This window comes from Apium graveolens, chromosome 9 (genome assembly GCF_009905375.1).
Source record: "Apium graveolens cultivar Ventura chromosome 9, ASM990537v1, whole genome shotgun sequence".
In the NCBI taxonomy this organism is placed as follows: Eukaryota; Viridiplantae; Streptophyta; class Magnoliopsida; order Apiales; family Apiaceae; genus Apium; species Apium graveolens.
This window is the reverse complement of record NC_133655.1, coordinates 94,071,006-94,143,094: the sequence shown is the minus strand read 5'-3', so window position 1 is coordinate 94,143,094 and position 72,089 is coordinate 94,071,006.

The window sequence follows — 72,089 nt, the reverse complement described above, 5'->3', positions numbered from 1 at the left end:
GAAATTGACAGGTTCTTGTTGTACTTTTTCTATCAGTTTTATAACCTGCATAATCTGTATCTGAATAATCAGTTAAATCAAAACCAGAATCTCTAGGATACCAAATGCTAAGTTTTGGAGTTCCTTTGAGATATCTGAAAATTCTCTTAATAGCTACTAAATGAGATTCTCTAGGATCAGCTTGAAATCTAGCACAAAGACAAGTAGCAAACATTATATCTGGCCTACTGGCTGTTAAATACAAAAGTGAGCCAACCATGCCTCTATAACTTGAAATGTCCACAGACTTTTCAGTAGTGTTTAATTCAAGTTTAGTTGTAGTGGCCTTGGGAGTTTTTGCAGATGTGCAATCCATTAAGTTAAACTTCTTCAAAAGATCATAAATGTATTTGGTTTGACTAATGAATATTCCATCACTAACTTGCTTAACTTGTAAACCAAGAAAGTAAGTTAGTTCTCCCATCATGTTCATTTCATATTTACTTTGCATCAATTTGGCAAACTTTTTGCAAAGTTTTTCATCTATAGAACCAAAAATAATATCATCTACATAAATTTGAACAAGTATATTAGAGCCATTAACATTCCTATAGAATAAAGTTTTATCAATAGTACCTCTTGTGAAATGATATTCTAAAAGAAACTTTGATAAAGTGTCATACCAGGCTCTAGGTGCTTGCTTCAGTCCATAAAGTGCCTTCAAAAGATAGTAGACATATTCTCGAAAATTTGGATCTTCAAAACCAGGAGGCTGAATGACATAGACTTTCTCCTCCAAATCTCCATTCAGAAAGGCACTCTTGACATCCATTTGATAATCCTTGAAATTGGCATGGGCTGCATAGGCTAAGAAAATTCTGATGGCTTGAAGTTTTACAACAGGAGCAAAAGTTTCATCAAAATCTATTCCTTCTTGTTGATAATAGCCCTTAGCAACCAATCTAGCTTTGTTGCTGACTATTATGCCATTTTCATTTATCTTATTTCTGAATACCCACTTGGTGTCAATAGGATTCTTTCCTTTAGGCTTGGGTACCAGCTTCCAAACTTTATCTCTTTCAAATTGGTTTAGTTCCTCTTGCATAGCTAAAACCCAGTCAGGATCCAATAGAGCTTCTTCTACCTTTTTAGGTTCTTCCTGAGATAGAAAGCTTCTATAAAGACATTCTTCTTGAGTTGCTTTCCTTGTTTGCACTCTTAAAGATGCATCACCAATAATTAGTTTAAAAGGGTGATCTCTAGTCCATTTTCTCTGTTGTGGTAGATTAGCTCTAGATGAAGAGGCCACATAGTTATCTTGATGTGTGACTGAGTTTTGATTAGAAGAAACTCCCCCTGAGTTTGTGGATCTTTGAATTGAAGTTGGGGTAATTTCTGCTTGTGATCTGTATTGGCTTTCAACTCTTATTGATGGATCAACGAATGTTGATCTTTGCCTTTCGACGGATGATGCAGATTGTCTTTCGACGGATGATGCACTTGGTCTTTCGACGGATGATGAGTTATGTGTTTCATTAGTTGTAAATTTTTCTGCATTATCTTTAGATATGATTTCTTGATCGCTTTCATCATCACTATCATCACAAGTTATCTCGACATTATCAAATTTGAGGCTTTCATGGAAATCTCCATCTTGCAGTCCTTCAATCCTTTTATCATCAAACACAACATGTACAGATTCCATCATAATGTTGGTTCTGAGATTGTAGACTCTCTATGCTTTTCCCACTGCATATCCAATAAAAATTCCCTCATTAGCTTTGGCATCAAACTTTTCATGTTGATCAGTTTGATTCCTTAAGATATAGCATTTACAGCAAAATATATGAAGAAAGTTTAATATTGGCTTCCTATTCTTGAACAATTGGTAGGGTGTCATTAATTTTTCTTGATTAACCAAAGAGATATTCTGAGTGTAGCATACAGTATTTACAGCTTCTGCCCAGAAGTATGTTGACAACTTTGATTCTTCTAGCATTGTTCTTGCAGCTTCAATAAGAGATCTATTCTTCCTTTTCCACCACTCCATTTTGTTGAGGAGTCCTTGCTGCTGAAAACTCATGCATGATCCTATTTTCTTCACAAAATAGTCCCATCACAGAATTCTTGAACTCAGTTCCATTATCACTCCTGATTCTTCTTACATTGAAATCAAGATGATTGTTGACTTGCCTTATGTGTTTGATAATGATTTCACTAGCTTCATATTTGGATTTGAGAAAATATGTCCAAAAGAACTTTGAGAAATCATCCACAATTACTAGGCAGTATCTTTTCCATGAGATGGACAATATATTGACTGGTTCAAATAAATCCATGTGCAGTAATTGTAAAGGTTCTTCAATTGTCGAATCAAGCTTCTTTCTGAATGATGCCTTGATCTGTTTTCCTTTTTGACAGGCATCACATAATCCATCCTTTGATAATTCCACTTTTGGAATGCCTCTTACCAAATCTTTCCTGACTAGCTCATTCATAGTCTTAAAGTTAAGGTGGGACAGCTTCTTGTGTAATATCCGGGATATATCGTGTAATTATTTTTGCTAATAAAATAATTATTATATGTGATCAGTATCCATTCTGTGAATTAACTGTTAAGTGTTATCTGTGTTTGGATATTTAAAAATAATATTAATTGAGTATTTTAATTCTTATATGTCCAAAATAAAATATAGGTAATTTTCATATCTTCCTAATTATTTTTATGTTGATTTATGAATTTATAAGAATCATATGAAATTTATAAAATCTTTTTCCGGGTATTCAAAATTTGTTTTATAAAAACGGGAACTAACCGACGTCATCTGTTCTTACGTTTTTAGAACTCGAAACTCTTCCGAGAACTCCTTCTTAACCTAATTGCAATATTTCGAGCATTTTCCATGTTTCAACATTTTCGATCCGGCGTACGGTTTGTCCTGCGCGGGTCCCGGCACAACATTTTCGATACAATATTCGTTTCGGTTAATCAATAAAACTCGTATTTTCGATAAACGGAAGCTTTTTATTAAACTATCCCAATTATCACCTCGTAGTACGTGTAACCAGGCGCTGAGACCAACCGCAGTACAAATTGTACCGATTTGGATAATTATCCCGAAAACCGATACCGTTTGGATCGGTTTTTACAAATAAACGTACTGTTTTATATCCAGAATGATCCAACGGGATACTAATCTTCCGTAATTATAAATAGTCTTTTCCCGTATTTTATTTCATATCAAAATCATTTGCAGGCAGTTAATTATATAATTTTCCAGAGAAAAACCTTATATTCATAAAATCTTCCGAGAATCAAACAGCAAAACGAAGGTGTTATTGATCTCTGTTTTCAAAGCTCGAGTACTCAATCCAAAGGTCTTGAGGTGTTCTATCTGATTCTGAGCTTCGTTTTACTGCAGAAATCAAGGTTTATTTTCTATATTTTTATTTATTTTCGAATTAATTTTATTAAAAATATGATTTTTTTGTTCGGATGATTGTTTGTATGATTTGATGCTTGCATGTTGTAGAGCTTGTTTTACTGATGATTTTCATATGTCATACGTCTGATTTGGAGTTCAATAACATGCTCAAAAGTGGGTTTAATTCTCGAATTTTAAAATTAGGGTTTACACCCCGTATGAATGTTTTTAATTGAAATTTGGGGGTTTTTGATTTAGGGGTTATTAGCTGTTGATTTATAGTGGGTTGTGTTCCTTATGAAATTTGCAATCGATTGGTATATAGCTCGTTAACAGAGGATTAGTGAATCGAAGGGAGTTGTGTTTTGAAGATTTCCGAAGCTCGCCGGAAACCGGCGATGTTCTTGGTCATTTTCCGGCCAGAACAGGGATGATTGATGTGTTTTGATTGCATGAATAAGTTCCTGGTGTTTTGTAGTTTAGATCTGGAGGTGTTGGTGGGGTGAGGACGCCGAGATCGTCTTCTCCGGCGAGACAGGACATTTTCCGGCGACCCCCTGTAAAATTACAGTTTAGTACCTTATCTTTTGGGGAAGAAACAGTTAGGTCCCTGAGGTTTCCAGAACTTGCAAATTTTGGATTCCTGTTTTAAAAATATTCGAAAATCATATTTCCTATTTATTTTTATTATAAAAATTCGTTTTAATTTCTGAAAATTCTGACAATTATTATTTTAATTCCAAAAATTATTTTTAATTCAAAAATAAATCTGAATTAATTAGTTAATTAATTTCGATTAATTTTTAATTGATTAATTGGTCAATCAATTCAAAAATTAATTGATTAATTGATTTAAATAATTATTAACTGATTTAAATTAATTATTTAATTAGATTTAATTATTTAAAAATGATTTAAAAATTACGAAAAATAGTTTCGAGCTTTAAATTATTAATCTAAATTATTTCCAAGGCTCGATAATTATTATAAAATTGTTTTGAAGCCAGAATTGGCCAACCGAACCCTATTTATTACTCCGAAATTGATCCAACGACCCGTTTTAATTCCGAAAAATGTTTTAAAATCATTTTAAGTACCCGAAAGCCTATTTATGACCCGAGACTTCTTTGCAAATAAGATATCATTGATTATGTGACGTGTATGTGTTATATGTGACTTGTTGGTTGACTGTCGGTCTGTATATTCGATGTTTACATGTTTATTGCGTAACTTTCAATCTGTTAATCGAATTTGGATAAAACGAAGGGTAGATAAGAGTATGTGTTGAATAGAATCATATGAGCTGAATATTGATAGATGCTTATGATATGTGAGCAGAAGAGGCAATACGTGGGAAAGGGAAACAGGTAGTTGAGTAGTAAGACGATTGTGATTGGAAGCGAGTGCAGTGTAGTAAGCTAATACCAGGCAAGTGTTCGGAACTTTCTCGAGATATTATAGTGATTGATAGGCCTGTTTTATATAACAAGTGCTTTGAAGCACTGAACCCTAACCATGAATCCAGTTATTGATCTTGAGCCGTAAACCTGATTCTTTCTAGACCATTGATTGTTGAATATCCAAATATGAACCACAAATATACGATACTACTCCACAAATACATACAAACTAAATACCATACACTGAATCGAATTACCTACATACTCAAACCATTGTATCTTATGCTTTGAAAGACCAAACCCTTGAAACTCTGAAAGGTCGTTTCCCTTGTTATCCAATTATTTCCTTACCCAACATCCAAGCTTTGAAATTACCTTATTGATCCTTACGAAGATTGAAACCCTCTTATTATTGAACACTCAATGTTGTTAATGATTTTGTTTATTGTTTATTATTGTTTATTCTGTTATTATGTTAGAATTGGATTGTTTTTATAAAATTGTGGACCAGATTCGTGGTCAGACCATATAATGGTCAAGTTAGGCCAACGTGTGCCTTGGATACAGTAGTTAGAGCAGTGTTGTGTGCTTTGCTCGGGGTTAGTGCGTGACTGATCAGCAGCCTAACCTTGGTTTTTAAAATGAAACTATAATATCCAATTCTAAATCATAATCCATTGTTCACTTGATATCATAACCATGTTCACCTGATGATCATTATTCTCAGTTTTGTCATTGTGACTTGCTGAGCTAGTTAGCTCATTTATGCGATGTTGTTTATGTTCTTTTCCAGTTAAGAAGGAACAAGTTGGTAACGAGGATCCCCAGTCCAGCGCGAGAGCTAGGGGTTCAGGTTGATCGAGCTAAGCTAGTAGGCTTCTTTTGGGATAATTTGAGTTTGTAAAAGTTTGTAATAATGTTTAATACTCAGTGTTGAGTTGGAATAGTTGGGATTTGAACATTTGTAATATAAGTAGGTGTGTTTGGCTTGTGTGCATACTTTAACCTGTTGCGATCCGTGGTAGTTGGTAAGTAGGGTCACTGCATATTATTATTATCTTTATAAGCAGGATATAAATAAGGTGTGTGTGTGGACCCCAAAGTTCTGACCCGGGTTTGGAGGGCGCCACAGGTTTGGTATCAGAGCTACAGTTTATAAGTCACTGACACAAGCATAGGATAATGGGAATGGGTAGAGGGTTAGGATTAGAAGTAAGGAATAGAAAGATAGAACATCGAGAGGTTGAGTGCTTCAGTATAACAGGTATTAGTATAATTCGCGTCGTGGTTCAAGATTCTTATATTGCGATATAATTTCAGATAGCAGCGATGGCCGACTCTTTTATCCCCGTATCAGCTGATCACTCAGAGCCTTCAGTTGGAGCGCCATCATCAGATCCACGTCCTGTTGTTCCACCAGTACTGGCTATTCTACCTCCACCTGTGTTGCAGCCCGTACCACTGCAGGCTATTCCAACTCCAGGCATGAGGCCACCTATCAGAGGACCCCTACCTGCTGATTCAGGATTTACTGGCCATTCAGTTACAGGAGTACCTTTCCAGTTCTCTTCTTATCCTGTCCCATATCATCAGTTTGAGGCTTGCCTTATGGAGCAGCGATTCCTACAGGGTCAGATTCAGGAGTTACTACATATTATGCGTACTAGAGAGGTTGAGAGTGGTGAGAGATGACTTAGAGAGAGGCTCCAGGTGTTTCGTAGAGCAGTTGTTGTGAGGATTGCTGAGGCTACACATGAGGACATCACCCCTGATTTCTTAGTGGAGTGGGCTAAGTGGGTTCTAGGGGAGCTTGAGGAGATTGGAGGTCCAGACTTGCCATGAGTCAGAGATCCTGAGATAGAGATGCTGAGCACTGTTGTTATGGTTATGTATTATGTACAGTAGTGTGTAGTGTGTATCAGTAGACTTTTGAGTTATATTTATAGACTAGCTATGCTGACTAGTGAGTAGGTTGTTGTACCCTTTTGCTTTTACTTTCAAAGCGTCTTTACGCTTGTACTACCCAAAACTTTTGATCTATATATATCAGCACCTTTCCTTTCCAATATTGTCATTCATTTTACTGCACCTATTTTACTTTACCTTGTTTATTGCACCAGTTATACCCCTGTGATACCATGTACCCTGTTTTTCATAACTGTTTATATTCTGTAAAGAAGCATGCAATTTACCTAGTTACAACTGTTTTCAGAAAGAAATATTTCTGTTTTACAAAACTTTTCTTTTCTGCAAAGAATTTGGTTTAAAAGCTAAATAATTTGTTTGATTCTTTACAGAAAATGCCTCCCAGAAGAAATACCCGCACCAACACCTAGAATGAAGAAACCAACAACAACAATAACAACCAAGATGATATAAACCAGAATGTGAACCCAAGACCTATAGACCCAGCAATAGCCCAGATTCTTCAAATCTTGGCCCAACAAACAGTTCACCTGGCACAACAACAACAAAGACAGACTAATCCCCAGGTAACTTTCAAAACTTTTCAGGCAGTAAACCCACTAGAATTCAAGGGTTCATTTGCCTTAGTAAAAGTGAAAGAGGAGCAGAAGGTTGAGTTTGCAAGTTACTATCTGAAGAATGGGGCCACCTGTTGGTGGGAGATTGTGAAGATATTGGTAGGTATAGATGTTATTACTTGGGAGAGATTTAAGGAATTGTTTTTAGAAAAGTATTTTCCTCAGTTTGTCCATGATCAGATGGAGTTGAAGTTTTTAGAACTAAAGCAAGGAAACATGTCGGTGATAGATTATGAGAGCAAGTTTGAGGAATTGTCAAGGTATGTGCCGTCGTACGTGGATACTGACAGGAAGAAGGCTAAGAGATTCCAACAAGGTTTGAAACCATGGATCAGAGGGAAGGTAGCCATTTTTGAATTGGATACCTATGCAGGAGTGGTACAGAAGGCTATGATCGCGGAGACAGAGAGTGAGATGTCACAGAAGGAGAAGGAAAGCAAGAAAAGGAGATTTGAAGGGAATGAGGGTCAGTCACAACCAGGGAAGTTTCCAAATTTTAAGAAGGGCAAATTTCCGCCAGGAAGAAATTTTAATTTCAAGAGACAGAATGCAGGCGACGGAGGCCAGGGCAACCGTCCAGTTAATGTGAATCAGCCGAATCAGTTGAGACTAAGTTTTCCAGATTATCAAGTATGTGGAAAGAAGCATGGAGGAGTTTGTAATAAGTTGAATGTGGTATGTTTCAAATGCAACCAGAAAGGGCACTATTCGAGGGAGTGCCGAAATCAGCCAGCAAGAGAGCCAGCAAATAAGGATCAGCCTATCCGGAATCCAGCAGTGAAGGTTCCAGCCATTGGATTTACGTGCTTTAAATATGGAAAGCCAGGACATATAGCCATGGATTGCAAGACACTATCCCCAGTCAGTAATGCATTGAGGATTATGGGATCTACCCCAACAGTGAATGAGACTCCAAGGGCTAGAGTTTTCGACATGTCTGTGAAGGATGCTATCCAGGATACTGTGTCATGGCAGGTACGCTTAATGTGAATTCTTTATGTGCCAAAGTGTTAATAGATTCGGGAGCAACTCGATCGTTTGTTTCACAAGATTTTGTTAGTAAGTTAAATTGTCCAGTTGAGTATTTAAATGAAATAATGACTGTGGAATTAGCAAATCAAGAGCGTGTATTTGTTAACCAAGTTTGTGGAAATTGTGAGATTGAGATTTCAGGTAGTAAGTTTTATGTAGATTTGATACCATTTAAGTTTGGGAAATTGATGTTATATTAGGGATGGATTGGTTATCTAAGCACGATGCCCAGATAGATTGTCGAAATAAGAAGTTAATGGTGAAGATGCCAGACGAAAAAATAGTAACGTTCAAGGGCCAGAAGCAGGTAAAGAAGTTCTTAACAATGATTCAAGCCAAGAAGTTACTACGGCAAGGATGCGAGCATTTAGTGGCATATGTAATTGACAGAAGTCAGGAACCAACAAAACTTGAAGATATTTCAGTAGTGAATGAATTTCCAGACATTTTCCCGATGAGTTACCAGGACTTCCTCCAAACAGAGAAATTGAGTTTGCAATCGACTTAGCACCTGGAACAGAACCGGTATCCAAAGCCCCGTATATAATGGCGCCCGTTGAGATGAAAGAGCTAGCAAAGCAATTGCAAGAGTTGTTAGAAAAAGGAGTAATCAGACCCAGTGTATCCCCGTGGGGAGCCCCAGTATTATTTTTCAAGAAGAAAGATGGAAGCATGAGACTTTGCATCGACTATAGAGAACTCAATAAGCTTACAATCAAGAACAAGTATCCGTTACCCAGAATTGACGATTTGTTTGATCAATTGAAGGGAGCCAAGTTTTTCTCCAAAATTGATTTAAGATCGGGATATCATCAACTGAAGATCAAGCCAGAAGATATACCAAAGACAGCTTTCAGAACAAGGTATGGACATTACGAATTTCTAGTGATGTCTTTTGGATTGACCAATGCCCCGGCAGCGTTTATGGACCTGATGAATATAATTTTTAAGGAATATTTGGACAAGTTCGTTATTGTGTTTATAGACGATATTTTAATTTATTCAAAAACGGAAGAGGATCATGCGGAACATTTGAGAACAGCTTTGGAGATTTTAAGAAAAAAAAGGTATATGCTAAATTCTCAAAGTGTGAGTTTTGGTTACAGGAGGTTCAGTTCTTAGGACACATAGTCAGTAACGAAGGGATCAAAGTGGACCCAGCAAAGATCGAGGCAATTACAAATTGGGAAAGACCAAGAACACCCACTGAGGTAAGAAGTTTCTTGGGATTAGCAGGATATTATCGTCGATTTGTTCAAAAATTTTCAAGGATAGCAATACCATTGACAAAGCTTACATGACAGAATGAAAAGTTTATATGGAATGACAAATACAAAGAAAGTTTTCAGGAATTAAAGCGAAGATTAATCGCGGCACCTATTTTGTCACTTCCAAACGACCAAGGGAATTTCGTAATTTATAATGATGCTTCTCACAAGGGACTAGGTTGTGTTCTAATGCAGCACGATAAGGTGATTGCGTATGCGTCAAGGAAATTGAAACCACACGAACAGAAGTATCCTACTCATGATTTGGAGCTAGCAGCCATAGTTTTCGCTTTGAAGATTTGGAGACATTATCTATATGGTGAGAAGTGTGAGATTTATACGGATCACAAAAGCTTAAAGTACATATTCACACAAAAGGAACTTAATATGAGGCAAAGGAGATGGTTAGAATTGATCAAGGATTACGACTGCTCGATTAATTATCATCCCGGTAAAGCGAACGTTGTAGCAGACGCGTTAAGTCGAAAGGAAAAGTTAAATGTGTTATCAATACCTGAAGAGATATATCAGGAATTTCAGAAACTGGAATTGGAGATTAAAGTGTGCAGGCCTAATGAAGCAAAAGTGTACAGTATGACTTTTCAGCTGGAGTTGCTAGAGAAAATAAATAAATGTCAGGAAGATGTAATGGATCAAGATATAAATCATTTGGTAGGTGAAGAATTATGCACGCAAAAAGATGAGCAAGGTATTCTGAGGTTTTCTTCTAGAATTTGGATTCCACCAGTAACGGAGCTGAAGAATGAAATTTTACAAGAAGCACATAGTTCAAGATATTCAATCCATCCAGGAAGTACCAAAATGTACAGAGATTTAAAGGAAAATTATTGTTGGCCAGATATGAAGAGGGAAATTGTGGAGTGGGTAAACAGATGTTATACATGTCAGAGAGTTAAAGCCGAACATCAGAGACCAAGTGGATTGCTACAGCCATTGGAGATTCCAGGGTGGAAATGGGAACATATTGCCATGGATTTTATAGTTGGATTACCAAGGACAAGAGCTAATCATGATGCCATTTGGGTTGTAGTGGACAGACTTACCAAGTCAGCTCATTTTCTGCCTATAAATGAAAGATTTTCGCTTGATAAGTTGGTTCATATGTACCTGAAGGAAATTGTAGTTCATCATGGAGTTCCTGTGTCTATCGTATCTGATCGAGATCCAAGATTTAATTCGAAATTTTGGAAGAGTTTTCAAGAATGTTTAGGAACAAGATTGAATATGAGTACGACCTATCACCCACAGACGGATGGCCAAAGTGAAAGGATGATCCAGACAATCGAGGACATGTTACGTGTTTGTGCTATTGATTTCAAAGGAACTTGGGACGAGCATTTACCTCTGGTAGAGTTTGCTTATAACAACAGTTACCACGCCAGCATTGGGATGCCACCCTATGAAGCCCTTTATGGATGTAGATGTAGATCTCCAGTGTATTTGGACGAAGTAGGAGAACGTAAGATACTTGGACCTGAATTGGTACAGCAGACAAAGGAAGTTGTTAAAATTATCCAAAAGAGATTGACAGCAGCAGAAGACCATCAAAGAAAATATGCAGACCAGTCAAGGAAAGACATGGAATTTGAAGAAGGAAGCTTGGTATTATTGAAAGTATCACCGTGGAAAGGACTAACGAGGTTTGGAAAGAAAGGGAAGCTGAGCCCAAGATATGTTGGACCTTTTGCGATTCTAAAGCATGTTGGCAAAGTAGCTTATGAGTTAGCGTTACCTCCGCATATGGAGCACATTCACAATATTTTTCACGTATCTATGCTTAAGAAGTATAATCCAGACTCCAGGCATGTAATAGAATATGAGCCAATAGAGCTTCAGGCCGATCTGTCATATGTAGAGAGTCCGATAGAGATTCTAGAGGAAAGAGAAAAAGTATTGAGGAATAAAGTAGTAAAGCTAGTAAGAGTATTATGGAGAAACCCAAAGGTTGAAGAGTCAACCTGAGAGTTAGAAAGTGATATGAGAGAAAAGTACCCTCATTTGTTTTCTTAGGAGATTCTGAGGACAAAATCCTTTTAAGGGGGAAGAATGTAATATCCAGGATATATCGTGTAATTATTTTTGCTAATAAAATAATTATTATTTGTGATCAGTATCTATTCTGTGAATTAACTGTTAAGTGCTATCTGTGTTTAGATATTTAAAAATAATATTAATTGAGTATTTTAATTCTTATATGTCCAAAATAAAATATGGGTAATTGTCATATCTTCCTAATTATTTTTATGTTGATTTATGAATTTATAAGAATCATATAAAATTTATAAAATCTTTTTCCGGGTATCCAAAATCTATTTTATAAAAACGGGAACCAACCGATGTCATCTGTTCTTACATTTTTAGAACTCGAAACTCTTCCGAGAACTCCTTCCTAACCTAATTGCAATATTCCGAGCATTTTCCATGTTTCGACTTTTTCGATCCGGCTTACGGTTTGTCCTACGCGGGTCCCGGCACAACATTTTTGATACAATATTCATTTCGGTTAAACAATAAAACTCGTATTTTCGATAAACGGGAGCTTTTTATTAAACTATCCCAATTATCACCTCGTAGTACGTGTAACCAGGCGCTGAGACCAAGACCGCAGTACAAATTGTACTGATTTGGATAATTATCCCGAAAACCGATACCGTTTGGAACAGTTTTTACAAATAAACGTACCGTTTTATATCCGGAATGATCCAACGGGATACTAATTTTCTGTAATTATAAATAGCCTTTTCCCGTATTTTATTTCGTATCAAAATCATTTGCAGGTAGTTAATTATATAATTTTCCAGAGAAAAACCTTATATTCATATAATCTTCCGAGAATCAAACAGCAAAACGAAGGTGTTATTGATCTCTGTTTTCAAAGCTCGAGTACTCAATCTAAAGGTCTTGAGGTATTCTATCTGATTCTGAGCTTCGTTTTACTACAGAATCAAGGTTTATTTTCTATATTTTTATTTATTTTCGAATTAATTTTATTAAAAATATGAATTTTTGTTCGGATGATTGATTGTATGATTTGATGCTTGCATGTTGTAGAGCTTGTTTTCCTGATGATTTTCATATGTCATACGTCTGATTTGGAGTTCAATAACATGCTCAAAAGTGGGTTTAATTCTCGAATTTTAAAATTAAGGTTTATAACCCGTATGAATGTTTTCAATTGAAATTTGGGGGTTTTTGATTTAGGGGTTATTAGGTGTTGATTTATAGTGTGTTGTGTTCCTTATGAAATTTGCAATCGATTGGTATATAGCTCGTTAACAGAGGATTAGTGAATCGAAAGGGGTTGTGTTTTGAAGATTTCCGAAGTTCGCCGGAAACCGGCGATATTCTTGGTCATTTTCCGGCCAGAACAGGGATGATTGATGTGTTTTGATTGCATGAATAAGTTCCTGGTGTTTTGTAGTTTTGATCTGGAGGTGTTGGTGGGTTGAGGACGTCGGGATCGTCTTCCGGCGACCCCCTGTAAAATTACAGTTTAGTACCTTATCTTTTGGGGAAAAAACAGTTAGGTCCCTAAGGTTTCCAGAACTTGCAAATTTTGGATTTCTGTTTTAAAAATATTCAAAAATCATATTTCCTATTTATTTTTATTATAAAAATTCGTTTTAATTTCTGAAAATTCTGAAAATTATTATTTTAATTCCAAAAATTATTTTTAATTCAAAAATAAATCTGAATTAATTAGTTAATTAAATTTCAGTTAATTTTTAATTGATTAATTGGTCAATTAATTCAAAAATTAATTGATTAATTGATTTAATTAATTATTAATTGATTTTAATTAATTATTTAATTAGATTTAATTATTTAAAAATGATTTAAAAATTTCGAAAAATAGTTTCGAGCTTTAAAATATTAATCTAAATTATTTCCAAGGCTCGATAATTGTTATAAAATTGTTTTGAAGCCAGAATTGGCCAACCGAACCCAGTTATTACTCTGAAATTGATCCAACGACCCGTTTTAATTCCGAAAAATGTTTTAAAAATCATTTTAAGTACCCAAAAGCCTTTTTATGACCCGAGACTTCTTTATAAATAAGATATCATTGATTATGTGACGTGTATGTGTTATATGTGACTTGTTGGTTGACTGTCGGTCTGTATATTCGATGTTTACATGTTTATTGCGTAACTTTCAATCTGTTAATCGGATTTGGGTAAAACGAAGGGTAGATAGGAGTATGTGTTGAATAGAATCATATGAGTTGAATATTGATAGATGCTTATGATATGTGAGCAGAAGAGGCAAGACGTAGGAAAGGGAAATAGGTAGTTGAGGAGTAAGACGATTGTGATTGGAAGCGAGTGTAGTGTAGTAAGCTAATACCAGGCAAGTGTTCGGAACTTTCTCGAGATATTATAGTGATTGATAGTTCTGTTTTATATTACAAGTGCTTTGAAGCACTGAACCCTAACCATGAATCCAGTTATTGATCTTGAGCCGTAAACCTGTTTCTTTCTAGACCATTGATTGTTGAATACCCAAATATGAACCACAAATATACGATACTACTCCACAAATACATACAAACTAAATACCATACACTGAATCGAATTACCTACATACTCAAACCATTGTATCTTATGCTTTGAAAGACCAAATCCTTGAAACTCTGAAAGGTTGTTTCCTTTGTTATCCAATTATTTCCTTACCCAGCATCCAAGCTTTGAAATTACCTTATTGATCCTTACGAAGATTGAAACCCTTTCATTATTGAACACTCAATGTTGTTAATGATTTTGTTTATTATTTATTATTGTTTATTCTGTTATTATGTTAGAATTGGATTGTTTTTATAAAATTGTGGACCAGATTCATGGTCAGACCATATAATGGTCAAGTTAGGCCAACGTGTGCCTTGGATCCAGTAGTTAGAGCAGTGATGTATGCTTTGCTCGGGGTTAGTGCATGACTGGTCAGCAGCCTAACCTTGGTTTTTAAAATGAAACTATAATATCCAATTCTAAATCATAATCCATTGTTCACTTGATATTATAACCATGTTCACCTGATGATCATTATTCTCAGTTTTGTCATTGTGACTTGCTGAGCTAGTTAGCTCATTTGTGCGATATTGTTTATGTTCTTTTTTAGTTAAGAAGGAACAGGTTGGTAACGAGGATCCCCAGTCCAGCGCGAGAGCTAAGGGTTCAAGTTGATCGAGCTAAGCTAGTAGGCTTCTTTTGGGATAATTTGAGTTTGTAAAAGTTTGTAATAATATTTAATACTCAGTGTTGAGTTGGAATAGTTGGGATTTGAACGTTTGTAATATAAGTAGGTGTGTTTGGCTTGTGTGCATACTTTAACCTGTTGCGATTTGTGGTAGTTGGTAAGTAGGGTCACTGCATATTATTATTATCTTTATAAGCAGGTTATAAATAAGGTGTGTGTGTGGACCCCAAACTTTTGACCCGGGTTTGGAGGGTGCCACATCTTGTGCCATAGCCAACTCTCATCTTGACTTGCTTTGCTAAATAGACAAGTAACAGATTCTGCATTTGATGAGTTGAATTCATCTAGATACACATTTCATTTTCTCACTCCAGTGAAAACCACTTTGTTGCTTTTCGTTTTGGTCACAACACAGGCTTCAGAATTGAATGTTTCCGAGTTTCCCTTATCACAAAGCTGGATGATACTCAACAAATTGTGCTTGAGTCCATCCACTAGGGCAACTTCCTCAATGATGACATTATCCTTTAAAATCAAACCATATCCCACAGTATAACCCTTCCTGTCATCTCCAAAAGTGATAGTTGGGCCAGCTCTCTCCTTGAACTCAGTGAGCAGGGTACAATCTCTAGTCATGTGTATAACGACTCACGTATTTTTGTAATATTTAAATGTGTAATTAGGGAATGTATTAAATAAATAAAATATGTGTATTGGTTTGACCGCTATGTGTTGTTTAATTATTATCTATGCATGATTTATGGTGTACCGGGTTATCCGTGTAATTAATTATGGAGTTGTATTGAATTCTTTTCACTTTTAAAAGTGGATTTAATGCAATTTATTTTCATAAATATTTGGAATGTCTCTAAAATTATTTTTATGATTTTATAATTACAATAATTATTTTTGGAATTTTACAAAATTTAGAAATCAATAGTTCATCAATTATTTAGTCCTGTATGATTTTCTGATTGCATTTATCTGTAAATTTCGTATTTAATTTCGGAATTCTTTAAAAATTATGAAACTCATATTTATTTAAGTTTGGAATATTCTGAGAATTTAAAAATTATTTTGGAAATTTTTGGGATTAATTTCACCCGCGCGTTGATTTGTTTAATTGTTAAAAGCGGGTATAAACTTGCATTTCTATAACACTATTTTGGGTAATTTTCGGGTTATTTTACTGTGCAAATGTTCCTTAAATCGCGAAGGAGGGTAAAAAATGTAGGTTTAACGGGTGTACGTATTAATGTATTAATACGTGTCAATTGCTGATAAAACAAGAAGAAGGGTGGCAGTTACTAATTGGCTGATTCTTTTGCTGCATTAAATCAAAACACAGGGCTTTACATTCAGTTGCATTCGAGAGGTGGGGCTGAATCGATCCTGTACAGGATCCATTTCTTCCTCTTTTCCCTGTCGATTACTTCCCTGTGGTTCTTCTTCCTATCTCATCGGTGAGTTGCGCCGCCTGTTCTCCTGGTTTAGTCGCCGCCTTCCTCCGATTTCCGGCTGGGATGGTGGCATTTGTGGTGTATATACTTATATATATACATATAATATTCGAGTATGGTTCAATTCTGTGTGGTGGGACTTGACCCCTGTGTTTTGCGTCGATCTGTGCTTCCAGCTTGCGTTTTCCGGCCACCCGCGCGTGTATGCGTGTGGTGGTGGTTCGGAATCTGCTGATTCTTGCTTCTATTATTCGAACTGTTATTTGTTGGGTTATTCGATTGCTTTCTTGAAAGTAATTCGATAATTATTGTATTATTTATTCGAATTATTTTTTGGGAAATTCGAATGAATATTATGATGATTATTTGTATTATTAAATTGTGATTATATAGAATTTTATCGGTGAAGTCTGTGATTGGAAACCCAACTCGGGTACCTCTGGATTTTACTGTTGTCCGTGATGAATTTTGATGAGCGGACGGTGGACTATGATGACGCGATTCTGAGTCCTAATATATAATAAATAACAATTTATAAATTTTATTTTATAATTCTAAAAATAAAAGTAGCGGTTAAATATTTATTCTCGGGATTGTTTGGATTGTGTGATTGGTTGGGAATTGTAATTGGATTGATTGCTGGTTTGATTGGTTGTTTGTTGTGATTGACATCGAATTGTTTCGACGGGTAGTCCGATAAATAAAGGAGACGCTGCCTGATTTTCGGGAACGTGCCCTGTAACATATCAGAACTACCAGTCGAATGTAAATAGTTATATAATAATAAATAAATACTTTGTAAAATATGACTGACAGCTTGTATTCTAAAACGACGAGCATATGCATTTTCTGATAATGAACATCGAGTTGTGTTCTGAGTAGGTGAACTTTGATTGTTGTGTATGTTATTATAATATGTGTAATTACGAGTCGGGATTTAATATCGAATGGGTAGTGTAACACCCCCAAATCCGGGGTCGGGGATCCGGGTTGTCATGAGTTCCATTTCCCTTAATAACACCCAATCTTAATACACAATCAACTACTCTGTACTGTGACCCCACAATAAACACACACACCACAAGTTATAGTCTCAGAGATGAATATCCAAAATAATCACAAGTCATTTTATTCCACAATTATATGTCAATACACCTTAAAAAGGTTTCTGAATAGATTTACATTTCTTTGCCATTATTACAATTGATAAAGATACATAAGTCTGGTACATCAAAAGTTGAAAGCCTAGCCTATTGGTAGTTCCTACCTCAGCTACAGCGACATCAACGCCTATAGGAAACTGCGGAACGTTTCCTAATCGCTTGCGAATCGGGAGCTTGGTCCTGTTCATCTCTTCTATCTGTTGTTGTGTGATGAAAGAAGAAAGCAAGGGTGAGCAGCAAGCCCACCAAAATAATATGTATAATGATTAATAACATATGAGCCTTCTCATAGTACTCATGAAAGTCTTGGTCAAAAGGAATGAACCAAGTTGATATCTTAATGCGATGAAGTCGCAAAATATTCAGTATATATATACATATATACTTTTAAAATATTGGAAGTCCTCTTCCATGCATAATATACACAGAGTTCCAGTTTATAACTGTATAAAAATATCGTTGCAAGGTGATCACATATATCTACCCTTGTCTCAACGTTTTTCTGAAAATCTTTGATATGCATAAGATAATCATTTACTAGATATAAGTTTAAAAGATGAAGTTACAAGATACTCCAATATACTTATATCTTTTCCAAATACTACTTAAACTACCACCGTTCAAGTTATAATTAGTTTCAAAAGTTCATCACACTGATGAGACTACAAGATAAGACTTGAATAGATTCAATCTTTGAAATATTTTGAAGGAAATGAAGTTATGATATACTTCATTAAGTCCCGATATATATATACACCTATATATATACATACGTTTCCTGAAAACCTCTGTCATGAAAAGTATGAACAGAATTGCAATATCCAATAAATTTGGAAAGGAAAGAATTTTGGCATAAACCTGATATCTTGCTGATCAGGCAAAGATACCAATAAGTAACCTTTTCTACTAGTAGATGGACGAATTCCCCACTGGTCATCACCCTGGTCGCAATAGGACCTTATGCTGGACTGCCACTCAGCCACTTATGCATTTGATGGACTCCCACTGAGCCACTTACACTATCATGGACGCCCACTGAGCCCATGTTGCTTATGCCTACTCGATAGATGGACTTACTTCCCGAACCTTGGGTAAGTAATCAATTCATTTATCAAAACAGCAACCTCGTTGCGAATATAAAATACACCACAGAGCCGGATCCCTCAGGTTTTGAGCGAGTATTTAAATCCCCTTTAAAAGGAAGATCTTAAATATAAAAATGAGTTTTGGGATCCGCTCTAACCTTTAAAAATCATTTTGAAGACTCGAAAACACTTTAAAGAGTGTTTGGAGTAATGCTGATTTAATGAAGTAAATCAGTCCCAATATATTTAGAAAATGTCTGAATATTATTATTTAAATAATATTCCCATAAAGAATAATCTTTATAAAAATAATTGAAGTAGAAGTTTTGAAACTTATACTTGAAATGAATATTAAATATCCAACGATATACCTATACGAAAGTACTATCTTTCTTTGAATAATCAAGATAAGTTTGATTATCGACGCCTTATTCTTTAATAAAATAAAGAATATATCTCAGCAAATAATCGGAGTCACAGATCCTCAAATGAATATTCAAATAATATTCGTTAAATAATATAAACTGAGTCATAAGCCCTCGAATGAATATTCAAATAATATTCAATAAATAATATAAAAGAGTCATAAGTCCTCGAATGAATACTCGAATTAATATTCAATTAAGTAAAATAAAGGTATCGAATAAACCTTATTCGATCAATAGTTTTAAAAACTATATCCATATATATATATAAATATATATATATATATAATATACTCGGGAACATCGACTCCCGGTTTAGAAATATGTTCACCTTTTATCCCCTATACTAAGGGTATACGCAACTACTTGCTTATTTCTAGCATAGGTATTATGCAACTATAAGCATTGAAATCAACAGATAGATAACCAGATTACGAAACAGACATGCATATATACCATATCAGCATGCTCCAATATATCGCAAAATTTGCTAATAACAATCATGCACTATCACAAGATAATGCATATACATATATTTACATCACAACAACAGTATATCGGGTAGAAAACTTGCCTGGGCGACTGGGGGTTACAAATGGCTCGGGACGAGTCTGGTAAACTATAAACAACAAGTAAGTTGGAATTAAACCAAAGTCACTTGTAAATCTATACTTTAACCAACTTAGACTCTAACGCTTGCTTTGCGCTTACTGATTCTCTTAAGTCACTCGAGTACCCTCGGCTCCACCATTTTTAATAATTTAACCATTATGAGTTTTAAGGCGATTCCTTCGCGAGTGTCTTACCAACTGCCTAAAACACTTAACATAATTGCTTCATACACTAATTAACCTTTAAGGTCCTTAACCAAGGTTTCAAAATAAGGCGAGGGGTAATGGTTCGGTCGCGAAACGCCGTTACTTAAAACGGTCATTTCTCCTAAACCGTACATCGGAATCAAACGAACTACATATCAAAACGAAGCTAGTAACATGAACTATCTAAACATGGCAATGGTCAAAACCTATCAGGGAGTTCTCGGGTCTTAATGTTATGAACAAAAGCAGTCTAAAGTAAATCGGACATTACGACAGCTATGTTTACGCGATTTCCCAAATTTTTACCATTCCAAATCATATCAATCCAACTACCAATAAACAACAACTCAATATACACATCAATGCTACTGAATTCAGTCATAATAAGCTCAAGGATATCAATCCAATCATATATTATAACATCTCCAAATTCAACTAAACTACTTAACAATTAAGCTCGAATCATGCTTATCATTCAAATTACTACTCATCCATCCAAACCATCTCCAAACTTCAACATTCAAACTTATTACTAAAGGGTGTGAAGATTTATACCTTCCTTGGGAGGTGTTAAGTTTCTAGGAAGCCTTAGGGAGCCTCCTACAAGCTTGATCTTTCCAAAGAAATCAACAACACAAAGTTAGGCTTTGAAGTTTCTAAAAGTCCGATTTAAAGAACTGTAAAAATGAGGGTCTTACCATGCTTATTTGGAAGAGACTTGTGAACAAGGGTTGTAGGACATCTCAATACCTTTCCAACGAGCTATAGAACACAACTTTTGAGTGAGTATTGAAGGAGATATGGCAGTTTGAAGTTGCTGGGTTTATTTTAGCCGAGAGCTTTCTTCTTGAAATGGGAAAGTCAACTTCTAATTTTTGTGTTTTATGATATTTGCTTGGTTGCTTCTCCTTTTTGGCCTTGGAAAATGTTTTAGCTTTTTACCATGGTAAATTTTACATGGCCCAAAATCAACCAACAAAACAAAACCCCTTGTCATGCTTATGTCATCTTGCACATGTCATAATGCTTCCACTTGTCCACACCTTGTTGGTTTGATGACATCATCATCCCTAACCTCCTTGATTAACTCCTAATTGCTTGCCTAATGACCGCTGATCTGTTATACGGTTCGCTTAACTTTCGTTTTCGTTTATCGTTTGAGGGATCATACCCGGGATCTTATTACTTAGGTTTCTTTAACCTTTCTCAATACATTATATTCCTTTCATGATCCTCTCTTATAATCCTTGAATTTAAATCCTTTTTATTCTGTTACCTTATACTCAATTCTTTCTGTATCTAGTAGATATTCGGAAAAAATCAAAGTATTCGGAATTGGATTCTGACGATCTTTACATACACTTATATACCATATAGAGTACTAATAAAATCTCAGAATATCCATAACAGAACCCCTACATAGTGTGGCATGAAAAGTTTTCTCATTCAGCAAAAACACTATTCATAAGGGTTTCAAAAATTTCCAAAAATTGGGGTTATTACAGTCTCCCCTCCTTAAAAGGATTCTGTCCCGGAATCAAATAGAAAATGAATAGGGATACTCTCTTAGCATTGCACTTTCTAACTCTCGAGTAAATTTTCCCACATTGTGGTTCTACCATCAAACTCTGACTAGTTTGATAACCCTTTTCCTAAGCAATTGTTCCTTTTCACTTTATAGTTACGTCTGGTTGCATGTCTATGCGCTCATATGCCCCTATTTATCTGGCATCCGAATTACACTTCCTTAACATTGATACGTGAAACACGTTATGACTTGCTACATGTTCTGGGGTAAGGCTAGCTCATATGCTAACTTCCCAATACTTCTTAATATATCCAAGGGTCCGACAAATTGTGGACTTAGCTTTCCTTTCTTTCCGAATCTCATCAATCCTTTCCAAGGGTTTCCAAGGGGATACCTTTAACAACACTAGGTCCCCTACTTCCTATTCTTTGTCCTTTCGTGTCAAATCAACATACTTCTTATGTCCATCTTGGGTTACTACCAGCCGTCCTCTGATTAGATCTATTATATCCTTGGTCCTTTGGACTACTGCGGGTCCGAGCATCTTGCGCTCTACAACTTCATCCTAACATAAGGGAGATCGACATTGTCTTCCCTCAAGGATCTCATAAGGCGATAACTCGATAATGACATAAGATCTATTGTCGTAAGAAAACTCAATCCGTGTTAAGTGATCATTCCAATTTCTTTCAAGTCTATTGCACAGACTCTCATTATAGCTTTTAGCATTAGAGCTTTTGCTTCTCAATACCCATTCTTTTCCAGTTCGTAATCGCTACTACCTTCCGTTCCTAATATTATACTGGTTATACTTTTGCTCGTTAGCGTTCTATAACCTTTTAATAACCTCGCCAACCTTAGTATCATGAATGTGTTTCCATTCCGCATACCACCACAACTTTACTACTCCTTTTTCAGCTGCTTCTATCTTCGAAAGCTTAATCCTTCATATAGAAGTAAAAGAATTTATTGAGAGATCACTATGATCATGAACACTTGTTACATTGCATAGTTAGTACAGAAGGTGGCCAGCCTTTAGTACTTGACAAGCAATTAAACAATATATGGTATCCTACTCGGCTTCTATCACACAGATAGATAGTCATTCGTCAATACCTCCCCTTCTGGAAGGGTTGTTCTTCTCAGCTTATATGAAATGAAAAGAAGAGAAAAGAATGAATTGAAGAGAATTGTATATGTGATAAAAAAAATATACTGCCACCAAATATCTGGCTTGGAACCTACCTCTGAACTATAGAGGTTTGATATAGGAGAACAAAACATATGTGTATTTATATCAACATCAAGTATTATAGCATCGCATTTTACATGCTTAAATATTTACTATTCCATCCATCATTCTATGGACCCATGCTCTTGCTCGAGCTTATACACAATCACCTTTGAAACTCCCTCGACATCGAAAATCGAATCTGGGTTTTCATTCTAGACATCACCGTTACTAAAATTCTATGCTTGCACTGCAATCTTCCTCGTATAGTAATACGATTCTCTATTGATAAGAAGGAATAAGTATTCAATAGGTAGATAATCGACTTAATTAGTCTATCAATGATAACTTATACACTACCACGACCCGTTTAGTGGTACTCAATCTCAACATCCATTCCAATACAACTCTCACGGTTGTAACCAGCTCATTACTCGCAGAATCATTGCTGCATTACTATGGTCCACTACTGACCTACTGTCGTCATTCACGTTCCATAAAATCTTAATATCTAACCATACGGAGTCCATACATGTCGTATCAAATCCTTCTAAGGAGGTAACATAATCACCATTCCTGATTCATGAAGAACACTCCTGATCCTGACATACATACATGACATGAAGCAGATAAAATTGCAGAAGAGTTTCAATCAAAGCAACGATAGCAGGTTAATACCATTCTAAATCATATGCCTTAAATAGAAGACTTACTCAAAGGTTCGTCTAGTCCTTTTTGAAACATGGTCCTGGCTTATCTCAAGATAGGACCTTCTAAGATAGATAGCCCGTTCATGGCGATTACACGAATTAAACCTTTACCAACTACTATTACGGTTGGGTATTGCACAGTCATCAGAAGGAATGTCAATCTTCCAAACCATAATACAACCTTCACAGCTTTAACCATCATCACTATATTCTTTTGGCACAAGTGCCTATAATTATCCTCTTACCTTTAAAGTGTCAGCCACCTCTTTGGCCTTTCCTGATAGTAAAATTTCCTTACAGTCAATGTCATTTTAACCACCTCCAAATAATTTTCTACCTCATTTCAATCACAGCTTATGTGAAGATGTTTTCCTTAAAATCTGATAAGTAAAAAAAATATCACCATTTTTCCATAAGTTATTACCTCAGTCTTTAGAGGTTAATCACTGTCACGACTGACTCTCAATCATACTTAGAACATCTTTTATCTTAATTCCTAATTGCCCTGAACAATTTCGACCATTACTGGTTCGATCCATACTTTCTCGTGGTGTAACATGTGCCCCACTTGGCATCATTATAATTACGTCACATTTCCTTTATCAACATTTCTATTCTTGAGAATTTTGAATATTACCTTTCTCCTTGTAAAACCTCTAAGGTTATCCTTGAATCGTTCCTCCTGTATTCCCTAGATACAGGGCATATCAAGATACCATTTATTAATACCAGAATCATTGTCTATATACTTCTGAAAAAATTTCTCCACTGATTCTTAAAGGTTGTTATTACCTTAATCCTTTCCAATTCATACTGTCAAAACTCATACTATCCCTATTAAGGGTGAAATGCCAACCTTTATGCATTCCCCTAGGATTCATTTTAAGTTACCGATGTTCTATTTTTAATTCCACCTTTAAAAGGTACCTGCATCCTTCCATGGATAAATCAAGTCATATATCCCTGATAAGGGTATCTTATTCAATCATTCCCACCTCGATAGTATATGCCTAATTTCACAATAACATCTGTATACAAAATGAGGTTAAACAAAATGGCCTCCAAAAGATAACAACGGTTATCCGCTTTTCTTGCCTAATCTGGTAACGATAACAAGGATGTTCTGGAAGATATTGGTCGTGTTCAACGTGAACTTCTTCTTAATAATTCCTTATTTACTTTTGTTGTTTATCTCAACAGTCACCTCAATGTTGGGATATCTTTCATATCTGGCGTCTCCCTTTCTGGGTATCATGCCACCGGTCTTACACTTCACCTTCTTGAAGGTCACTTCCTTCATCCAATTTTCTTAATTTCTTACTTTCTTGTCTCCTCAGTCTATCCGCGTCTCATTATTTATCCTTCGAATTATCTCAAGGTTTCCTCGAATCTTCCCAACTTACAGGGGATAAAATATATGTATCTCTTATGCCCTCAACCATCAATTTTAACTCATGGTGAATCACCCTCATCCTGACGATTACATACTCTTCTATTTCTATTTCTACGAGTCTTTAGGGTTTCCTCATACCCAACTCCCTTATCATTCCTCAAACTCTATTGCCGTTATATTCCTTTCCACTTCAATTTCTTTTTATTTTCCTTTCTCTTATCATTATTTCATGAACCAACACAACATAAACATTGATTTCAAACATCCCGTCATTCTGGATTCGTGTCTTCAGAACAAATCTTGACAACTTTTACATCTTAGATTCATAATTCATCATACTCGTCTACCTTTGTTCTGGCTCTAAAGCTTTTACACTATCTCCTTATCTTTGGGAATTACTTTCCCGAAAACAATTAACTGAACTTAAATCAGTTTATTATAATCTCTTGCTCCGTGACTTCCTTGGTCTTTCACCAGCGGGTGGTCTCTCTCTTAGGAGGTTAAGTGACAAAAACAGTCTTTTGTGGTTCGTCAATCATTCAGAATCTCAAATGATTCCTCTATTTCCTTTAGCCAGGCTCTTGCCTCGACTAGGTCAACCTGTTCCTTGGAACTCTGAGAGCTTAGAGACTTAAAGGTCCTGAAAGAATTTCCTATCGCATTATTTCCTCAAGGTGGTGGTTGGGGATAATAGTCTAAGTTCTGTCTAGACAGGTCCATAAATTGCCGTATAGGAGTACCGTCTCGGGTCTCCTTTCCTTACTCGACTTTCTGTTTCCTTAGTATGAAATATTTCAACCTTCTCCCATAATTGGGGTTATCTTATACATTAAAAACCTTGTTTTCCACTCTATTATGTTATGGGTTCTTTCTTTCTTGATGGCAACCTCCCTGACTATCACATTCTGGGTTTGCCCTAAATCCTATTCCTCAAACTATGGCTCTCATCTAAGTTCTCATCTATAAGCTCTTGAACTTTCGGAACCCAAATTCTATAGGAATACCTCATTATTCCCTTATCATCTTTCTCGGTATTAATCTCATATTTATTTGTTGGCTCTCTGCCTTCATTCATCACCTTTTTCTGGCACAATATGCTCTTTTCCAATAATTCGGTCTCTATTACAATCTCAAACAGCTTTTTGGTACCGGCTCCGGTTACCTTCACTACTATTTCCATTTTCTCAAAATCTCTTATCAACTCTCCCAAAGACATTATCATCTTGAGTCTCTCCTTTTTACTAAGGGCATTAGACACCACATTGGCTTTCCCCGAATGATAAAGAATCCCCCACTCATAATTCTTGATTAGCTCTAACCGCCTCCTCTGGCGTATGTTGAGCTCTTTCTACGGGAAAATGTACTAGAGTACTTATGGCTTAGGTAAATCTCGCACTCCTCTCCATACAAATATTGCCTCCAATCTTTAGGGCAAAACTATTACCACGAGCCCAAGCTCATGGGTGGGGATATCGAATTTTAAATTCCCTTAATTATCTTGACGCGTACGCGATTACCTTGTTGTGCTTTATAAGAAGCACCCTAATTCCTTATGCGAAGCGTCAATACAAATCACAAAATCTCCTTTTTCCATCCGACAATGCCAACATAGGGGTCGTCACCAACCTTTGCTTCAGTTGTTAAAAGCTTTTCTCGTATTTCTCTGTCCATTCAAACTTCTCAGTCTTACGAGTAAGCCGCGTTAAAGGGGCTACTATCTTTACAAACTTGAACGAACCTCCGGTAGTGACCGGCCAATCCTTCCTCTGGTAGTTTCCCTAACCATGGTCATCAATTCCTCAATGGTCCTTTATCCATTCTTGTTAGGATCTTCCACGAGATCCTCCTCAGCAACAATCCCATCTAGGACAACATCCTTAACCATTACATCCTCAATATGAACATCATCCGGTCCTGCGTTAGGACGCTCTATCGGATCCACAATCCGATCTCCAATTAGTAATAAAACATCATCGCGTTGTCACTTCTCAACCTCAGGGTTCGGAGTCCCGCGACCATATACGATAACGAACTACGCTACTGTCATGATATTTATAGGGGTTCCCATAAGGGTTTTAACTGTCAGTACTACGTTAGGTAGCCCGACTATGAACTTGGCAAGAGTTCTTATTATCTTAGTTATTATCTTAACGTCACATCATCTCTGAGGTTTATAACGCTTAGCTCTGATACCACTTCTGTAACACCCCCAAATCCGGGGTCGGGGATCCGGGTTGTCACGAGTTCCATTTCCCTTAATAACACCCAATCTTAATACACAATCAACTACTCTGTACTGTGACCCCACAATAAACACACACACCACAAGTTATAGTCTCAGAGATGAATATCCAAAATAATCACAAGTCGTTTTATTCCACAATTATATGTCAATACACCTTAAAAAGGTTTCTGAATAGATTTACATTTCTTTGCCATTATTACAATTGATAAAGATACATAAGTCTGGTACATCAAAAGTTGAAAGCCTAGCCTATTGGTAGTTCCTACCTCAGCTACAGCGACATCAATGCCTATAGGAAACTGCGGAACGTTTCCTAATCGCTTGCGAATCGGGAGCTTGGTCTTGTTCATCTCTTCTATCTGTTGTTGTGTGATGAAAGAAGAAAGCAAGGGTAAGCAGCAAGCCCACCAAAATAATATGTATAATGATTAATAACATATGAGCCTTCTCATAGTACTCATGAAAGTCTTGGTCAAAAGGAATGAACCAAGTTGATATCTTAATGCGATGAAGTCGCAAAATATTCAGTATATATATATACATATATACTTTTCAAAATATTGGAAGTCCTCTTCCATGCATAATATACACAGAGTTCCAGTTTATAACTGTATAAAATATCGTTGCAAGGTGATCACATATATCTACCCTTGTCTCAACGTTTTTCTGAAAATCTTTGATATGCATAAGATAATCATTTACTAGATATAAGTTTAAAATATGAAGTTACAAGATACTCCAATATACTTATATCTTTTCCAAATACTACTTAAACTACCACCGTTCAAGTTATAATTAGTTTCAAAAGTTCATCACACTGATGAGACTACAAGATAAGACTTGAATAGATTCAATCTTTGAAATATTTTGAAGGAAATGAAGTTATGATATACTTCATTAAGTCCCGATATATATATACACCTATATATATACATACGTTTCCTGAAAACCTCTGTCATGAAAAGTATGAACAGAATTGCAATATCCAATAAATTTGGAAAGGAAAGAATTTTGGCATAAACCTGATATCTTGCTGATCAGGCAAAGATACCAATAAGTAACCTTTTCTACTAGTAGATGGACGAATTCCCCACTGGTCATCACCCTGGTCGCAATAGGACCTTATGCTGGACTGCCACTCAGCCACTTATGCATTTGATGGACTCCCACTGAGCCACTTACACTATCATGGACGCCCACTGAGCCCATGTTGCTTATGCCTACTCGATAGATGGACTTACTTCCCGAACCTTGGGTAAGTAATCAATTCATTTATCAAAACAGCAACCTCGTTGCGAATATAAAATACACCACAGAGCCGGATGCCTCAGGTTTTGAGCGAGTATTTAAATCCCCTTTAAAAGGAAGATCTTAAATATAAAAATGAGTTTTGGGATCCGCTCTAACCTTTAAAAATCATTTTGAAGACTCGAAAACACTTTAAAGAGTGTTTGGAGTAATGCTGATTTAATGAAGTAAATCAGTCCCAATATATTTAGAAAATGTCTGAATATTATTATTTAAATAATATTCCCAAAAAGAATAATCTTTATAAAAATAATTGAAGTAGAAGTTTTGAAACTTATACTTGAAATGAATATTAAATATCCAACGATATACCTATACGAAAGTACTATCTTTCTTTGAATAATCAAGATAAGTTTGATTATCGACACCTTATTCTTTAATAAAATAAAGAATATATCTCAGCAAATAATCGGAGTCATAGATCCTCAAATGAATATTTAAATAATATTCGTTAAATAATATAAACTGAGTCATAAGCCCTCGAATGAATATTCAAATAATATTCAATAAATAATATAAAAGAGTCATAAGTCCTCGAATGAATACTCGAATTAATATTCAATTAAGTAAAATAAAGGTATCGAATAAATCTTATTCGATCAATAGTTTTAAAAACTATATCCATATATATATATATAAATATATATATATATATATAATATACTCGGGAACATCGACTCCCGGTTTAGAAATATGTTCACCTTTTATCCCCTATACTAAGGGTATACGCAACTACTTGCTTATTTCTAGCATAGGTATTATGCAACTATAAGCATTGAAATCAACAGATATATAACCAGATTACGAAACAGACATGCATATATACCATATCAGCATGCTCCAATATATCACAAAATTTGCTAATAACAATCAGCACTATCACAAGATACTGCATATACATATATTTACATCACAACAACAGTATATCGGGTAGAAAACTTGCCTGGGCGACTGGGGGTTACAAATGGCTCGGGACGAGTCTGGTAACCTATAAACAACAAGTAAGTTGGAATTAAACCAAAGTCACTTGTAAATCTATACTTTAACCAACTTAGACTCTAACGCTTGCTATGCGCTTACTGATTCTCTTAAGTCACTCGAGTACCCTCGGCTCCACCATTTTTAATAATTTAACCATTACGAGTTTTAAGGCGATTCCTTCACGAGTGTCTTACCAACTGCCTAAAACACTTAACATAATTGTTTCATACACTAATTAACCCCTTAAGGTCCTTAACCAAGGTATCAAAGTAAGGCGAGGGGTAATGGTTCGGTCGTGAAACGCCGTTACTTAAAACGGTCATTTCTCCTAAACCGTACATCGGAATCAAACGAACTACATATCAAAACGAAGCTCGTAACATAAACTATCTAAACATGGCAATGGTAAAAACCTATCAGGGAGTTCTCGGGTCCTAATGTTATGAACAAAAGCAGTCTAAAGTAAATCGGACATTACGACGGCTATGTTTACGCGATTTCCCAAATTTTTACCATTCCAAATCATATCAATCCAACTACCAATCAACAACAACTCAATATACACATCAATGCTACTGATTTCAGTCATAATAAGCTCAACGATATCAATCCAATCATATATTATAACATCTCCAAATTCAACTAAACTACTTAACAATTAAGCTTGAATCATGCTTATCATTCAAATTACTACTCATCCATCCAAACCATCTCCAAACTTCAACATTCAAACTTATTACTAAAAGGTGTGAAGATTTATACCTTCCTTGGGAAGTTTTAAGTTTCTAGGAAGCCTTAGGGAGCCTCCTACAAGCTTGATCTTTCCAAAGAAATCAACAACACAAAGTTAGGCTTTGAAGTTTCTAAAAGTCCGATTTAAAGAACTGTAAAAATGAGGGTCTTACCCTGCTTATTTGGAAGGGACTTGTGAACCAGAGTTGTAGGAAATCTCAATACCTTTCCAACGAGCTATAGAACACAACTTTTGAGTGAGTATTGAAGGAGATATGGCAGTTTGAAGTTGCTGGATTTGTTTTAGCCGAGAGCTTTCTTCTTGAAATGGGAAAGTCAACTTCTAATTTTTGTGTTTTATGATATTTGCTTGGTTGCTTCTCCTTTTTGGCCTTGGAAAATGTTTTAGCTTTTTACCATGGTAAATTTTACATGGCCCAAAATCAACCAACAAAACAAAACCCCTTGTCATGCTTATGTCATCTTGCACATGTCATAATGCTTCCACTTGTCCACACCTTGTTGGTTTGATGACATCATCATCCTTAACCTCCTTGATTAACTCCTAATTGCTTGCCTAATGACCGCTGATCTGTTAGACGGTTCGCTTAACTTTCGTTTTCGTTTATCGTTTGAGGGATCATAACCGGGATCTTATTACTTAGGTTTCTTTAACCTTTCTCAATACATTATATTCCTTTCATGATCCTCTCTTATAATCCTTGAATTTAAATCCTTTTTATTCTGTTACCTTATACTCAATTCTTTCTGTATCTGGTAGATATTCGGGAAAAATCAAAGTGTTCGGAATTGGATTCTGACGATCTTTACATACACTTATATACCATATAGAGTATTAATAAAATCTCAGAATATCCATAACAGAACCCCTACATAGTGTGGCATGAAAAGTTTTCTCATTCAGCAAAAACACTATTCATAAGGGTTTCAAAAATTTCCAAAAATTGGGGTTATTACAGGTAGGTTGTTAGCGAGGATATGTCAAGCATACTTAGACGCCTAACGTAGGGTATTTCGACTCGGTAGGTTCTAGTTGAAGGGCTCCATAAGTGATTTCAAACTAAAGATAACCTAGTGATAAGTTGAAGCGTAGCAAGGTTCCAAGCGAAGGACCTGAACGTTGAAGTCGGATCCAGGATAGTCTGATGATAAGGCGATAAAGCCCAGTGTCCAAGTTAGTTCAAGGTCGATCAGTAATAGTTGTAAAGCTCTGCAAGGCAATTACCCCTGAACTAATCTTTTACAGTTCAGTATATATGAATAGTTGTGGATTTCAAATATGTACTGGAACTGAATGTTTTAAGTTACGTATTCCCCGTATTTAATTATGTTTTATTAACGAATTTTTTGGAGAAAAAGTAACTCTTGAAAATACCTATCTCTAGATTGTGATTAAATTGAAAAGGATTTTTGAATGTGTGATGTAATTGTTTAAAAAGAGATAGGTGTAACTGATTTTGAAAACTGGATAAAAGTGAATCAGATATTGGATGGTCAGTGGCGTAAGAGGCTCTTTATTAGGTAACGGCCCAGCAAGTGGTTGCGTAAGAGGATAAGTCGGATACACGCACTGGTAGGCCGCTTAGTCCAGCATAACAAAGACCTAGCTAGTCTCTGAGTTCCGGAATAAAAATTGTGGTGGGATAGACTGATCAGCTGTCCCTAGAATTCATCCACTTTTATATCTGATTTTGGTTTAATGGTTCCCGTACGAATAGTTTTGTGGTCCCCGTAACGGGACAGATGATTTTGTGGTTCCAGTAACGGAACGAGTGATTAAGGTTCCAGTAACGGAACAAATGGTTTTATGGTTCCTGTAATGGAACGGAATGTTTGAAAATGAAAATAGCATGCTAAAATTGAACTCCGGTATTTATACACAGCACACGACTGTTGATTTTGTTTTACAGAGCATGCTAGTTTTGATATCCAGTTTATACATTTTTTACTTATTTTCTAACGAATTATGAATTCTGTTCCCATAACTGTTTTACTTTAAATCGTTTTTACTTGTTATTCATATAGTGGTACTGCTGAGCAATTGATTGCTCACCCTTGCAGAATGTTTTATATATGTATTTCAGATACCTAGGGGATTCATCCGTGGTAGTCAGGGCAGAGTTCGAGTTCCTTCCATGTCAGGCTCCTCTGAGGTAGTTGTGTTGGATTAAAGATGGTCTATCAAGTTGCTTTATTAAGTTAGTAGTGTCAGGTTAGTTTGTGAAAGTTGGTGTTGTAATAGTTGTAACCTAAATCATACTTAAACCTGGAAAAGGTCTTGGTAAAAAGGTCGTGGTTATGTATAATTAGTGATTTGGATTATATTGTGTTTATTATTATTGATGTTGGTGACGTCAACTCCTGGCCCCGGGTCACAGTTCGTATCAGAGCTACAGGTTTGAGTCCCTGATTTAGGTTAGGAGTGGAGTCAGAAGAGTACAGGAAGGTTTATATATAGATAAGAGTCAGCAACTCAATCAGAAGAGCGAGTTTATGAGTTCAGGAAAGGGTTTTGAAGACGTAACCTTGACGTCAATTGAGGATTAGCTAGAACTGTCCTAGTTTAGAGTATGTTTCCTCCGTTTATGTGTCACTGATAGTATCTGATAGAGATTTCTAGTTTTCCTCTCGAAAAAATGAGTCTGAACGCGAGATTTCAGCTTTCGCGCGGATCCTTAGTGTGTCAGCTATAGAGACACCCATATTATCCCTAAATATCGCATTTTCGATGTCAAGGGATGTTGATGGACCGAGTGTGTGGACTCGGTGAGTTCGGGCAATATGATAATAGTCGGTGGCTGCTATGACAGCCAGGTTCAGTGAAGTACGGGGATTAGTACTGTTGTTGTATCTTAAATCTTATGCGAATTTCTTGAGACATATTTTGTTTTCCAGAATGAATGTCTGTTTCCCATTAGTTTCTTATTTACCTGTAAGGAAGTCAAATTCGGAGTGAGCCACTTAGGATTCTGTTGATCCCATTATATTTCAGATTTTCTCCCTCCCTATTTGTGAATTTTCTATTTAAATGTTGTTTCTTTTCTTGGAGATTCTATCGATTGACTAGGGCAAACAATGCATATGAGTTGACCATTTATCTGTGTGACAAAAGGGTCTGGTGGGATGCCACCGAGTTATGTGTTATGAACCGTGCGGTACTAAGACTGGCCATCTTTTGTACTTGTATGGTTGCTCTCAGTCATACCTACATCTTCTTCACTCCTTTCCTATTCGATTCCCTTGATTTTGAAATCTTATGTGATATTCTATGATAATGAATTTATGTGATTAGATGATCCTCGTTATTGAAAGCAAGTAAGAGCGATTGTCGGGAAGGACGAGAGTCCTATATCAGGATATCATTTAAGAGTAATGGTAATCGCGAGAGTTCAGGACCTAATAATGGAATTATAGCCTTAGGAAAAGTAATATAATGATTGATGAGTTACTTGTGGGTGATAAGAAATCATCCTTAGAAAAAGGGTTGGTTGAAACATGAACAATGGTGCTTAGTAAAGTCAGTGTTCCTTAAGCTTAACTCGATTTACCGGCTTGTTCTACATAGTGTATGGCTAATATATTCAGCCGACTTTTGTGGTATGTTGGATAAGTTCAGCTGTTGTACCTGAGTAGTGATGGGAAGTTGGTCAGTTGATGTTGTATTGAGGAGCCGTGCTACGGTGTTTAGTTTCTTTGTATTTTAGATTTCCTGAACTGTTGTTGATTCTATTACTGTCATTATTGCTATGATTGCTAGTGTTGTTAGTCTAGATTTCTTTGTAAATGGACCCCAATATTTAGGACATGGGTACTGTGATTGGGCAGCATTTTCCTGATACAGGTACACCGTTTAAACGGTGATATCTTCTGTCAAACATTTTGTTATGTTTTAAATAAACTCTTTTATATGTCTCAGGGAGATGCCACCCAAGAAAGCTACCCATTCTAAAGAAAATAGTAGTAGTTTTGCGGATGGTCCAACTATAAATGAAATTCTAGATTTATTACGCCAGCAGCAGCAATAACAGTTGCAGATAATCCAACAGGTTCAGCAGCAGTAACTACTGTTACAGCAATAATAGCAAGGAGTGAATCAAAGTGCTAGTTTTAAATTTTTCCAGAGTGTTAAACCTTTTGAGTCTTAAGGTGAACCTAATCCAGTAGCTGCTGGAGAATAATTAAAAGAAATGGAGGAAGTTTTCAACCTCGTTCAAGTAAGTGATAATCTTAAGACTGATTATGTAAGTTATTTCTTAAAGAATGAATCGAACTACTGGTGGGAGTCAACCAGAGCGTTAGAAGGAGAAGGCCCTGTTCCATGGGCTAGGTTTACTGAGTTGTTTTTGGAAAAGTATTTCCCAGATTGTCTGCGGAGTCAAATAGAGATTGAGTTTCTAGAATTAAAGCAAGGTGAGAGAAGTGTAGTTGAGTATGAGGCTAAGTTCACATAGTTGGCTAGGTTTGTACCAGATTATGTACGTTCTGAAGCTCAGAGGGTAAGGAGGTTTCAACAAGGATTGAAGCCTGAAGCTTCATAGTGGAATGGTGGCAATGCAACTCAAGACGTATCCTTCCGTAGTTCAGGCTGCCTTAATAATTGAATTTGATCAGAAGTTAGCCGCTAGAGAAAAAGAAGATAAGAAGCAAAAGATAGATGATATAGAAGAAGTATCAGGTCAAGAAGGATCCAGCCAAAAGTCTCAGGAAAAATGTTGGAAGGAGTAAGAATAAAGAATTCAGAGGATAAAGCATTTCTTTAAACAGGATTAGTAACACCTCAGCCAGCTCTAATCAAGCCAAGTCGGTTAAGTTACCTATAGCGAAGTGTAAGCAATGTGGTAAAAGGCATGGTGGAAGGTGTAAGGCAAATACTGAATATTTTAGGTATGGACAAAAAGGACACTACATGTCAGAATGTAAGGTGGAAAATTCAGGAGTCACCTATTACAACTGTGGCAAGGTGGGACATATCGTCAAGAGCTGTAGAAGTGCTTCCCGAGATAACATGGGAGGTAGTGTATCAAAAGGTTTGATGTCCAGTACAGCCATGGCTAAGACTTATAATATGAGTAAGGGATCAACTGCTCACAACCCTCCTAAAGAAACAGAGTAATAATTGATTACCAGAAGAAGCGAATAGTAATATCTACGAAAGCTAACAATAGGATGAGTATCCAAGGGCATAAGCAAGTATATAAGGCGTGACTAGCGCATGTAAGGGATAATAAGAAGGAAGCGCCTAAGTTGAAAAGAATCCAGATAGCAAGTGAGGTCCCAAAGGTTTTATCGAATAACTTACCAGAATGATCTTGGAGTAGAAGATAGTCGAACTGGTGTCAAAAGCCGTATCGGATGACCCAATAGGAATCAAGTAATTGATTAAGGGGAAACTTCAGAATTGTGAGATAAAAGACTAATGAGACAAGGTGTAATCCGTGTTACGAACTGATGTGGTTTATAGAAAGGAAGAATGGATGTGTGGTGTTAAGTACTGATTATCAAAAGTTGGAGAAGTTGATAAAAAGAAATAAGTGATCCCTGTATAAGATTGATTATTTATATGATTTAATTAAAAGGACGTAGTGGGTTGTGAAGGTTAACCTAAGATTAGGCCACCGTTAGCTAAAGGTAAGTATGGACATTACGAGTTCGGATGGTAATATTTGGATTAACAAATGCATTAGTCGTATTTGAAGGTTCATTGAACAAAATATATAAGGAGTACTTGTATAAGTGTAATTGTATTTATTGATAACATCCTCAGCTATTTATACTCTAGAAAATCTATATAGAACGCCCAAGGATTCCTCTACGAAGATTAGAAAAGGAGCAGCTGTATGTTAAAATTTCAAGGTATGAATTGTGATTGAGATTACCAAAAGATATGGTATCCTATTAATGATCACTCAAGGAAGACCAGTATATGTGATTAAGATCCCTGAGGAGTTAAGAAAAGAATCGGAAAGAGTGAGGGTTGAAGTTTGAACAATCGAAGGTGAAAAAGGAAGCCTCTGTATGAAGTTCATCCTCAGTCTAAATTGATTGAAGAGTTAATCGGATCGTCAGATCCTGAACCAGTTCACTAGATTATGAATACAAAATATTGATTGGGAAAGGTTAAAAGTAACTCATGGTATACGAAGGGTGAATGCGGATTCGTGTTGGAAGGATATAGAGATAAAAGTGGGAACATTAATATCCCTGGAAGTTTTTCCTTGGAAAGGAATAGTAAGATTTGAGCATAAAAGTAGCTAAGCCCTAGAAATTTAGGATCGTGTGAGATATTAAGAAAAGTAAATAAGTTTTCTATGAGCTAGCGTTGTTGCCATAGCGGCAGCACACTTCTAGTGTGTGTTGGGTCTTTGTGTCAAGGTAAGGTATTCTTTATTTAATTAAAGCAAGGTGTATGACCCAATCTAGATACTAGATCATAGAAAGCGAGACCTCAGGAATAAGTTTATTCCTATAGTGAGTATGTTTTGAAATAATTCTCGAGCAGAAGGATCTACTTAAGAGTTAGAGTCAAATATGCTTGACAAATATCCTCACTTATTTAGTTAGATCAAATTCTGAGGACATAATCTTTTTAGGGGGGGGATATAACGACTCGCGTATTTTTCTAATATTTAAATGTGTAATTAGGGAAAGTATTAAATAAATAAAATATGTGTATTGGTTTGACCGCTATGTGTTGTTTAATTATTATCTATGCATGATTTATGATGTACCGGGTTGTCCGCGTAATTAATTATGGAGTTGTATTGAATTATTTTCACTTTTAAAAGTGGATTTAATGCAATTTATTTGCATAAATATTTGGAATGTCTCTAAAATTATTTATATGATTTTATAATTACAATAATTATTTTTGGAATTTTACAAAATTTAGAAATCAATATTTCATCAATTATTTAGTCATGTATGATTTTCTGATTGCATTTATCTGTAAATTCTATATTTAATTTGGGAATTCTTTAAAAATTATAAAACTCATATTTATTCAAGTTTGGAATATTCCGAGAATTTAAAAATTATTTTGGAAATTTTTGGGATTAATTTCACCTGCGCGTTGATTCGTTTAATTGTTAAAAGCGGGTTTCAAAAATTATTTTTAAATTACGAAATTTATGTTTTTATAAATTTCGGGATATTTGCAATGTTATAACACTATTTTGGGTAATTTTCGGGTTATTTTACTGTGCAAAGGTTCGTTAAATCGCGGAAGGAGGGTTAAAAATGCGGGTTTAACGGGAGTACGTATTAATTTATTAACACGTGTCAATTGCTGATAAAAAAAGCAGAAGGGTGGCAGTTACTGATTGGCTGATTCTTTTGCTATATTAAATCAAAACACAGGGCTTTACATTCAGTTGCATTCGAGAGGGGGGGGCTGAATCGATCCTGTACAGGATCCATTTCTTCCTCTTTTCCTTGTCGATTACTTCCGTGTGGTTCTTCTTCCTATCTCATCGGTGGGTTGCGCCGCCTGTTCTCCTGGTTTAGTCACCGCCTTCCTCCGATTTCCGGCTGGGATGGTGGCGTTTGTGGTGTATGTACTTATATATATACATATAACATTCGAGTATGGTTTAGTTCTGTGTAGTGGGACTTGACCCCTGTGTTTTGCGTCGATCTGTGCTTCCGGATTGCGTTTTTCGACCACCCGCGCGTGTATGCGTATGGTGGTGGTTCGGAATCTGCTGATTCTTGCTTCTATTATTCGAACTGTTATTTGATGGGTTATTCGATTGCTTTCTTGAAAGTAATTTGATAATTATTGTATTATTTATTCGAATTATTTTAGGAAATTCGAAGGAATATTATGATGATTATTTGTATTATTAAATTGTGATTATTTAGAATTTTATCGGTGAAGTCTGTGATTGGAAACCCAACTCGGGTACCTCCGGATTTTACTGCCGTCTGTGATGAATTTCAATGAGCGGACGGTGGACTATGATGACGCGATTCTGAGTCCTAATATATAATAAATAAAAATTTATAAATTTTATTTTATAATTCTCAAAATAAAAGTAGCGGTTAAATATTTATTCTCGGGATTGTTTGGATTGTCTGATTGGTTGGGAATTGTAATTGGATTGATTGCTGGTTTGATTGGTTGATTGTTGTGATTGACGTCGAATTGTTTCGACGGGTAGTCCGATAAACAAAGGAGACGTTGCCCGATTTTCAAGAACGTGCCCTGTAACATATCAGAACTACCAGTCGAATGTAAATAGTTATATAATAATAAATAAATACTTTGTAAAATATGACTGACAGCTTGTATTCTAAAATGACGAGTATATGCATTTTTCGATAATGAACATCGAGTTGTGTTTTGAGTAGGTGAACTCTGATTGTTGTGTGTGTTATTATAATATGTGTAATTATGAGTCGAGATTTAATATCAAATGGGTAGGTTGTTAGAGAGGATATGTCAAGCATATCTAGACGCCTAACGTAGGGTATTTCGACTCGGTAGGTTCTAGTTGAAGGACTCCAGAAGTGATATCGAACCAAAGATAACCTAGTGATCAGTCGAAAAGCATAGCGAGGTTCCAAGCGAAGGACCTGAACGTTGAAGTCGGATCCAGGATAGTCTGATGATAAGGCAATAAAGCCGAGTGTCCAAGTTAGTCCAAGCTCGATCAGTAATAGTTGTAAAGCTCTGTAAGGCAAGTACCCCTGAAATAATATTTTACAGTTCAGTATATATGAATAGTTGTGGATTTCAAATACGTACTGGAACAGAATGTTTTAAGTTACTTATTCCCCATATTTAATTATGTTTTATAAATGGATATTTTGGGGAAAAAGTAACTTCTGAAAATACCTATCTCTAGATTGTGATTAAATTGAAAAGGATTTTTGAATGTGTGCTGTAATTGTTTAAAAAGAGATAGGTGTAATTGATTTTGAAAACAGGATAAACGTGAATCAAATATTGGATGGTCAGTAGCGTAAGAGGCCCGTATTAGGTAACGGCCCAGCAAGTGGTTGCGTAAGAGGCTAAGTCGGATATGCGCACTGGTAGGCCACTTAGTCCAGCATAACAGAGACCTAGCTAGTCTCTGAGTTCCGGAACAAAAATTGTGGTGGGATAGACTGATCAGCTGTCCCTAGAATTCATCCACTTTTATATCTGATTTTGGTTTAATGGTTCCCGTAATGGAATGAACATGCTGAGAAGAAGAAATTGGCAAATGATAGCCAACAGTTGGTCATTGAGAAGTCGGGACCGAGAAAAAAAGTTGCAGTTGTACAAGAAAATGCTGAGAAGAAGAAACCGGCTGATTGTATGTTGGTTTTTGAAGGAGACGGGCATCACGCAACTAAAAAGGCAACCCAAAAGATAAAATAAAAGAATGCAAAAGGAAATGCTGAAAAAGCAATTCACTCGGAGGTAATTTATTTTAAAAATAAAATGTTGAATGCTCTATTTTTTCTATTTTATTTACCATAGTATTTTAGATTATTATCTGTTTGTTAAGGTTTGCTCTGTCATTTTGCTCCTCTATTTTAGATTGATTTAATGGAGGAAAAAAGAAGAAAAAGGGCTGCGGAAAATCAGAGGTACTTAGAGGAGACCGGACTAAAAAAATTGGCTGGTAGTTTGATTTCCGAGAAATCAAAAAAAATGAAAAAATCACTTGAAGAGTGTTGGGCCGAGTGTGATAGAGAATATACTCCAGGCCATGATAGCTTGGAAAATAGTGAAAATGAAGAAGTTCCCACGGTACATGTATCTCTATCAAATGCATGTTTTATTTTAATTATTTGTTCATATTTTCATGATGATATTTTCTATGGAAATCAATTAATTTAGTCTATGTTTTATGTTTATGCAGAAAATAGAAAAAGTGCAGAAGGTGAAGGTTGTCACCAAGCCATCGACGCATTTGACACGTTCACAAACATTGAATAATGTTGCGACTACACATGAGGTACGATAAGTTTACTTTAATTTTATTTTAGCAGTTTCTTCGAATAATATGCATCTTAACATTTAAAAGAAAATGACCCTCCAATTTATTTGCCTTACTAATTATATAATCCAATGAGTGGTATTTAACTTGTTTTAGCTTGTTTTAACATTAATAAGAACATGACCCTCCAATTTATTTGCCTTACTTTTTGCAAGGCCAATGTTGAAGAGATTGTGCAACCAGTACATGGTGATCTGGGACCATTACCACCTCCCCCACCACTACCTACTGATTTGGCACAATTTAAAAAACTGAAAAGGGAAATGGATAATGATGGAGTTGGTACGATGAGCACTGTTATGGATTAAAACTACTATATATAATTGCTGTATTTAATACTAAGGAACGTGAGCTTCGAGGCTCGATTTGACTGCTCTTGTGTTTCGTGACTCAATCTGCCTTAACAAGATGCCTACGTACCTTGCTGATTGCCAAGGATCAAGTCAAAAAACGTAGTTCTGATTGGTGGGGGTGAGACCCCTTATATAGATGTGGGAGTCCTTGATTTGGACTTGGTATAGGAGACTTGGTGGACAAGCCTCTGAATTAGGATAGACTTAGGAGTCCTAGGAAGTAGGAAGCTGATCCCTTATCCTTTTAGGTCCCCTTGAGGCTAATCTATAAGGATTTATATCCTTATCGGGACTCTTCTCAATAGCTGATTTTTCCCTTATTAATTAATTACGAAATTAATTAATAATCAGGGCTTTTGGGCCTTTTTTATTCCACCAGGCCTGATCTGGTCCATCAGGCTTAACCTTTCTGGTCTGAGTTTCATATATCTTTTTATTGGGCCTAGCAGCCCACAACTTGTACAATTAATGCAGTATTTAATTATACAATCATAATTTATTTATCCCTATCATTTGCCCCCCAACTTTTGGGAAACATTGAATAGGTTTCGCAGAAGTTAAGTCTATTTGTTCCCTTACAGGGTTTCGTTTTTCCATAAAGTGTGGAGCGACCTACACGTTTACAACGAATTTTTCCTTTTATTTAGGAATTATTTTGATTTCCAGGAATTTTTCCCTTATTTCCGGGATTTTTCCCTAATTTCTGGATTTTTCCCTAATTTTTCTGGGATTTTCCCTAATTTTTCTGGGATTTTTCCTTACTTTTCTGGGATTTATCCTTAATTTCTGGATTTTTCCCTTAATTTCTGGATTTTTCCCTTAATTTCTGGGATTTATCCTTAATTTCTGGAATTTTCCCTTAATTTCTGGGATTTATCCTTAATTTCTGGATTTATTCCTTAATTTCCGGATTTTTCCCTTAATTTCTGGGATTTATCCTTAACTTCTGGGATTTATCCATAATTTTCTGGATTTATCCGCAATTTTCTGGATTTATCCGCAATTTTCTGGATTTATCCGTAATTTTCTAGATTTATCCGCAATTTTCTGGATTTATCCGTAATTTTCTGGATTTATCCGTAATTTTCTGGATTTATCCGCAATTTTCTGGATTTATCCGTAATTTTCTGGATTTATCCGCAATTTTCTGGATTTATCCGTAATTTCTGGTTTAAAATGCATACAAAATTGATTAGGATGCAGAAGAAATTGATCAGGATTCAGCCAAATCGATCAGAATTCCTGCTCGATTTCGATCAGGATCCTGATCGAATTAACTCAGGATCTTACACTCTGGTCGACAGGATTCCTGATCGATTTCGATCAGGGCTCTGATCGAATTGATCTTCAAAGTGACACCCTAGTCGACTGTTACACGTGCTTAATCGATCAGGATTCCTGATCGATTTCGATCAGGACTCTGATCGAATTAAGTGATTTTCTATCATTCTGATCGAATGGAATATCGATCAGGATTTTCTTCTGTGTCGATCAGGACTCTGATCGATCTTAGGGGATTTCTTCCCTCCTGTTCGAATAATATATCGACCAGGATTCTCTTTGGTATCGATCAGGACTCTGATCGATCTTAGGGGATTTCTTCCCTTCTGTTCGAATAATATATCGACCAGGATTCTCTTTTGTATCGATCAGGACTCTGATCGGATTTAGGGGATTTCTTCCCTTCTGTTCGAATAATATATCGACCAGGATTCTCTTTTGTATCGATCAGGACTCTGATCGGATTTAGGGGATTTCTTCCCTTCTGTTCGAATAATATATCGATCAGGACTCTGATCGATCCAGTTTAAAACTCTGGTCGATTTTTGACCATTCATTTTCCATATGAGCTTCTAGATTATTCCTGATATTTCTAGTAGACGGGCTTTTAGGTTGGGCCTGGCTAAATGGGCCTAGAGACGCCTCGTATTCCGAGCTTTTCGCCTATATAAGTGTAGTGTGAAGTGAGAATCCTCACTTCACTTCTCATTTCTCATTTTCTTCTACAAACTTCTCTAGAGTTCTCCCTTTGAGTAGGCGATTTCCGGCGAGCACACAGCCACCGTAGCTCCACCATTCTCAAGTATTTCTGGGTTTCAAGCTTTTAAACGAAGTATATCAATGGCGGACCGCGACTTGGCTCGTTTGCAGAAGATGAATGTCTCTAAGAGAGGTACAAACATTCAAATTCAATCTCCATATACTTCTCTCATTGACATGATTAACTCGAGAGGTGATGAATATCCTTCTCTATCTGAGTTAGATTCGTATAATCATGGTAACACTTTTCATGAGTTAGATGGTAGAATAGAGTCTATGAACACCCTGTACAGACTTCCACCCCACCTTAGGATCACTCCAGCCGCCCCTGGGGATAGGACTTGTAATTGGGAGGGGGATACCCTGTTCATTTATCGAGGAGCCCTGACCGCAGGTCTTAGGTTCCCATTCCACGAATTTATTCCTCGTTTATTAGCCGATGTACAAATCAACCCTTGTCAACTCCCTCCCAACGCCTGGAGGAATATTATCTGTTTTATGGTCCTTTGTCTCAGGAATAACTTCCCTCTTTCCGTAGCTGTCTTTAGGAAAGTTTTCCAATTCTATAATAGCTCCATGAGTCAACCGGGATGGGTTTTAATTCGCCAACGACCCAAAGTTCCCCATATCTTTGATAGTAACTCTATAGTCGAGAACAACCCTAAATGGAGGGATGAGTTTGTGAGGCTGACCTGGGCTGGGGGTGATTGGGCCACACTCTTCCGTAAGCCATTTTGCAAGGTATCAGATGGTAGTCCTGGTAGTATCAGATTGACTGATGAGGAGGAGGTGGCCTACCAGGCCTTAATTTCAGATGATGGGAAAACGGATACCTGGACCCTTTTAGAGGAGTTTTCCTTGAAGAAAGTTGGTCTCTCCCAGGCCAGTGATAAGGGTAAATTTATACCTGCGTAATTATTTTTCCTTCTCTTTAATCGCACTTTTTCTTTTTTTTTCTGGATTTTAATGTTCCTTCTACTTTTCCTTTCAGCTTGCGAGGCCATCAATAATGTTAACAGGCCTAAGGAGGGGGAGTCAGGCCGTCAGAAAAGGGCCAAGCTAAACAGGGACCCTAGGAGCAAACCTGACGGTCCTTCTTTTCTTAAGCCCCACGTCCCGGTGGTCGAGCTGGGGGACGATGTGGATCCTCCACTTAAGGCACATTCCTTCAGGCCTAACTGGGGCTTCAGGAGGAGCGATACGGTGGTTGGATCCACCAAACACGCTAAAGATTGGTCTTATCACTCCGTCACTCCCCATGACTTTACTGACATTGTTACGGGGAGTGATATTGAGACTATTGAGCTTCTGGGTTCTCAAGCCCAAGCTGCGGTAATTTTCTTTCTCTCCTTCTTTGAATCCCAACTTTCTTGTATTCCAACGAACTTGTGCTAACTCATACATATTTCTTTGCAGAGTAATACCTACTTCCAGGCGGCCCTCCATCAGGCTAGGTCCTGGAAGGGTAACTCAGATGGGTTTGAGAAAGAGATGAAGAAATGGGAGGAGAGAGCCAAGGTCCTGGAGAAGAAGCTGGACACGAAGAAAGAGGAGCTGGCTCAGGCTCATTCCGAGCTGGTGAAACTTAGGAGCGATAAGGATAAGCTCATCGATGACTACATGGATTCTGACAAGTTTAAGAATCTCATGGAGATTCATGATGAGGGTCTTTATTCCCTACAGTTTACTCAGGGATGGGACGCGGCCGTGAAGGCGGTTTCTGAGAAGTACCCGGGCTTAGTCGACCCTAAGGACTTTATAAGTCCTGAGCAGGCTGAGTCGGAGGACAGCATAGATGCCCTCTTTAACTCCCCTCAGCCAGATGATCGCATCTTGGATCCTAACACTGCTTCTCCTCCCGCTTCTCCTGCGAAGGACGCTGAAGGCGCTGATAAGGAGAAAGAGAATGAAGGCTCCCACATGGAGGAGTAGTTTTTCTATTCTGTAATTTGATCCTTAATTTATGTCTGGACTTTTGTTTGTATCAGATCTTATTACCCTCCGGGGTTATTTTATATGCTTCTTTCCTTATTCGCATTTTTCTCCTTTATCTTTCTGATACTTTAATATGCATTCAAGCTTGAACTAATTGGCCACACCAGTGTTATCACAACTCAAACATCCATAGGTTGAAATAATTTCGATTTCTTCAGTTTGAAGTCTGGTTTTTCAAAACCTTACATAGCATGGGTTCGACCCTAATCAATAATAACTAGACAATGTAAATTCTACTGGAATATAAAATCCTATGCAAGCAAAGCTTCCAGGTGCTTTTAAGCCTACTTGTCACAATGACAAGTGAGAATCGTACTTCGCCTATCTTACACGTAGTAAACCTTCAGGTTTTGTGCGTGCCAGGTCCTCGGGACTTCAAAACCATCCATAGTCTCGAGCTTGTAGGTTCCTCTACCTTGAACACTCTTGACTCTGTACGGCCCTTCCCAATTTGGGGCAAGCTTCCCTTTTTGTCCTACACCAGATGCTTCTATCTTCCTCAAGACTAGATCGCCTTGTTTAAAAAACCTTTCTTTAACCCTTAAGTTGTAGTAGAATGAAGCTTTTTTCTGATATTCTACTATCTTTGCATGTGCTTTATCTCGCACTTCATCAATTAAATCCAGGGCTAATCTCTGCCCTTCCTCATTTTCTTTCTCATCGAAAGCCTGAATCCTTGGAGAGGAATGTGATATCTCCACAGGAACTACTGCTTCCGCCCCATATGCCAACATGAAAGGAGTTGCATCTGTCGTGACTCTACAGGTAGTCCTATAAGCCCATAATATGGGAAGTATCTCATCTACCCAATTATTTCTCGACTTTTCGATCCTCTTCTTTAGTCCATCCAGGATTATCCGATTTGCTACTTCCGCTTGCCCATTGGCTTGCGGGTGAGCCACAGAGGTGAATCGTAACTCAATTTCATTTTCTTCACAATACTTCTTGAATTCCTCATTGTTGAATTGCGTTCCATTGTCAGTGACGAGGATACGGGGAATTCCATATCGGCATATAATGTTTTCCCACAGGAATTGTGCAACCTGCTTAGTTGTGATTTTGGCCAAAGGTTTGGCTTCGATCCATTTGGTGAAATAATCAATGGCTATAATCAGAAACTTCCTTTGTGCTGTGGCCATAGGAAAAGGCCCTAGAATATCCATCCCCCACATAGCAAAGGGAATAGGTGAGTTGATAGAGGTCAGCATCTCGGGGGGTTGTCTGGCGACTGGTGCATGCTTCTGACAACGATCACACTTCTTTACATATTCTTTGGCATCAGCCATCATTTCTGGCCAATAGAAGCCTAAACGAGTTATCTTATGAGCCAAGGCCCTGCCCCCCAAGTGTTGCCCGCAAATGCCTTCATGCACTTCCTCAAGAGCCAAGCGTGCCTCATCGGGCCTGAGACACCTTAAGTAAGGAACCACGAAAGATCTTTTATATAGAATCCCATCTATCAAAGAGTACCTTAGTGCTCGAACAGTTAACTTCCGTGCCTCAATTGTATCGCTTGGCAACCAACCGGTCTGAATGTGAGCCTTGATGGGATCAATCCATGACGTCCCCAAGCCTACGGGAGCCACAAGCTTAACATCTATGCTTCGTGTCTTCAAAACACGGAAGTACACACTTCCTGAACTTTCTTCAATCTCAGATGAAGCAAACTTTGATAGCGCATCTGCTTTAGCATTTTCTTCCCTTGGAATGTGTTCAACATGGCATTCATTAAATTGGGTCATCACAGCCCTTACTAGGCGAACATACTTTGCCATCGTATCATCCCTTGCTTCAAATTCTCCCTTTACCTGGGATATGATCAACTTCGAGTCTCCACGGACCTTTAAGTTTTTGACTCTGAGTGTCCCAGCTAGACCAAGGCCAGCAATCAGGGCTTCATACTCTGCCTCATTGTTTGTGGTTGGGAAGTCTAGCTTCATGGCATACTCAATTAAGAATCCATCAGGGCTTTGCAAAACCAACCCTGCTCCACTGGAATTTGTTTTTGATGCTCCATCAAAATAGAGAACCCAATATTCTTTCTCCTTGTCCCCATTGTCGACTCCCTTGTCTTGAGGTGTGGTATCTTCCTGCCCCCCGACTTCTTGGTTGGGTATGGTACATTCCACCACGAAGTCAGCTAGTGCCTGGGCTTTTATGGCCATACGTGGCTTATACTTGAGATCGAACTCTCCCAACTCTATTGCCCACTTAATTAGTCTCCCACTTGCCTTGGGACTGTGAATGATATTTCTCAGTGGCTGATTTGTTAGCACTTCAATTCGGTGAGCTTGAAAATAAGGACGCAGCTTTCTTGAAGCCATCACCAAGGCTAAAGCGAATTTCTCAATGGCTGAATAATTCAACTCAGCACCATGCAAAATTTTGCTGACATAGTATACGGGTTTCTGGACTTTCAGTTCCTCCTTAACCAACACCGCGCTCAAGGCGCTTTCTGAAACAGCCAAGTACAAGAATAAAACTTCACCCAGAACTGGCTTGGCCAACAACGGGGCCTGGCCCATATACTTCTTTAACTCTTCAAATGCCTTCTGATTTTCCTCACTCCATACAAAGTCTTTAATGTTCTTTAATGACTTGAAGAATGACAAGCACTTGTCTCCTGACTTGGAGATGAATCGTCCTAGCGCAGCAACCCTTCCTGTGAGTTTCTGAACATCCTTGACAGTTTTTGGGGGTTCCATGTGCAGGATCGCCTTTATTTTATCGGGGTTAGCCTCAATTCCCCTCTTTGAGACCATCAATCCCAAGAATTTTCCAGATCCTACTCCGAAAGCACACTTCGTGGGATTCAACATCATCTTGTGGTACCTCAGGACCTCAAAAGCTTCCCTCAAATGGGTTATATGATCAGTCTTTACTAGACTCTTGACTAGCATGTCATCAACATAGACTTCCATAGTCTTCCCAATAAGATCCTTAAAAATTTTATTCACCAACCTTTGATAGGTGGCTCCTGCATTCTTGAGACCAAACGCCATAACAAGATAACAATAAACACCAAAGTCAGTGATAAATGATACCTTTGGAATGTCATCCTTATGCATTTTGATCTGGTTGTATCCGCTAAACCCATCCATGAAACTCAGCATCTCATGTCCAGCGGTGGCATCAATCAAAGTATCAATTCTAGGCAGCGGAAAACAGTCTTTGGGGCATGCATCATTCAGATCGGTGAAGTCTATACACATCCTCCACTTTCCATTAGCCTTCTTCACCATTACAGGGTTTGCTAACCACTCCGGAAATTGAATCTCCTCAATGAAACCAGCCTCTAAGAGCTTTTCCACTTCCTGCTTTATAGCCTCTTGTCTTTCCGGGGCAAAATTTCTTTTCTTTTGTTTCACTGTCTTCCGACTTGGATCCACGTTTAGCTTGTGAGTAATTAACTCCGGGTCTATGCCTGGCATATCAGCTGCTGACCATGCAAACACATCACTATTTTCTTGCAAAAATTTCACTAACTTCCCTCTAAGGGGCTCCTCTAATGTGGCTCCAATGAAAGTCATCCTCTCAGGATTCTTGGGATCTAAAGGAACCGAAACCAATTCTTCTGCTGGCCTTCCTCTATTCTCATCATTTTCTCGAACATCCATATCTTCAATAGGGAGAACCTGCCCCCCGACTCCATCTGCCCTCAAAGAGGCCACATAACAGCTTCTAGCCATTTTTTGATCTCCTCTCTCTAATCCAATCCCGTTTCGGGTGGGAAACTTCATGACTGAATGGTAGGAAGAGGGGACTGCCTTGAAGGCATGTATCCCTGTTCTCCCCATGATAGCATTATAAGTTGAACTAGCCTTTACCACTATGAAATCCAGCATCTGCGTTGCTTGCCTTGGCTCCGTACCTATGGTGGTTGGCAACTTGATTATCCCTTCCACAGGACATTCTACTCCAGCAAATCCATATATCGGCATGTCGGTTGGTGTTAACTGGGAGTCGTTATACCCCATCCTTAGAAAGGTGTCGTGGAGCAAGATATCCACAGAAGCACCATTATCCACAAGGACCCTCTTAACCGGGCTATTTCCCATTATTGGTGTTATGACCAGCGGGTCGTCATGGGGAAACTTCACACCCTCTAGGTCGGAATCATCAAAAGCCAATGTTACTTCTGTCCTGGCCCTCTTCGGGGCTTCTCCAACAATATGCATAACCTCTCTAGTATATGCCTTTCTGGAATTTTTGGACAATCCAGCAGCAGTTGGACCTCCAAAGATCGTGTTTATCACAGGCCCTTGAGGTCTCGGCCCTCCATAAATGGTGTTTATAACTGGTCCTCTAGGTTGGGGATTCCGCCCCTGATCATCTTGGTCCCTCCTACGATCTTCAAAGTTCTTCCTTCCATTATTATTTCTGTCCCCTCCATCTCCAGTATACTTATTCAATCTTCCTTTTCGAATCAAAAACTCAATTTCATCTTTCAATTGCCTACACTCATCGGTGTCATGGCCAACATCTTTGTGAAACCTGCAATACTTGCCCCTATCTAGCTTGGCGGGATCAGCCTTCAAGGGCTTAGGCCAGCGAATATCTCTGTCTTTCTCAATCTCCATCAAAATCTGACTTCTGGGAGCATTCAGCTTAGCGTATTCAGTGAACTTTTGCCCAGGTCCTCCCTTCTTGGGGGTTGAATCAGGGTTTTGTTCGGTTCTAGGATATTTGTCCTTAGCGATATACTCCAAATCAGTTTTTCGTTTCTTGCCTCCAGTGGGCTCATTACTTACTACGGTCTTCCTCATACTTTCTTCAACCTTGATATACTTCCCTGCCCTCTCTTGGAGCTGCAACATGCTCTCAGGGGGTCGTTTGGCCAAAGACATCTTAAAAAACTCATCCCTAGTTCCTTGTTGCAATGCTATCATGGCTACCTTATCATCAAGATCTGGGACTTTTAAAGCCTCCTTTGTAAAACGATTCAGGTAATCTCTTAAGGATTCCTTAGCTCCTTGCACAAGACTCATAAGAGATGCTGAACTTTTCTCATGGACTCTTCCACTGATGAATTGCTTAATAAAAGCCTGACTTAGTTCTCTGAATGATCCAATAGAATTTGGGGGTAGGCGACTGTACCATCTTTGAGCCATACCCGACAGGGTTTGAGGGAAGGCCCGACATTTTATAGCATCATTCACGGGTTGCAGCAGCAGTGCATTAGAGAATGTCCTAACATGATTAGCGGGGTCTCCCGTGCCATCATAGGCTTTGATAGTGGGCATCTTGAATTTTCTCGAGATATGGGCATTCATTATCTCTTCTGTGAAGGGTGGAGTTGGATCATCAGGATCTCCAAGGGGAAGGAGATTGCTTGGATCAGTTCTTGGGACAGCAGCCCTTCTTCTTACCGGACCATCCAGGTCTATGATAGGAGGAGGATTTCTCCCCCTAGGAGGTATGTGGGATCTGGTGGCTTGGTGAGCCTCCAAATCACGTCTCAGCCTTTGGATTTCAGCCTCATGAGCCTTGATCTTTTCCTGCACTTCTTGGGGATTCGCCCCTGGGGTGCTTTGGGGGCGTTGCCTTCCATCGGCCATTGGCTCTTTTCCAGGACGCCTCCTTCTCGGGGCCACTTCATCATCCGAAGATTCGGAGTCTCTCTCAGTGTATGGACCAGAAAATTCCCGATCCTCAGGGATAGGATCCAAACCTCGTATATAGGGGGCGACCGCCCTCGTGCTTCGCTTCGCCTAGCATATCCACTTCCTCCAACCTCAGGGTGAAGGGGCATCCCATAAGGGGGGTTAGTAGTAACAATAGTTGAATATTCATACCCGACGGGTCGAGAATTCACAGGTATATGTATTTGTTGAACTTGAGGATTCGTACCTTGAATAATCGGGGGAGTTGTCCCTTGTGGCTGAGGATGAGTTGCCCCTGTCTGGGCTTCCCCCTGAGTAGATGCATAAGTTGAATGGGGAGGAACCTCCACGGTTGATGAAATCACCTGGGTTGTCCCTGATGGTGTTCCCTCCTCCAGAGTGCTGGTTGTTCTCCGTGTTCTCGCCATGGTTGTTGTTGCGTTTTTCCCACAGACGGCGCCAAATGTTATGGATTAAAACTACTATATATAATTGCTGTATTTAATACTAAGGAACGTGAGCTTCGAGGCTCGATTTGACTGCTCTTGTGTTTCGTGACTCAATCTGCCTTAACAAGATGCCTACGTACCTTGCTGATTGCCAAGGATCAAGTCAAAAAATGTAGTTCTGATTGGTGGGGGTGAGACCCCTTATATAGATGTGGGAGTCCTTGATTTGGACTTGGTATAGGAGACTTGGTGGACAAGCCTCTGAATTAGGATAGACTTAGGAGTCCTAGGAAGTAGGAAGCTGATCCCTTATCCTTTTAGGTCCCCTTGAGGCTAATCTATAAGGATTTATATCCTTATCGGGACTCTTCTCAATAGCTGATTTTTCCCTTATTAATTAATTACGAAATTAATTAATAATCAGGGCTTTTGGGCCTTTTTTATTCCACCAGGCCTGATCTGGTCCATCAGGCTTAACCTTTCTGGTCTGAGTTTCATATATCTTTTTATTGGGCCTAGCAGCCCACAACTTGTACAATTAATGTAGTATTTAATTATACAATCATAATTTATTTATCCCTATCAAGCACATATATGGCTCTGAAAATACTCAGCTGGAACCAGAAGCCACGCATGTCATTGATGCTGAAGAAGAAGATTTGGGGAAGATTGATGACACAGTTGCAATTGTTGGAGGTATAATTCAACACATACCTAAAAGATTAGAAATTTTCTAGCAATTTATGATTATAGTTTTGTTTATCTTCTTTGATAGATACAACTAAACCCAAGAGGCGTAGAGGACCTTCAAAAATAAACCATGTCTTCACCAGAAAATTAGAAGACAGACCGGTGATTACCTTGAATAAAAAGCTTCAACCGGTGGCTGAAAGTAGTAAAATAAGAGCCGAGTTGAGTAGCTTTGTGGGGACTCTAGCAAGGCAATGTGTACCACTTGATTATATTAATTGGATTGTGGTTCCTGAAAGCCATAAAAATAGTTGGTGGGAGTATGTCCAGGTGAACACCATCAAATATATTTTCTTAGTTTCTGTTTTAAATGTTTAGTTTTGTTATTTTGTGATCATTGTTCAATTGGATATATTTTGCATATTTTGTATAGATAAAGTATATCATTCCTGAGGAAGGTAAAGGCTGGGTACTTAGGACTATGGCTGAGTTGTGGAGGATTCACAAGAGTCATGTCAAGGCGGAATATTATACCAAATACAATACTGATGTGGAAAAACTGCAGAACAGGCCTGCCTCGATTCCATTGGAAAAGTTCAAGGTTTTGCTTGAGTATTGGGGTGATGAAGATGTGCAGACCAAAGCTGTAACAAATGCTTGAAATCGGAAAAAGGTCACTGATGTGCACAATGCTGGTCGCACAAGTTTCGCACAGATTGGAAAAAATATGGTATGCCAATATTTGAGAATCTTAAGAATTGATCTAAAATTTAAATCTGCAAATACTAATAAGTCGTATAATTTTTTTTGCTACACTATATCTTTTATGTTAGAAAAATAAAAAGAAGATGCCTCAGACCCCTAGAAAAGGACATATCTACCCTAAGACTCGAAAGAATCCTACTGAGGTACCACATCAGTTTTTTTTGTCGCAAATATGCATGAATTATAATTTTTACACACTTATATTTGGATCGTTCGTAGGTTGAAGGTGATACAGCAGAAACTGGTGGTGATAGTGAAGCGGAAGTTCAACTGGACTTTGATGGTCATGGGCCAAACTGGTTGGTTGGCAGGACTGGCATAACAAGGAAAACGAAGAAAGATGCTATGAAAATTGAGAGGACAAATTCAGCAAAACTGGAAAAGCTAAGGGAGGAGTTAGCTTCTGAAATGGAGGAGAAAATGAACAAAAAACTGGAGAAGATATTAGGAAAGTTGGCTGAGGAGAATCCGTCACTGAACATCAATGTAAAAGAATTATTGGTCGACGCTTGTGCCGGGGATCGAGATGGGACTGCCACAGGTGGAGAGGAAGATGCAGATGAAGAGGCAGTTCCACTTGAAGAAGATTGAAAATTTAGTACTACTACATATTTTGTTCTATGTAATTTTAACTTAAGATTGTGATCGTGTGAATTTAACTTTACTATTTTCGCTTGAGACCTTTGTATTTTTGTTAGATTTGGTTTCTATGTAGATGTTGGAACACCAGAAGTTGTGAAAACTGCTATTTGTGGATTATTGTTGAATTGTGTTGTGGATATACCAATTAAGTTTGGTGGCTGTTAAAGAAATCTAAAGGTCATGCCCATTTTTTTAAAAACAATTGTGTTGCAGTAGAGGGTAAAATAGTTGCCATATACTTCAATTTTGTTAACAAACTATGTTGCAATTAACTCGAAATATATTGTAATTGAATTGAAGTATGTTGCATAAGTCCATGTATTGCAACAATTATCACAAAAAAAACTTGGAAAATAATGTTGCCATAGGCAGCCTCATGTATTGTAATGCTTTTATATTCATTGCTATATATGTAAAACGTTGCTATAAACTGAATTTGCAACTTCTTTACTCTGTTGCAATATGGTCCCAAATTCGTTACCATAAACCCTTATGGCAACGAGACCAAACGTTACGCCTATTTTTTTAAAATACGTTGCCAAAGACCCTATTGCAATGAATTTGTACCATATAGCAACACTTTTTAGGGTTGCTATAGGTAATCTATGGTGTAGTGGGAACAAGTGATTAAGGTTCCAGTAACAGAACAAATGGTTTTATGGTTCCAGTAATGGAACGGAAGGTTTGAAAATGAAAATAGCATGCTAAAATTGAACTCCGGTATTTATGCACAGCACACGACTGTTGATTTTGTTTTACATAGCATGCTAGTTTTGATATCCAGTTTATACATGTTTTACTTGTTTTCTAACGAATTATGAATTATGTTCCTATAACTGCTTTACTTTAAATCGTTTTTACTTGTTATTCATATAGTGGTACTGCTGAGCAATTGATTGCTCACCCTTGCAGAATGTTTTATATATGTATTTCAGATACCTAGGGGATTCATCCGTGGTAGTCAGGGCAGAGTTCCAGTTCCTTCCATGTCAGGCTCCTCTGAGGTAGTTGTGTTGGACCAAAGATGGTCTATCAAGTTGCTGTATTAAGTTAGTAGTGTCAGGTGAGTTTGTGTAAGTTGGTGTTGTACTAGTTGTAACCTAAATCATACTTAAACCTGGAAAAGGTCTTGGTAAAGGGGTGGTGGTTATGTATAATTAGAGATTTGGATTATATTGTGTTTATTATTATTGTTGTTGGTGACGTCAACTCCTGGCCCCGGGGTTGAGGCCGTCACAATATGCCTTGAGCACCTACTATCCAAATACCAAAGATTCTTAATGTTTCCCTGCACATAACAAAATCAAATCAAGATGATTTTGGTACCCAAGTTTCCTTGGGTCCTATTTTGTTAGCCATTTTCTTAGGTATCTTAGACCTTTCCACATTTGACTTAGGTATCTGAGATTCATCGTTAGTCATTTGAGTGGGACCTATGAAGCCATTCATCATTACAGAATTATCATGCACAGGCTGGTCAACATGGAAAGGCATATTCTATGCAAACATGTTGTTCCAGTAAGACATGCTAAATGGAATTTGAGGTATACTAAATGCATCATAATAAGGATTTTGTGCAAATGGCATATTAGCAAACTGTGCATCCAAATTATTAGCAGGCATAACATTCACAGGCATTATAGGCATACTAGGAAATGAAGGAGGTGTAGACATTGGAGCGGTCATAACAAGTTTGCAATTAACAGACAAATGATTAACACTACCACACTTCACACAGATTTTTCTAGGTGCATATTTATCAGGTGTGTAGTTGTTGTGTTTGTAAATTCCTACCTTCCCGTTCCTATTTTTTTCCTTTTTGATTCTATTTTAACCTCAATTTTCTCCAATCTGTCATTCAATTTCTTGATTGATAGATGCCCTACATTGACTCTCTTGTCCTTTTACACTTGACTTGTTTCTACTGGAACAAAGTTCTTAGAAACTGATCCATATTTTTCATTTAATTTAGCTAGCTTGGCTTTGCTAACTGGCTTACTTTTACTCAACGGATGTGGTTCCTTGTCTTTCGGCGGATAATCCTTTTGATCATTCGACGGATAATGTTCATCATTTGTCGAATCCACATCCATTGAAAGCCCTTCAACCAAATTAGAATCAAGTTTCTCCTTGCTCTTTTTCCTGGCTTATCAAAGAAGAATTTTATACCTTGAACTTTAGTAATTTGAGCATGGACATCTCTAGATGATTTCCATGCCTTAATTACCTCCTATTCTCGTTCTAGTTGTTTTCTTAAAATCTCCTCTTTCTTTAAGGATTCAGTTAGTTCATCTTTGGCAATCTTGCACTCTATTTTCAATTTTTCAAACTCAACAAATTGATTCTCTAACACATTGTTTCTTTCACTTAAAAACAAATTGTTCTCTTTAATTTTAGTGTTTTCTTTAGTAAGAGATTTGAGTGTAACACGCAGATGATATAACTCAGTAGACATGTCATTTATAGCATCACTACATTCATCTTTAGATAAATATGCTATATTAGTGGTGACTACCTGATTACTTGATGAACTTACTTATGTTTCATCGGATTTGGCCATAAGTGATAGATTGACATAGCTTGTATTATCATCCTCTTCTAGTCCATCTGCAGCCCAGTCATTTTCCTATGTGATGAAAACCCTTTCCTTTTGTTTGAGCAATTTAAAATATTTCTGCTTATAATCCACAGGCTCAAACTTCTTTTTTCCAGAATCAAACTTTCTGCATTCACTAGCAAACTGACCTGCCAAGCCACACTTCAAACATTTGAATTTAGACTTGTCAACCATGTTAATATTTGACTTCGATGCTCCAAAATTCTTCTTGAATTTGATCTTGGAAAACCTCCTGGATAAAAAAGCCAGATGCTCATCTATGTCATTCATGTCATCTTGACTAAGATGTTCTTTATGTTCAGCTACTAGCCTTTTTCCCTTGCCTTCACAAACTCTAGGGTTTGGTGCAAATTCAACAGCTTCGACCTTTATCTCCTTCTCTTTTTCCTGCTCAGCAACCAATGCAATGGATCCTCCTTTCTTTCTTCCTTTCTCTAACTTCTCATATTTCTCTATTTCAAGCTCATAGGTCTTTAGAATCCCATACAGTCTGTCCAAGGTAAATTCTTTGTAGTCTTGAGAGTTGCTTAGTGAGACTGTCATAGGCTTCCATTCCTTTGGTAGAGATCTAAGGAATTTGAGGTTTGAGTCCTTTGTTTGATAGACTCTTCCATGCAACTTTAGAGCATTTAGTAGCTTTTGAAATCTACTAAATATGACAGTAAGTGAATGTTAAGTCGCATTTATGTCCACTTAGAATGTTCTATAAAGGCTTAAATTGGTGTTTTGTACTCGAGTTATTTGTGTTTTTGATGTATTTTGTAGTTTTTTTGCATTTCAGGAATTTAACAGAGATCCAGGTGAGTTAGCATTGTTTTAATGCTAAAATGGTGTTAGGAATGTGTCAAGAAGATTGCTCGTGTAAAGGCCATCTCAAACCAGCTAAATAAGAAGGCAATTTTAGTTTATTCAGAAAGTCAGCGCGGCCACGCCGAAGTTCAGAAGGACAGCGCGCCCGCGCTGATGAAGCATGCGGTTACGCCGTGTCGGAATAATAAAGTCCTGATTCTACTAAAATTATGTTTCCTGGACTCCTGGATTAATTGGAATGCTATATATTTATGACTTATGATCGTTTTTCATAATGAGACATACCAGAGCTAAGGAGAAAACTTAAGAAGACCGTAGAGCACAATTCAACCACGGCGAAGAGGATCTAGTTTATTCTTGTGATTCTTTGTTTAAGTTGTAATTTTAGATGCTAGTTTTCTTATTTGTTGAACCTATACTCTTGTGTTACGTACATAGTTTATTATTTATTCAGTATAAAGACTACGTTTATTATACCATGCTTTCATCGGAACCCACGTTGATGATGAGTCTGATTATGGGCTAATCGTTATCGCGGGGTTCTAGCGGATTTACTTATGGATTTATTTAGTTAATTTGTTTCAATACCTTAGTGTGTGGCGATTATATGATAACCTAGTATTGGTTGTGCTTATTCGTCTTATGAGCGTCGCGAACTTATAAGATAGCGTGTTAATCTCTATTTAAGCGAAAGTGAATTTAGAGGTTTAGAACTTTCCATGCTAGCATAGGTTCATGTATTTGATATGCATGATTCGTAGGTAAGTTTAACCATCTTACTTGCCCTATATAATCATGATAGATAACTTGTGCATTAAACCGTTATGTTGTCAAATGCTATAGACATATAGGGTCTCAATATAATTGTGTCTATTCGGCTTCTATCTCTTTTGTGGATGTCTAGTAGTAGGGTATTCGTACAACAAAATTTGGCATTTACTAATTTCGTGTTATCTGATTAGTGTCATCACCATTGCATGCTAAGGTTAAAGAACAAAGAGGCTATTGAATGAAGTAGTAATGAAGTTAGAATCCCATGTTTGTGTCATATAGTAAACAATTCTTTTTAATCTCTTAGTTAATATTCCTTAGTATAATCTGTTAGTCGCAAAACACGCCCTAAAATACACGCAAGTATACGCGTTCGCAAGTAGTATAAGATATAAATCAGATCTGTTCCCACAAAGACTGGTTTTGGTTAATTATAGATTATGCACCTATGTAACAATGATATGGTTATTATCCAATGCTAAGACGATTAACAAATTGAGATTGTTTATAACTAAGAATTAAACTAACAATTATAAGTAAGAGAATAAGAATTATTGAATTAATATATATGACAAACATAGGATTCAAACTTCATTAGATACTTCATTCAATAGCCTTTTCATTCTTAACCTTAGCATGTAATGGTGATGACACTAATCAGATAACACGAAACTAATAAATGCCAACTTTCGTTGCACGAATACCATGCTACCAGACATCCACAAAAGAGATAGAAGCTGAATAGACACCAATTATATTGAGACCCTATATGTCTATAGAATTTGACAACATAACGGTTTAACGCACAAGTTATCTATCATGATTACATAGGGAAAGTAAGATGGTTAAAATTACCTACGAATCATGCATAACAATAACACATGAACCTATGCTAGCATGGCAAGTTCTAAACCCATAAATTCACTTTCGCTTCATCAAGAATTAACACACTATCTTATCAGTTCGCGACGCTCATAAGACGAATACGCACAATCAATACTAGGTTATCATACAATCACCATACACTAAGGCATCGAAACAATTCAGCTAAAGAAATCCATATATAAATCCGCTATAACCCCACAATAATGATTAGCCCATAATCGGACTCATCATCAACGTGGGTTCCGATGAAAGCATGGTATAATAAATGTAGTCTTTATAAATGAATAATAAACAAAGTATGAAACAAGAGTATAGATTCAAGAATAAGAAAACTAGCATCCAACATTACAACTTAAACAACGAATCACAAGTTAAAACTAGATCTTCTTCGCCTTGGTTGAATTTTGCTAAAACGGTTTTCTTACACCTTCTTCTTGTGCTATGGTATGTCTCTCCATAAAAAACGAGCTTATTTATGTATATCTAGCAGCCACATGCAGAGTAGAAGTCTTCTGGATCAAAAGCCCAATAGAATTAGGATTTATGTTCTCAACCTGGCGCGGGCGCGCGCTTGACCAGCACGGGCGCGCTGAGTTTCTGAACTTTGGGCGCGGCCATGCGCTATCACAATGCGGGCTCGTGATTAAGATTCTGACTTCTTCAATTTCCTTGCTTCTTTGAGCCGGTTTTCCACAAGCTTTTATTCCAACACCACCTTAACACCAAATTAGCACCAAAATAATGTTAATTCACCTGATTACCTGGATAAGGCCTGAAAATGTAAAAACACTAGAAAACACATTAAAACACCAACAACTCGAGTAGAAATACACCAATTCAAAGCTTTTTGGAGCGTAATAAAGTGTCATAAATGTCACTCAACATATCCCCAAACTTGAATCGATGCTTCTCCTCAAGCATAAACAGACTCAAAGAACAAGAAACAAAAAATGCATGAATGCAACTAAATGAATACAACGATCCCCATAGAATAACTAAACCAATCAACAAGCAACATCTCAACACATACAGTTATTCGCATAAAGATCAATCAAACCTCACAAATCAATCTACAAACTAGAGACATGCGAGTGTGCAACTGCTTACAGATATACTATCGCAACTAGATCAATAATCATGACTCACTACCCAGCAAAGCAATCGCATGTTTATAAATAGAATAAAAGCTAGACTCAAAATAACTTATAACACTTCAATTCTTATATCGGAGTTTACATGGATTCACACTATTATTCACATAAAATAACACAAATATGCTAATTTGACTGTGCAATGAGTGACGTCCACAAAAGACTTATACAATAGTACCCACGTAGTGAGCGTTAGGTTAGCGGATCCCAGATTATAAAAGCCTTAGGTCACTAGGCACAAATCCCCCAAGAACTTAATAACTCGAATACTAAAGAGCCCACTCGTGATTAATACATAAAACTTAAATATTTTTTTCTTTTTCTTCTTTTTTTCTTTTCTTTTTTTTTACAAATTTCTGAACAAGTGTGTTTTGCTCCTGTTAGGTCACACACACACTGTAGAGGGGGTGAATACAGTGTATAGTACTCTCAAATCGAACTTTAAGAACTTAAGTAACAGAAAACAAACTTTATTGAAACAATAAACTCTGTTACAGTATAAAACTGTTACCTCTCAGTGATGAACAAATATCACGAGAGCTGCTAGGGTTATAATAAATAATCTTCTCGAATATGATAACACTTATAGTGTAAACCCTATGTCTGTGTTTATATACTACACAGTTACAAGATAATCGCTAATTGATATGGAATATAATTCTGCTTCCTAAAATATATCAATCAGATATCTTTTCTTCCAAGTATTCCATTCTTTACAGAATTCCTTCTTCATGCATATCTCTTCTTATGTTTATCTTGATCTTCTTTCCTTTACTCAGCTACTGTCCTTATCTGATCGTCCTTCAGCACTTAAGTTCTGATATCTATCTTCTGATGATTATCTCCTGATAACATACGTACTGATATCCTTAAGTCTTGACTTCCAGTATAAGTACTGATCAACAGTTAAGTACTGATTTATCCTGTTCAAGTAAGATCTGAAAGCTAAATATAAAATGTATTAGCCATGACATTATCAAATATATCTAACAATCTCCCCCAACTTGTAAATTAACATAATATACAAGTTTAACAGATATTTGATGATGTCAAAAACATTAAGTACAAATGCATGAGAATTAGACTAGATAACTACAACTTACAGTCCTTAAAGCTTTTACCAATTCCAACTTTTGATAACAACTTCAGTATGTATAAATACCAGAATTTAAGCAGTTGTAGATCTTCGACTTGGCTTCATCATTTTCTGATCTCTCTGATGTCAGGAGTTGTTCTGAGATAGTTCTTCAACAAACATTTCTCAGCATATCTGAGTTCATCAATCATTCTCCTTTTGACATCTTTAAGCTCTGCAGTATCTTCACCAGTTTGAAAGATTGCAGCTCTGAGATCATTGATCTTTGCTTTTCTCAACTCCTGATCTAGTCTTATGACATAAGCTTTGTCAGACTCTAGATTGAATTCAAGTCCCTTAATACCAAGATATGTTCTGATCTGTGCAGTATTAGGCTTCATATCAACAATATCACCATTGTGATCTCTGTACTTTGGAACATATATGCTGTCAGACTTAACAGAATAAAGCCTTTTCTGTCTCTAAATCTGTTCTTTTAAGTAGTTTACAGCAGTCTCTGTTATTCTGTCATCCACTTGAAGTAAGAAAAGTACATGCTCCAATTCTTCAAAATACTTCAATGGAATGGAATTTTATCTTATATGATAAACCCTACCATCTGTCATGAAATACAACATGATGTATTCTTTCAAGTAGGTATGGTAAACCATCTGTACAAATTCCAGTTGATTCAATCTCTCAGGAGTTGCTCCAATACCTGGTTCACTCAAGGAAGTTGGATCATTGGTAGTGTTGTGTAATCTTCTTTCATCAGCACTTCCCAATCCAGTTTTATCTCTAGCTTCCTTTCCAGTAACTACTCTTGCTTCAAAACCACTTGCAGTAGTCTTCAAAGATTGAGTCTGTTTTGCTTTAGTGAATCCTGGTAAGAGTGTCTTTGATCTATTTTCTGATATCAAGTTAACTTGAGCTATGTCAGAGGTTACTTGCTTCTTCTGAATATCAGAACTTACAATTTCTTGACTCTGAACAACTTGAGCCATGTCAGAGGTTGTTTTAAGAACTTTTCTTATAGTCAGAGCAAGATCATCCTTTTCATCAGTAATTTCTTCTTCCTCAGGAGGTACATAAACCTTGATAGGTTCACCAACCTTTTCTTTACCCTTGGATCTTGGATCTATCTGTGGTTGTGATCTAGCCAATGTTGCTTCAGTATGTGTCCTTTCTTTGATCACAATGCCTTTGAGTTTTGGAAATGATTTTTTACCAGAAGCTTCAGATTTAGATGTGACTTTCTCTGATTTAAGTCTGGCTTCTTCTTCCTTTAAACTTTCCAAGTCCATTCCTGGATTTTCTTGAAGAAATAACTGTCTTGACATTTCCTCATCAAGATCTAGAAGTTCATCAGAAATTATCCTTTTACCAGCAGCAGAACTTATTCTTTTCCCAGTATCAGAACTTGTCATGTGACTAGCTTGTCTTGATGTAAACCTTCTACCTTGACTATGACCGCTACCCATTCAAGAGTATCCTTGATCATCATTTTCATCATCCTTTCCTTGCAGTGTCTTGTTAGTTTTGCATTTGGACTTAATTACCTTCTCCCCCTTTTTGGCATCAGCAGGTAGTAAAAGAGAGATAAGTAATTCCACTGAGGATTGGATTTCAGTAAGTTGAGATTGCTGAGAAGCTTGATTTTGTCAGAATTTCATCAATCTGAGCTTGTTGTTTCTCTTGAGTTTGCTCAATATAAGCAATCCTGTCAATGGTAGGTTGAAAGAACTTTTTCTTATCAATTTTCCAAACTTGTTCCTGTTTGATAAAGTTCTCCTGAATCTTGTGTAGCTCTGCATGAGTAGTTGAATGAAGACCTTGTAGATACTTAGTACTCAATGCAGTGACTCTAAGCCGGGTTTTAAAATCATCAGAATTTAAATTTTATATCAGCTTTAGTCAAGTGCTCAGCAAAATGTTTGTCAGTTGGAACACAGAAACTGAATTCCATTCAAAAAGACATGAACAGTCTCATCACCATAATTGTAGAACCACCCAAATTCAGCCATTTGTGATGATAAATGAAAAATCAGAGTGAGTTTGTGATAAAAGTGTGATGGGAAGGCTGATGTGAAGTGGTTGCATATATAGGCAAGAGAATGCCAGGAGACGCAAAGAAATTGAATGCTGACAGGTAGAATTAATTCTACCTTGTCTCCCTAGACTGTGAAAAAGAATAACATTCATTGGAAAGAGGAAACATGGTTTAAAGCGCACAAGAAACAAGTAACATTGGACTGTTCACGTACAAATACCATTAACCCTAACCATAGTGACTATTAATCTTCCACTTCCACATATTCAAGTTCGAACTGAGACCGTTACCAAATTTTATTCACAGATAAGCCAAGTAAAGGATTAGACTGTAATATCAGAACTTAGACTTATATCAGAACTTAACAGTCATCAGAACATAATTTCTTAACTCGAAAAAGGAATGCCTATCTTAGTAAATCCTCATACAAGTTCTGAGTTATAGACTTCAGAACTTAATCATCAGAATATGCAACCAGAGCTTGTCCTCAGAGTTTGTGCAAAATGACACAATGACTGTTTATCTAAAATAACATAGACCTCCACAGAAATTTTCATCATTCAGATGGAGTGATTAGTGTGTGCATTAAGCTAAATAACAGACAAAGAGTAAAGTCTGATTCACTTCAGTACATCTTAGAAATAAGGCATAACTAAAATTTTGCTAAAGAGCTGTCATTGTCCTGAAACCTACTGATGAATGAGTTCATGCTTGAGTCCACCTCAACTGTTTTGTGCTAATTTTATGCATCTTTTGAAATTCTATTTTACAGTGGCTTCTCAGTGTAAGTGAGTCACGACTGTTTATCAGAATTTATGCTATTATCAAAGTATTTCTCCAGTAATCATAGAGTGTGAAAAGTCACCAAGAAAATATTTTGCTTTTCTAATGCATATTTACTTAATACCAGCAATGCACTTGGGTCATCCCTTCCACATTTTTACTCTAGATCTCAAAGGAGTACCTGATTTTATTCTTTGATCTTTTTGCTTTTTCTTTTGATAAGTGAGGTTTATCAGCACTTAGTACATTCAGCAGTTTTACTAGTATCAGAACTTAACAGATGAGTAACATTATTCTAATTTGTGACTTAGTAATAAGATATACAAAGTAAACTTAACTAAGCTCAATTATCAGAATTTGCTAGTGTCATAAGATTTCCACTGAAATAATTACTTCTTACATGGAATCATTTGTTTATTGAAGACTACTAGGTCAGTATCTAGCACAGTTATCCTCATAGGATTGAATAGGTACTAGAACAGTCATATCACTTATCAGAGTTTATAAACATATATCAGACAACAGTCAGTACTTAAAGACATTTATCAATTAAGCACAGAATACACAATGAGATTAATTCTGTAAATACTGAGCATAAAGTCTGATAACACAGAACAAGACTAAGCAAATTTAGAGAAAGAACCTGAAACCATTCCAAGTTCATTTACCAATCTTGTAAAAGTAGCTTCACACAGTGGTTTTGTGAAGATATCTGCTAGTTGTTGATATGTGGGAACAAAATGCAATTCCACTGTACCTTCATCCACATGTTCCCTGATGAAGTGGTACCTGATGCTGATGTGCTTTGTCATAGAGTGTTGAACTGGATTACCTGTCATAGCAATAGCACTTTGATTATCACAGTAAATAGGGATTTTGAAATATGTTAACCCATAATCCAGTAACTGATTCTTCATCCAAAGAATCTGTGCACAACAGCTTCCTGCAGCAATATACTCTGCTTCTGCAGTTGATGTGGAAATTGACTTTTATTTCTTGCTGTACCAAGAAACCAATCTGCCTCCAAGAAATTGGCAGCTTCCACTTGTGCTTTTCCTGTCAATTTTGCAACCTGCAAAATCTGCATCTGAGTAACCTATTAGTTTAAAATCTGATTATCTAGGATACCATAATCCCAGAGCAGCTGTTCCTTTAAGATACTTAAAGATTCTTTTTACAGCTGTTAAGTGAGGTTCTCTTGGATCTGCTTGAAATCTTGCACAAAGACAGGTAGCATATATGATATCAGGTCTACTAGCAGTTAGATAGAGTAGAGAGCCAATCATACCTCTGTAGTCAGTAATATCTACTGATTTACCGGTATCCTTATCCAGTTTTGTTGCAGTGGTCATTGGAGTGGATGCACTTGAACAATCTTGTATTCTAAATTTCTTCAGCAAGTTTCTAGTGTACTTGGTTTGACAAATAAAAGTGCCTTCCTCATTCTGCTTGACTCGAAGGCCCAGAAAATAGCTAAGTTCCCCCATCATACTCATCTGATATCTTGACTGCATTAGTTTGGCAAACTTCTTGCAAAGTTTGTCATTTGTAGATCCAAAAATGATATCATCAACATAAATCTAGACCAGAAGTAAGTCCTTTCCATGGTTGAGGTAGAACAATATTTTGTCTATTGTCCCTCTGTTGAATCCACTTTCCAGAAGAAACTGAGCTAAAGTCTCATACCATGCTCTAGGAGCTTGCTTAAGTCCATAAAGTGCTTTATCAAGCCTGTAGACATAATCTGGATGTTTGGTATCTACAAAACCTGGAGGTTGTTCAACATATACCTCCTCCTCCAATTCTCCATTGAGAAAAGCACTTTTCACATCCATTTGAAAGACAGTAAACTTTTTGTGAGCAGTATAAGCCAAGAATATCCTTATGGCTTCTAACCTAGCAACTGGTGCAAATGTTTCATCATAATCAATTCCCTCCTGTTGAGAATATCCTTTTGCAACCAGCCTTGCCTTATTCCTTGTAATTATGCCATCACTGTCAGTTTTGTTTCTGAATACCCACTTTGTACCAACAACAGATCTATTCTTTGGTCTTGGCACTAGGGTCCAGACTTTGTTTCTTGCAAATTCATTCAACTCTTCCTGCATTGTTTGCACCCAATCAGCATCTTGAAGAGCTTCTTCCACTTTCTTTGGCTCAGTCTGAGAGAGAAAAGAATTGTAAAGACATTCATTTGAAGTACCTGTTCTAGTTCTGACACCTGCATCAGGATTTCCAATTATCAAATCAGGTGTATGTGATTTTGTCCACTTCCTTGCAGATGGAAGGTTTTCTCTAGAACTGGATGCTCCCCCATGATCTATGCTATCTTCATTTTCATTTTCATTTTCTGATGCTCCCCCTGAAACTATGCTCTATGAGTTGGATTCTTCAGTATTTAGATTTTCAGCACTATCAGAACTTGGCTTATCAGAACTTGACGAATCAGAACTTGAAGAGCCAGATGCATGTTCTGATGTCTCTTGAGATGTGGTAGGATCTTGAGTATGCTCCCCCTGCATAGGTGCATCTTGCTTTGACGTAGTCACCACAGTTTCAATAACATCAGAGTTTAATCCATCATAGTTTACAGTATCAGGACTTAGACTGTCAGGATTTTCAGTATCAGAATTTGAGTCTTCATTTTCAAATCTCAGCAGATCATGGTCAATGAAATCTTCAAGACCAGTAATCTTTTTGTCATCAAAAGAGACATTGATAGATTCCATGACCACTTTTGTTCTCAAATTATAGACTCTGAAGGCTTTTGTGGAAAGTGGATATCCAACAAAGATTCCTTCATCAGCTTTTAGATCAAACTTTGATAGCTGTTCAGGATGAGTCTTGAGAACAAAACACTTGCATCCAAATACATGAAAATATTTCAGATTTGGCTTCTTTTTCTTCACCATCTCATATGGTGTTTTTCCATGCTTGTTAATGAGTGTTGCATTTTGAGTAAAACAAGCAGTCTGCACAGCTTCAACCCAGAAATAGGTTGGAAGCTTTGCTTCTTCAAGCATTGTACGTGCAGCTTCAATGAGAGTTCTATTCGTCCTTTCAACAACTCCATTTTGCTGTGGAGTTCTAGGAGCAGAAATTCCTGCTTTATTCCATGGCTTTTGCAGAACTCTTCCATTATCAAATTCTTGAACTCAATGCCATTATCACTCCTTAAAACTTTCACAGAATCTTTGACCATTTTATCCAGATGTTTGACATGATCAATCAAGATTGATGCAGTTTCACTTTTTGTATGCAAGAAATACACCCATGTGTATCTGGTGAACTCATCCACTATGACCAACGCATACTTCTTCTTTGCAATAGACATGACATTTACTGGACCAAATAGATCAACATGTAGTAGATGATAAGGCTCAAGAATTGATGATTCAGTCTTGCTCTTGAATGAAGATTTTCTTTGTTTGGCTTTCTGACATGAATCACAAAGACCATCAGGAGCAAATACTGTGTTTGGCAATCCTCTCACAAGATCTTTCTTGACCAGTTCATTTATATTGTTGAAATTTAAATGAGAGAGTTTCTTATGCCAATTCCAGCTTTCTTCAATTGATGCTCTACTCATCAGACAGATTACAGAACCATCAGTACTTGTTGAAAGCTTAGCTTCATAAATGTTACCACGCCTGTATCCTTTCAGAACAACTTTGCCTTTAGATTTACTCACAATTTCACAGTGTTCTTCAAAGAAATCAACATGATAACCTCTGTCATAGATTTGACTTATACTCAGTAGGTTGTGTTTAAGTCCTGAGACCAGAGCTACTTGTTTAATTATGACATTTCCAAGATTGTTATTGCCATATCCCAATGTTTTTCCAATGTTGCCATCTCCATAAGAAACACTTGGGCCAGCTTTCTCCACAAAGTCTGATAGCAGGGCCTTATTTCCATTCATATGTCCTGAACATCCACTGTCCAGAACTAGAATATTTTTCCTGTTGCCCTGCAATCACAAAGACCACTAATTATTAGTTTTAAGGACCCAGACTTGCTTGGATCCTTTGGCCTTATTAAGTTTGTTAACATTTGCAGCGGATTTAGCATCAGAGTTTATGTTAACATTTTTCTTATTAGAACTTACACTATCAGACTTTGTATCAGAATTTACACTAGAAGGAATAATGGAAACTTTCTTCAAAGAAGGTTTTAATTGATAATAATCATAGTACAAGCTATGATATTCCTTACAAGTATAAATGGAATGCCATAAACTACCACAATGAAAACAAGGATTTTGTGGTTTGTATCTAACAGACTGACTCTTAACTCCTGACTTTGAAGGTAAGGAGTTAATATTCTTATTCTTCCTGCAAAAAGAAGCCAGATGGTTAGAACTTCCACAGTTATGACATGTTTTCCTAGAAGCATCAGGAACAGGTTTATAATTATTGCTTTTATTCACTCCTTCCTTTCCATTCCTATTTTTCCTAGGTGATTTTACCTTGTTTGCATTCTTAACATCTTTCAGCTTATGCTTAAGCTGCTTCTTTGTCATTAAGCCTATGTTCACTTCAGCTGTCTTTTCTTGTTTTAGTTTGTCAGAAGTTAATTTCTTTGTAACTTCTGATTTTTCATTTTCAGACTTTACAGTTACAAACTTAACAGGTTTTAACTTTGGCTTTTGCTTATCAATAGACTTAATTTCTTCAGTTCCTTTATCATTCTTATCTTCTCCATAACCTAAGCCCTCTTTCCAGTTTCCACAACTTAGCAAATTTTGAGTTGTTTTTCCAGAGTTAGTCCAAGTCCTGATAATCTCTCTTTCCTTTTCTAACTCAGTTTTTAAAGATTCATTTATTTTTAGCACTTCATTCCTAACATAAAAAGCATCATCTCTATCCTTCTGAGTTTGATGGAACATGACTAACTCTTTTTCTAAGAAATCATTTCTTTTCTTAAATGCAAGATTTTCAGAAGTTAATCTTTCACATGTTAAAGTTTGATCTCTATAACTAACAAACATGGTTTTAAGATATCTTCTCAACTCATTAATATCATCAGTATGAAAAGCATAAGTAGTCTGAGGTACCTTTGTTTCAGCAGCTTCAGAACTGCTCTCAACACTTTCTTTATCAGCATTTGCCATCAATGCATAGTTTTCCTCACTTTCAGAGTCTGAGGTGTCTGTCCAGCTTTTCTGCTTTGTGACAAGAGCCTTTCCTTTATCACCCTTTACCTTCTTGCAGTCAGGAGATATGTGGCCTCTCTCACCACAGTTATAGCATTTAACATTGATGTAATCTCCTCTGTCAGACTTTCCTCCTCTGCCTTCAGATCTTCTGAAATTCTTCTTATCAGAACTTATGCCTTTCCTGGAAACTTCTTTCCCTTCCTGAACTTCCTGTATGCAATCTTTGTGATTCCTTTCACCATAAGAGCAGACAGCTTCATCATCTCCTCATCAGCATCAGTCTCAGGCAAGCTTTCAGAATCTGAGTCATCATCACTCTCAGAACTTGATGACTCAGTATCAGACTTTATGAAAAGAGCTTTACCCTTGTCTTTCTTTGAGGAAGCTGCTTTGGGGAATTCTTCTTAAGCCTTAAGAGCAACTGTCCTTGACTTTCCTCCTTTCTTCTTGCTTCTTTGTTCCATCTCCAGCTCATGAGTCTTGAGCATTCCATAGATTTCGTCAAGAGTTGTTTCATCAAGATTGTAGTTGTCTCTTATTGTCGTTGCCTTCAAATCCCAGCATTCAGGAAGAGCTAATAGGAACTTAAGGTTTGAATCTTCAAGATAATACTCTTTATCAACCAATGACAAATCATTCAAAAGTTTGACAAATCTATCATATAAATCATTCAATGACTCATTAGTCTTTGAGTCAAAGTGTTCATACTCTTGAGTGAGTATTGTCTTCCTGTTCTTCTTAATTGTGTCAGTTCCCTGACACCTTGTTTCCAGAGCATCCCATATCTCCTTAGCAGTCTTGCAGTTGATTACCCTGTTTGACATTACATTATCAATGGCACTATGCAGTAAGTGTCATACCTTAGCATCCTTAGCGATTGATGCTATGTCTTCAGCAGTATAATCACTCTTCTCTTTTGGTACGGTCTTTGCTGCTTCACCTGCAACTGCAACAGCGAGCTTGGTTGGTTTGTGAGGGCCTTCCTTGATTCTATCAAGGTATTCTGGATCTGTTGCTTCCAGGAACATGGTCATCCTTACCTTCCATATGGGATATTCAGATGGTCTCAGTATGGGAACTCTGATGGTCTCATACCGACTCTGAATTTGTGTCTTTGGTGATTCCTCAGTCATGGTAGGCTTAGTTGGAGTTTCTGTGTCCGACATGATTGTGTTGGGATCTTTAACTGTATGTACGTTAACAGATAGGCTCTGATACCAACTGTTAGGTCACACACACACTGTAGAGGGGGTGAATATAGTGTATAGTACTCTCAAATCAAACTTTAAGAACTTAAGTAACAGAAAACAAACTTTATTGAAACAATAAACTCTGTTACAGTATGAAACTGTTACCTCTCAGTGATGAACAAATATCACGAGAGCTGCTAGGGTTATAATAAATAATCTTCTCGAATATGATAACACTTATAGTGTAAACCCTATGTCTGTGTTTATATACTACACAGTTACAAGATAATCGCTAATTGTTATGGAATATAATTCTGCTTCCTAAAATATATCAATCAAATATCTTTTCTTCCAAGTATTCCATTCTTTACAGAATTCCTTCTTCATGCATATCTCTTCTTATGTTTATCTTGATCTTCTTTCCTTTAATCAGCTACTGTCCTTATCTGATCGTCCTTCAGCACTTAAGTTCTGATATCTATCTTCTGATGATTATCTCCTGGTAACATACGTACTGATATCCTTAAGTCCTGACTTCCAGTATAAGTACTGATCAACAGTTAAGTACTGATTTATCCTGTTCAAGTAAGATCTGAAAGCTAAACATAAAACGTATTAGCCATGACATTATCAAATATATCTAACAGCTCCATCTAGCTCAACCCTAGACTACTCATATAAATATGAGCCGGCTACTAGCCATTTGACACCTAGCTACACAACTAGCAATGAAATCCAATTTTCTCCAATTTTTAAATATCCATGTTAATTTATCATCAAGAGAATATCCTAAATTCTAAATATAAATAAACGATTAAACCTCGACAAACAAACAAACCATGACTATGATCTAGCACTGTAACAACCTATAAGACTTAATGAAATACAATTGTCTCTAGCATGCAAATCAATTCGATAAGACTTAACATCACTAAATATGACATCACTACACTAGCATCAACATCATAAATCAATTGGCAAAATCATCTAAGTGATCATGTTATTATGCAAATGCATGAAACTACATGAACAAACTATCATAAAAACTACCCAAAAAAACTTTTATATGGCAAAATATGCAACTATATGCGCTAAACTAACATGAATATGCAAACTATATACAACTCACACAAAACATATTCCTTCAACTACTACCCCAAACTTAAAATATTCATTGTCCTCAATGAAGGTAATAGTAAGGAATCAGGCATACCTACTCAGAATCAGGATCATCACCCTCAACGGGTGGAGTGTCAGGCGTGTCTGGAGGTGGATACACAGAGTCCTCACCAAATACTGGCCACTGGATGTCAACACTGGTGGCTCTGAATACAGTCCCAAGTGCCTGGGTGAGATCATATGGAAACCGACTATGGATGTCGTGCATCGCATCCATCCTCCTCACTAGACGCCTATACTGCGTCGTACTCAAACCAGCTCCAACCTTTGCTCCTGCTGCAACGGACCAGCCTCCTCTCCCAACTGAGCTCTCCAAGCTGCCTTCCTTTCCTGCTGAGTCCCACCAGCAAAAGTCTGATCTGCTGGTCTACCACCTGGAAGATGATCATATGAATTACCAAGCCCCTTAGGTACAAGCTTGCCACAATACCACTCAATCATGTTCAACAGCGTAGAACTGTCGATAGGAGCACTGGGAAGCTGCAGCTGCTCATGTGCGGGCTAATGAACACCAACTGCCACGCACAACTTCGTCACCACGGACGCATAGGGTATAGAACCCGTAGTACCTCCTCGCAAAAATCTCAAAATCCCCTGATATATAACCATCCCCAAATCATATAATCGCCCTAAATAATACCCCACAACAGACGGGCACGCTTCACCGTAATCTCATGCACATGAGAAGATGGCATGATGTTAGCACATATAAAGGAATTCCAAGCCCGTGCAAACCTATTCATGCACGACGTCGGGAACTTGGAGTAATCAGTTGTGCCCCTATTGAACTTCCAGTGAGTCTCAGGCACACACAGTGAAGCAACGATCAGATCCAAGTTGAAGTCATCCAGAGTTTTATCATTCTAAGTATCCTGAATGGGCTTCCTAGCGGGCTGCTCAATCACCCTCCTTATCACATCAGCACTATACTCCACAATCATCCCCCTAACCACCATGAAGCCATTATTCTCCGCATTCGCATTAGCATAGAACTATCGCACAGCACTCATGGGCACAGCAATGGGAGCCTCGTAAAAAGGAACCCAACCCATCTCTAGAATCATCTCCAATAACTTACCATCCTTCCCTGATGGCACAAAATCTCGCTCCTTTGCTATAGGCTTTGAGAGAAGCCTTGTGTACTCCTCTTCAGCTTCTGGATTCAAAAACCTCGACCTTACACCACTCGCAGATAAAGAATCGGTGGTGCTGCTGCCTACTTGAGTTCTTTGTCTATTAGGTGCCATTGGGATTGAATACGAGAGAATAAAAGCTAAGTGTTTGAGAGAGATTTGTGATTGAGAAATTGTGATGTGGTGGAAAAGTTTGTGTATAAGTGTGTGTATATATAGGTGGTGAGAAGAGAATTAGATATAGAATAGAAGTGGGAATTGATTATGGGAATTTTGGGAATAATGGGTTTGATTTGGACAGGGAAAATTGGGATGTGAAAGAGTAAAATCCGGGTAGAAATTAATTTTATAGTAAAAATCCTGATTTTCTCTTTACAAACTGCTGTTTTTATTTTTTTTAAGTCGGGACCCCGGCGCGGCCGCGCGCTAGGCCAGTGCGGACGTGCTCATCTTCTGCCAAATCGGCGCGGTCGCGCGCTAGATCAATGTGGGCACGCTTACCTTCTGGAAAAACAGCGTGGGCGCGTGCTAGATCAGCGCGGGCGCGCTTGGCTTCTGAAGTTGGCCCTGAATTTTTTTTCTTTTTCTGATTTTTTTATGTTTTTCTCTTTTCTTCTTGCTTCCTCTACCTACTAATATACAACAAACTTGGGTTGCCTCTCAAGAAGTGCTTGTTTTACGTCGTTAGCTTGACGTAGAATCTTAAGATGAGACGGAAAATAAAACGACACTAACCACCTCACGATTTGCCGTATCACCATAGTAATGCTTCAACCTTTGACTATTTACCTTAAATGCTT